Source organism: Vombatus ursinus, unplaced genomic scaffold (assembly GCF_900497805.2).
Source record: "Vombatus ursinus unplaced genomic scaffold, bare-nosed wombat genome assembly UNPS02014924.1, whole genome shotgun sequence".
Taxonomy (NCBI): domain Eukaryota; kingdom Metazoa; phylum Chordata; class Mammalia; order Diprotodontia; family Vombatidae; genus Vombatus; species Vombatus ursinus.
In genome coordinates this window covers 4,786,460-4,858,548 of record NW_020954702.1, presented here as the reverse complement: position 1 = coordinate 4,858,548, position 72,089 = coordinate 4,786,460, and the positions used below count along the sequence as shown (strand labels likewise).

Genomic DNA, 72,089 nt, shown 5'->3' with positions numbered 1-72,089 from the left:
GAGAGATACAGATTATAGCACTGGAAAAGCATTAAATAGTATATATAATTTATGGTGCTCTTTGAAACATCGAATTAATGTCCTCCTGCCAGCTCTTGTATCAAAGATAGATAAAGGTATAGGGGTAGGGATATATACTGTAGGAAAATCTTTGTCTAGCCACTGCTATATGTATCAAGCCTTGGCCTTGCTGTGGTCAGAGCAGCAGACCCTGGCATGTGTGTCTAGTTTCTCTCCTTCAATGGAATAAAGAGAGCTTTTGCTCATTTAAAAAAGATGGTGGGGGGGGAGCTTGACAACACACAAACACACACACACACACACACATACAGATAAGTAAATTGGTATAGTGATAAGGATATTGGTATAGGGGTATAGGCATAGGTATAGGATTATAGAGGCAGCTAGATGGCTCAGTGTACTGATAATAAAAGTACTGAGCCCGGTCAGGAAGACCTGAGTTCAAATCCAACCTCAGATACTAGATGTGTGACCCTGGGCAAGTCACTTAACATCTGTTTGCCTTAATCTACTGGAGAAGGAACCGGCAAACTTTTCCAATATTTTTGCTAAGAAAACTCCAAATGGGGTCACAAGATTCAGAAGTGACTGAAATGAATGAACAAGAACAACAACAAAAAATCTAGAGTGCATATTAAACTTTCACCAATATTCTTCTCTTTCTCTCTCATTAATTAAATTCTGTGGTAGTTTTTTTGCTCCAAGATTCCTGTTATGTCTACTTCAGCAACTAATTTTTCCTTGTTGAATCAAAAACAGATGCAAAAAAAAGCAATTTTCATATGTTTCCTCTACTTTTAGAAAGATAAAATTATCACTTCAACAAGTCATGGCTTTATGGCTTTCCTGATTTTGGGGGGTGAGGAAAGAGGGAGGGAGGGGGAAGTGACTGAGAGAGAGAGAGAGAGATCCAGCATCTTTTGTATGGTTGAAACCTCCTAACACTACAATAATGTATTTCTATTCAAGGCTTATGATGTTTCTTAAACTTATCTAATTTGTCCTCTGTTCAGGTATGTACCACTATGACAATGTAGACAATGTAGACAACATAAAATACAGAACATTTAACATCACAAAAGAGAGTTGCCTACACTGATGAAATTGCAGGTCCAGAACAAAAACAAAAAGCTGATCCTCTAAATAGAACCTTCCTTTAGCCTATTTTTTGAATCTTTGCTTTAGGGGAGAAAACAAGTGTGAGAGAAGAATTCTAACTTTTCCAACTTTTGGGATAGAGAGCTCTTAATGACAAGAAGCAATATTAGATTTTAGTGACTGGTCAAATCTACTGGTAATGTGTCCATGTTGTGATTCTTAAAATAGGAGATAAGCGAAGTTGAATGCACTTAAATTCTCATCTGGCTGAGAAACAACACATGTTGCCCTCCTCTTCAACGGAACAAGGAACTGAAGAAGCTTTTAAAGAAAAATATTATTTGTAGAGAGGATTCTGGGAAGATGGTGGAATAAGGCAGAGAATTACCTGGCTCTCCTAAATTTCCCCACAAGTGATATAACACCTCAAAATGAACTTTGAGCAGCAGAAATAATTAAAAGTAGGGATAAAGCAGTTGTCTGCCTAAGATAACTTGGGAGGACATTAGGAAAGACCTGACCTCGTAGTTTGCCCTGATTGAAGTGCATATACCTCCACGCAGATACCACTGAATCAACAAACAAGCCCTGGGTTCAGCTGTGAAGAGTGCCAGTCTCAGCTTCAGGAATTTTCCCCTCATAGACAGTGTGGGGGTCAGACAGCTGATCAGGGAAAGGTTGCAGGACTCTCTGCTGACTCTGGATGCTGGGCTCAGGAGTGCTGAACAGACCTGTCCCAGGCTATGGCTGTAGGTGAGAAGTGAGCCCATGTTGGTGACTTTGGTAGCAGAGGGGTGGGGACCCTGCTGGCCCTAGGCACTTGAAGGACAGCAAATCGTTTGTTTTTGATTCCAGGGCAGAGGGGTGAGCTGAAGCTTGTAGCTACAGGAGGGACAGCAAGGAGCAAGGATATTTGCAGCGATGCATTGGAAGGGGCCCTGGTCATGGCTCAGGGGCAGAGAGGAGTACCTGAGTTCAGGCTCTCAGAGCTCAGAAAACAACAGCACAAAATAATCTAAAGCCTAAGACATTATCCCCCACACCTTAGGACTAGAGTCTGACTCTAACACAAAGTTAACAGAAAAGAAATAAGCTGCTTAAAAAAAAAAGAGTAAGCAAAAGAGAAAGAACCCAACCATAGACAGCTACTTTGGTGATAGAGAAGATCTGGGTACTCAGAAGAATATAGTAAAGTTAAAACAGCAACTTTTGTCTCAAAGAAAAAAGCCAAATGATCACAATTCCAAAAAGAGTTTTTGGAAGAGCTTCAAAAGGACTTAAAATCAAATTAGAGAAGTTGAGGAAAAATTAGGGGAAAAATAAGAATAATCCAAGAAAAACAAGAAAATTATGAGGAGAAAGTCAACCAAAGCGAAAAAGAGATCCAAAAACTTATGGAAGAAAAATAACTCCTTAAATTAGAAATGGGTAAGAGAAAGCTAATGACTTCATGAGACAACAAGAAATAATAAGAGAAGATCAAAAGAATGAAAAAATAGAAGAGAATATGAAACATCTCCTTAGAAAAACAACATACTGGAGAACAGACTGAAGAGAGACAATATAAGAATCGTTGGACTGCCTGAAAGTTATGATTTGAAAATAAAGCCTAGACACTATATTTCAAGAAATTATTAAGGAAAATTGTCCTGAAGTTCTAGAATGAGAGGGCAAAATGAAAATAGAAAAAAAAAAGCCCATCTATCATCACCTGAAAGAGATCCCAAGATGAAAACTCACAGGAACATCATAGCTAAGTTTTGACGTTCTCAGGTCAAGGAGAAAATATTATAAGCAATTAGAAAAAAATAATTTAAATACTGTGGAGCTACAGTTGGGGTAACACAATATTTAGTATCTTCTAAATTAAAAGGTCAAAGGGCACAGAACATGATATTCTGAACAGCAAAGGAGCTGGGCTTTGCAACCAAGAATAACCCAGCAAAACTGAGTGCAATCCTGAATGAGAAAAAAGGGCTATTTAATGAACTAAAGGACTTTTTGGTATTCGTGAAGATCAAAACTAAATGGAAAATTTGACCTACTAGATTCAGGAGAAACATAAAGTAAAATTTCAGACCAATATAAAGGATTTAATAAGGTTGAAATGTTTTCCTCTCATATGGGAAAACATCTGTAACTCTTAGTAATGCTATCAGTACTTGGGCAGTTTGAAAAAAACAGAGAGGCTTGAGGTTGAGTTGAATATGATGGGATGATGCTACAAAATAAAATAGGGAACAGAGAGGTAAAATGGAGCAATTATCTCACACAAATGATGCATGAATGGAAGAACAGAGGAATGCAGAAAGGGGTGGAGGAAAGCTGTTAGTGCTAGAACCTTATTATCATCAGAACTGGGTCAAAGAGGGAATAATGTACATCCAGAAGAATATAAAAGTCTTCTTAACTTACAGAGGAATATAAGGGTGAGATGATAGGATAAGGGAGGGACTTTAAGCAGGGTGTACAGATCAAGAAATAGGAGGGTAAGGGGAGAGAATAAGGAAGGAACTCTAAGAAGGGTAGGCAAATTAAGGAATAGATGGACAAGGGAAGAGGATAAGGGAGGAATTCTTAGAAAGGGTGTGGATTAGGGAGGCAGTGATTAGAAGTCAGTTAGATATTTAAGGAAGTAATGAGTAAGAAGAGAAGGAGAGAAGGATGAACACTGACAAAAATAGGATGGAGGAAAATGTACAACTAGTAATTATAACTTTGAGTGGAATGGCATGAACTCATCCATAAAACAGAAATAGATAGCAGAATGGATTAAAACCCAGAATACAACAATATGTTGTTTACAAGAAACACATTTAAAAATGAGAGATACACACAGAATAAAAATAAGATCTGGAGTAGAATTTATTATGTTTCAGCTGATTAAAAAAAGGCAGGGATAGCATGATCTCAAAGTTAAAATTAAATTAATTCAATTAAAAGAGAGCTACAGGGAAACAACATTTAATAAAAGGTACCATAGATAATGAAGTAATATCAATACTAAACTATATGCACCAAATGCTATAGCATCCAAATTATTAAAGGAAAAGCTAAATTAAATCCAGGTGGAAATAGCAAAACTATAATCATGGGGGACTTCAACTTTCCCCTCTCAGAACAAGATAAATCTAACAAAAAAATAAAGAAGTCAAGGAGATGAATAGAATAAGCTAGATATGATAGACATCTGGAGAAAAGTGAATAGGAATAGGAAGGAATACACCTTTCTCTCAGTGGTACATGGAACCTTTACAAAAATTGACCATATATTAGGGCATTAAAAACTTGATCATTAAATGCAGAAAAGCAGACATTTTAAATGTTTCCTTTTCAGATTATAAATGCAATAAAAATTATATTTATTAAAGAACTATGGAAACACAGATTAAAAATTTATTGGAGACTAAATAACCTAATATTAAAGAAGGATGGGTTAAAGAACAAGTCGTAGAAATAAACAATAATTTTATCAAAGACAAAGATAATAATGAAACCACATAGCAAACCCAATGAGATGCAGCAAAAGCAGTAATAAGAAGATTTATATCTCTAAATGCATACATCAATAAAATAGAGAAAGAGCAGACTAATGAATTGGGTATGTCGTTTAAAAAATAACTAGAAAAAGAACAAATTAAAAATCCCCAATTAAACACCACATTGGATATCCTAAAAATTAAAGGTGAGATTAATAAAATTGAATGTAAGAAGACCATTGAATTAATAAATAAAACTAAAAGTTGGTTTATGGAAAAAAAAACAAAATAGACAAACCATTGGTTAATATGATTTTCTTAAAAAGAGAGAAAATCAAATTACTAGTTTCAAAAATGAAAAAGATGAATATACCACTAATGAAGATGAAATCAAAAGAATTATTAAAAGTTATTTTGCCCAATTATGTGCCAATAAATTTTAACAATTCATGTGAAATGGAATAATATTTACAAAAATATAAACTGCCTGGATTAACAGAAGAGGAAAGAATATTTAAATAAAGCTATTTTAGAAAAAAATTAAACAAGCCATAAATAAGTTCCTAAAAAAAAAAAAGCATCAGGACCACATGGATTTACAAGTGAATTCTACCAAATATTTAAAGACCAACTAATTCGAATACTAAGTCAAATATTTGGAGTAATAGGCAAAGTAGGGGTCCCAACAAACTCCTTGTATGAAACAAATATGGTCCTGATACCTAATCTGGGAAGAGCAAAAAACAGAGAAAGAATGTTATAGAACAATTTCATTAATAAATATGGATGCAAAAATCCTAAATAAAATACTAGTTAGGAGACTATAATAATATATCACAAGGATTATACATGGTGACCAAGTGGGATTTATACCAGGAATAAAGGGATACTTTAATATAAGGAAAACAATTAACATAATTGATTATGTCAATAACAAATGTAACAAAATCATATGGTTATATTAACAGATAGAGAAAAAGCTTTTGACAAAATATAACACTCATTCCTATTAAAAACACTTAAAAGCATAGGTATAAATGGATTTTTCCTTAAAGTGATAAGAAGCATCTACCTAAAACCATCAGCAAGTATTATATGTAATGGGGACTAGCTAGAAGCCTTCTCAGTAAGATTAAGAGTGAAACAAGGATGTTCATTATCACCAATATTATTCAATATTATATTAGAAATGCTAGCAATAGCAATAAGAAAAGAAAAATAAATTGAAGGAATCAGAATGGGCAATGAGGTAGTAGAACTATCTCTTTTGCAGACAATATGATATACTTGAAAAATCCTAAAGATTCAACTAAAAAGTTAGTGGAAACAATTAATCATTTTAGCAAGGTAGGCAGGATATAAAATAAACCCACATAAATCATCAGCATTTCTATATATTACCAACAAAACCCTGCAAAAGAGGTAATAAGAGATATCTCATTTAAAATAACTGTAGACAGTATAAAATACCTGGAAATATACCTATCAAGACAAATCCAGGAACTACACAAACATAATTATAAAATATTTTATACAAATAAAGTTAGATTTAAATAATTGGAGAAATATTAATTGTTCATAGGTGAGCAGAGCCAATATAACAAAATGACAGTTCTAATATCTACTCTTCTTATTCAATGACATCCCAATTAGATTACAAAAAAGTTATTTTATTGAGCCAGAAAATAGCAATAATAAAATTCATTTGAAAGAAAAAAGGTCAAGAATATCAAAGGAATTAATGGGAAAAATGTAAAGGAAGGAGGCTTAGCAGTACCAGATCTTAAACTATATTAGAAGGCAGTAATTATCAGAACTGTATGGTACTGGCTCACAAATAGAAGGCGGATCAGTGGAACAGAGTAAACATACAATACACAGTAGTAAATCATTATAGTAACCTTATGTTTGAAAAATGTAAAGATTTATCCTTTTGGGATAAGAATATACTATTTGGTTAAAAAAAAACCAAATTGGGAAATTTGGTTGGGAAAACTGAAAAGAAGGCAGAAATTGAGTCTAGATCAATACCTTATGCCATTTACCAAGTAATGATTAGAGGAAAAGGAAAAGAACCTATATGTTCTAAAATGTTTATAGCAGCTCTCTTTGTAGAAATTGAGGGGATTCCCATCAATTGGGGACTTGCTAAACAAGTTGTGATAGGTGATTATAATGGAATACTACTGTGCTATAAGAAATTATGAACTGGTTGATTTTAGAAAACCATGGAAAGACTTGCATGAAATAATGAAAAGTGAAATGAGCAGAACCAAGAGGACGTTGTATACAGTACAACAATATTGCTTGAAGAATAATTGTGAACAGCCAAGTTATTTAGAGTATTATAAATATTCAAATCAAGTACAAAAGAACTATGAACGAAGGTGCTATCCATCTCCAGAGAAAGAACTGATAAATATAAATATGCATAATATGGTTTCACATATATTTATAAATCTGTGTCAAATGATGACCTTCTCTAGTGCAGAGTTAGGGGGGAAAGAGGGAGATAGTTCAGAACTTAAAATGTTAACAAAAAATAAGGAAACAAAATGAAAATATTTGAAATGCGGCATAATAAAAAAAAACTGAATTTAGGATCAGAGAACCTAGGCTAAAATCTTAATACTACTGTTTACCATTTGTACCTTCTTGCACTAAATCTTATGGTGCTATGAAGTTACCATGTCCTAACCAGGCCACTGTTTTTTTTGTTTTGTTTTGTTTTTGTTTTTTCTTTTTGGTGAGGCAATCGGGGTTAAGTGACTTGCCCAGGGTCACACAGTTAGTAAGTGTCAAGCATCTGAAGCTGGATTTCAACTCAGGTCCTTCTGACTCCAAGGCCAGAGCTCTATCCATTGTGCCACCTAGCTCTCCCTTGGCCACTGTTTTGAACTTAACACTAACCTCCTTCCAAAGTGACACGGAGCCATTAATGACTTCTCCTTGAGTGAGTCTAATAATTCAATCAATTCTGAAATGTATATGATTATATTGTTATCTAGTCCCCATTTCTCCATCGTTTCCATAAGATTCATTTCATGACCCTAGTGAGAATGTGGGTGTACAGGACATGAACTATACTTCTCAAGTATTCTGAAGACACAGACACAAATGCCCTTCAGTCTGCTACTGGCTCATCATCTAATTAATTATCACTCTGTGTTCAAAAGGCAATCCATGAGTATAATTTGATATTACCCCATTAACTTCCCAAATTACAAAATTCTTCCTCTAATCAGTCAGCCCTCACCCTAGAATAAATAAATCTTAGTGTAATTTCCTCCCATGGACCAGCCTTCCATCTCACCCTCCAACTCCAAATTCTTAAGTTTAGACAAAATCAACTATTAATGGCCAAATACTTTAACATCATCAAATAACATGAAATGGAAACAGACATTCAAATGAGGTATAGGAGATTGATATTGGATTTACAGCCAAGGTCACCTCTTTCTCTTACGGCAAGTGAAAGATGTCATGACTGAGGAAAACAAAGGTTCAGTCTCCCAAGGTTATTGATTTATTAAGCAGTGCATGCCAACTGCCTAACAAATCAGGCTTCAGCTTAGGGCTGGACCCCAAATACAGGGGTAGACAGACTTTTATACAATAAAAACAAGTAATCAAATATGGCCAATTGATTAAAAGGACACAGTGCAACATTAGGTAATCTGATTTGTAATTAGAGGAAAAATTAGGGACTTTCCAAGTTGGGAGGGGGAGAGTGAATAGGTGCGATTCCCTGGGCTTAGAAAAAGAGATGTTCCACTCCCCAAATTGTAAACAATGAAAGGAAAATGGAAACAATAACTTATGGACCAGTATGGGGCTAGTTTTCAGATAAGACATGTATGTTGCTTGAGATGTACAATTGTGAGAAAATGCCTCGCATCAGTCTTGGAGTTTGACTGAATTTCTGGTCACCATAACCTAGATCCTTGGTTAAGGGTCTCTATGTGGCAGGAAAAGGTGGTCCAGTTTCCCAGTCACACAAGGCTAGGTTCAAATAATGCAATAAGGTTTTCTTCCAATTCCTACAATTCAATAAAGTTTTCTCACAAGACGGACATTGGTCTAGAACTAGAGAAAGGGAACCAAGCTAGCTCCAGAATTAAGTCACACGATGGAGTCAGTGTGGTTCAGTCAATTCCCACAATTAATCACTTGCTGTCTTGATCCCCTCAATCCCCCCACTCTCAACTTTAATTAGTTTTATATTCATTCTGAAGAGGGTTGTTGGAAAAAAATAGGATTTAAATTCTGGGTAACAACTTCTCTATCATTGGGAAAACCAGAGAGACTGAAAATCTATTACCAACTGCCCTAATTGCTGTATCTGTTAATTTGATCTGATCTCAGCTCGAGACCATCCTTGCCATTTTTTTTTTGTGCTATTGTCCCAGTTGGTGTTACTCCAAAACAAGTGAAAATCTCCCTTAATCTATAATTGCCAATTGTCAACATCCATTCCACATCTCTTCAGCACACTTTCCCTCACAATGTAGTTCTGTCAAAGGACCTCACAGATTCTTTCTCCAATTGCAGTTAATTCTCAATTCCAACATTCCCTCTCCTCTCCTGATTTTCTGTGACCTTCTTAAGGATATATAATCAGTATCCAATGTCTGTGGTAGGGGCTATTGAAACTAGGTTTCTTACCATGACAAATTTTATCAAATGCTTTTCTAAAATTTAGCTATATTATATCTAAATTATTCCCCTAATCAACCAGATTAATAGCTCTGTCAAAAAAGGGAATCAGATGGGTTAGTATAAGTGTTTCTTGGTTCTTTTTAATTAACGCATCCTTTTCACTTTGTTTACTGCTTCCTTTTCTAGATATTCACTAACCATCTCTTTCAAAAATATTTTGTCAGTAGCTAGAGTCCATAAGCTCCATTCTCCTCCCTCTTTGGAAAAATGGGACATTTACTTTTCTCCAATCCCACTTTTGTTCTCCGTAACTTTCAACTATCATTAACATTGCTTCACCAGTAACATCTGCTAGATTTATAGTATGGGTGAATATGGTTGATCTGCCTCAGATGACTTAAATATATTAAGAACAGCTAAATGCTCTCTTCCTTATCTTAGGTACAAGCTTCCTCTTTGTATTCTGCCTTTCTAGTCCAAAATTATTCTTTTTTGCCAGAGAAAACAAAATCAAAATGATAACTAAAATTTCTGCTTTTTCTCTGTTGTCAATTACTATTCTCCCATCCTCCCTGGTCAGCAATCTTTCCCCTTAATCTATCCTCTATTTTCTCCTTTAAGCTTTAAAACCCACCCTTTTCTCGCCCTTTGTTTTCCTTGTCAGCCTCCACTCATTTTGAACATCCACACTCTTGCAACTATTCTTATAGTACAATGAGTACCACAATTTTACATTCATCTTGTCTCTTGCTTCCATATTCTTTATATCTTTCCAGTCCCTATCTCTATTCTTATTCAAACGCTGCTGAGTAGTGCTAGAGGATCAAACCTATTCTGACTAGGTCTGAAAACTATTTATCTAATCTCAACTTGTCCCTTACTATCAAAAATTGTGCCAAAAGTTGCTACCCCTTAGATATCAACTTACGTACTCCCCATAGCAGCTGTTCCAAACCATTTTTCAGCATCCTCATATAAAAAGCTACCATCACTGCTATCTATTACCCTACATCTCTCCTCCCTTTCTTGGCCAAATCTTCCTCCGCCCCCTGGAAAAAAAAATCAGCGTGCATTTCTTGCTTCCCTTGTAGCCTGAATAGCCTAGGACAAGATAACATTTATTTCATATTCTCATTTAAACTGAAAATATATATATATATATATATACATATATATATATATTAAAGGCAAACCATACAAACTTTAATGTTCAAATTTTCCCCCATGTTAAAACACACCAGTACCACAAATTTTATAAGATCCATTCCCCACAGTAGAAGTATATGCTGAGGAATTATTTCAGATGAACTAATTAAAGATGAGTTATCTTAGGTTCTAAGCCATATCACTTTTGACAGTTACTGTAACTGAAAAGGAGGCAAACATAAGGTAAGGAATTATAAACATTTCTCTGGTGGAAAAACAACTTTGAAATGCTTATCATGATGATGATGGAACCTTAAAAATCAGTATCCACACATAGGCTATTTCAATGTCAATGTTTTTCATGACATCCCCAGAATTTAATGTCTTTTGCATAAGGTCATCATCCATTGAATAATCTTTTGAGAGCAGATTACTGACAATTAACAAAATAATATCCAGTTCATCACAACAAAATTACAAACAAAATTTGATCTAAAGGGCAAAAGGAAATACAGTAATCCTCACATTCTCTCATAACATGTCAGCATAAAAAACTTATTTTTCATAGATTCAGATAACATTTATTAAATTTTAAAAGCTCAGTGGAGAAAGTTTCAGAAAGTTGTTGCTTTTCCCAATGTGAAGCCATCCCAAAAGGCATGGCTTCTTTTCTTCCTGTATTAAAATAGTTGGTAGAAAGTATATAAGACAGTTGTTTCCTATTGACTAGATAATTGCATATCAAATAGGATAATAATTTATATTTGGACCTCTGAAATTATTTGTAGTTCTCATATTGTTCATAAATATTAATTCCATGCTTACTAAATGCAAGAGACAGAAAAATGTAAGACAATTTTCTCTCTCTGTGAGTTTTCAATATAACTGCAGAAATGAGGAAGAAACAAGTCAAAAGAAAAATAAATAATAAAGGATTTAAATAGCAGTGTAGGACATCACTAGGAAAAAAAAATTCGGGTCTTCCATTTCCAAAGCCAAAGGTATGTGGCATTTGGGAAGACTTTCTGATAAGAATCAATTACTATACCAAATGTTATAAATTCAGTCTAATTTCTTGGGATACTTTGAATTCAATTTACATTAATATAAGAATTGAGATAAAGTGGTATCTGAGTTTCCTATATAACAGTAACATAATACTGAAGCTGAAGTCACCTGCTCCAACATAAACCAATAAACAGTATTTACTGAGCACTTACTATGTGACTACCACTATTGATGAAGATGCCTGCAAACAGAGGATGAAAAAGGGAGATTCAAAAGTAAATAATGCTATCCCTACTGACATATTCTTGTAAAATCATTCAAGGTGTCATTATTTGTATATTTTAAAGTATATTCATTTTTGTTATCAAAGAACAAATAACTAGCTGGTACATTCCTATCTCTTTTATTAATGTCACTTTGTGTTAAGAGATGAACAAAAGTTAAATTCCTCTAAGACAATACTATATTATAGGACTTATTACTTATAGCTTGAATTTTAGAAATGGCAGCTTAGGTTCAGATTCATACAAAATACTTTCTAAGAAAATATTTAACTTATGTATGAATATAACAATTTCATTTATCTTTCAAAATTTTGATATGTATACCTAATTATCTCATTTTTATTTCAACCTCATTCTCATTACTACAACTAGTAATATTTTTGGAAGAAATATACAATTTTAATTTTTTTTCATAAAGGAAAAATATCAATTAGGTTTATTTTAGGAAAAAAATAGATTTTTATTTTAGAAATGTAACAAGGTTTTATGGGGTAAAAAATAAAGCTTTGGTATAACATGTCTATTCATTTTTTATAACATTATTAAATTATCTTCATTATTTATCAGCCTGTCTATAAAAAAAAATTTAAAGGGGGGAATAATTTAACTATTTTTGTACCAAAATATGTAAGCTTTACATTTTCGAAGACTTGTGGATTCTATTGTGGGTAAACTTAGAATGTATTCCACTTTTTTAATGGAAACCAGAGTGTTTCCAACTTGTTTACTATGTGTTTCCCCAGGCCGAAATGATAGGTGGACAAGTGTGGTCAAAGGGGGTAATGTGAAGAGTAGAACTGGTTCTTCTCTTTCCGATAGACTGGGATCAACTCTTTAGATCTACTGAGGCTTAATTCTAAGCAAGATTGGATTCAAAAAGTACAGGATGAAGATTTGCCAGATCAAATGACACTGGATGTTTTCATGTTCTTCTAGTGTCTCTATTTCAAAGGTATAATGAATGAAATGGAATTGTTGCTCAACCATCAGGAAAACAATTACAGAAAAGGGTTAAGAAATAAGGAAAGATCAGCCTTTACAAGTATTGTTAACTTGCCACCAGAAAGAAGAACATAAGCAGAAGAAAACACAGGATCATTTCAGCAAGAAAAATGAAATCATTGTCTACAAGCTGTTGGCATAGGAATTTTTAGTAATAGATGATTTTTAATAATAGATTAATATTTTAATAAATTTTTCTCCAAAAATTCATCTTGATTACTTTCAATATATCTACATCTCCTTATTTAAAAGTTATGAGGTACGCACATTTAATGGTTCACATATTTACATTCGCTTATGTATAAATTATGAGGTACATATAGTTAATGGTTAATATGGATGTACTACCAACCATTCTCAAAACTTTCTTTTAAAATTAATTTGTAAAAAAAAAATTTAAAAAAACTAATTTGTATGTTCATGCCTTGTGAATCCTCTCCTTTGCAACACATTGTTATATGTGTTTTACAAGTGAGAATAAAAAGAAAAGGATTTTTTTTTCCCAATAAGATATCAGAGTGCTCTGCCAAGTTTCACTAGTTACCTAGCCTAAATCTGGTTGGTTTCTTTCAGCTGTTTTGCCATTCACTTATTTGGAATGATAGATATTCCAGCTCTGTCAGTGAACAACAATGATTACACACCCACCGAGTTCAGAGCTCTGCGTGCTAGCCATTATTAGGAAAATCATCTTACAAACGAGTTTAAAAATACAATCTCCTGGGTGTATTCCTTAAAACATACTTACAACATACTGTACATATTGTGAGAAGAAAGATTAAATGTCTCATGAAATCAGGTTCTCTATGACTAATAAAATACTACAAAAATATTTTAATTTATTCTCTATACACTTTCAGGACAATGAAAGTTTCAAACTCTAGAAAATAAAATGCACCTCAACTTTAAAGTAGCCACTAACTACTTGTCTTGGAAGGGATTTTTGTAGCTGTGATGGCAGAACAGGTTTGAGATTTAAACATTCAGCTTCTTCAAGGAGTCTTTTTCTCCCTTCAGAAAGCTGAAAAAAGGTTGGCATTCTCTGCATTTTCTCCCTTAATGCTGGAAGCTACAAGTGTTCTTTGAGATTAAAGAACCTGAGAGACTAAAGGGCCTCCTAATCCTTAAGACACTACTCTATCCGCCACTCACATGGGGTGGGGGATTGATCTTCACCAAGGAGGAAAGAGTTCTATACCAAACAGACTCTGGGACTCAGGTTACATATAAAAAATATCATTTTGTAAATTCATTACCCATAGCTCTAAATTTTTTCACATATATAGTCACTTCACCTTTCTAGATAGGAATTTTGTGATCTTTCATTGTTTATACAGTACTACAGTTTTCAAAAATACCCACCAAATACGAACATATCAAGAGGAGAATGGTTCCAGAATGAATTTTCTTCTTTATTAATAGAAAAGTCAGTATGATATCCTTACACTGATCAAATCAGAGGAAGGTCCAGTCTTTTTTTTAAAGAAAACAGAAAATTTCTTATTTTAGTTCAAATACCCTTCAAGGTACATGAGAAATCCAGCATATTTTGAAATAATATTCTATGCTATGTTCTCTATGCTCAACCCCCATTTTATAGAGATGTTGTAAAGGTGAAATCAACAAGCCATAGTAGCAGATTGGATATGGGAAGTGAGAGATGGTAAGGAAACCTAGATGATTACTAGGTGGTGAGCCTGAGGGAGTGGGAGAATGATACTACCTTCTACAGTTACAGAGCAAGGTGGGAGTTGAGAGTAGGAGAGGAAGATTTAGGGCGAAAGGCCATGTTGAGTTTAAGAAGACTACTCAAACATCCAGTCTGAGATGCCTAAAATGCAGTTGGGAGATGTAAGGCTGGAAGTCAGCAGAGAGTTTGGGGCAGAATAGGTAAATTTCAGAGTCATCAGCATAGAGATGGTAATTAAATTGATGGGAGCTTGACGAGATCACAGCATAGGGGAAGAAAAGACTGAAAATACCAAAGATTTCAGGAAGAAGAAAATTCAAATACCTTGAACATAAACATAACTCAACAGGAAAAACAGTAATAACAGAAGGAAATACAGCCTCCAGATCTAGTAAATGAGTTCAGTTATCTATGAATAAATACTGCAAAATAAAGGAAAATGTTCCATCACTTGATGAGACAGAGGGCTCTGTGGAATTGGAGGAGAACATGGAATTACAACATGCTGTTCCTGAGTGGTTTAAAAGAGAAATGAGAATTAGAACAAAATTTGTCCTACACAGCAAAAATAATGAACAAAATAGAAAAACTGAAATCTGCAATGGCAAGCTTCACCAAAGAACCAAAAGAAAGAACAATAGACTGGAATGCAAACACACAGAAGTGAAGGACAACCTGGGAAAAGAAAAAAAAAAATGACACTTAAAGAAAATGGGTTCATTAAGGCAAGCAAAACACACTGAACTCAAAAGGCAGAATGTAAAGAGGATGACAAGTCTCCCAGAAGAACATTAACAGGACAAAAAAACTTAATGAAAGATATTATAAAAGAGAACCTAGAACTTCTAAACATAGAAAATGAAATTCCAATTGAAAGAATTCAAAGATCTACTCCAGAAAAAAAACAAAACAAAAAACAACACCCAAGGCTGCCAGCTCCAAGACACATAGTGGTTAAATTTAACAGTTCAATTCAGAAACAAGAAGTTCATCAGGAGAAAGTTCCTAAGTTCAACAATAAGTCATCAGGAGAAAGACCTTCAAATTCAAAGGAAAGGACATCTGAATAACAAAACCCGCTAGAAAAAGGAGGGAAAGGAATAATGTGTTTCAAAGTGCAATGGAATTCAGGATGCACGCAGCCCAGGGGGACCTATCTGAATATCTGAGCTTAACAATATAGAAAAAAGATGCATGTTCAAAAATAAAGACTTTGAAACATTTTTAGGAAAAAAAAAAAACTGGAGCAATTATCTGCTTCTCGATCACCCCAAAGAGAAATGGAGGAAAAGTGAATAAATGCAAGAGGGACAACAAAAATGACCAGTAAGAGACTTCTTTCTAAATGTACGCAAGGAGACAGAAGTAAAGGTGGGAATGTGGTAGAGGCAAAGGGAAGAGGCAGAGGGTATTAGGGATAGAACCTGGAGATACCCTCTCTACAGATGAATGCTTCCTTTGTGGGACTACATTACAACATAGGAGGGTACATAAAAGGGGGGGAAGGGAGCCGGGGAACAGAGAGGACTGAGTGTGTGTGATGAATACAGAGAAGCATGGAAAGATCTGTATGAACTGATGCAGAGTGAAAAAAGCAGAGCCAAGAAAACAATATACACAAGTAACTACAACAATGTAAATGGAAAGAATGACACAACAAAAATTCAAAAAACAAATAGAATTATGAAGATCAAGTGAAAAGAAATGAGAAAATACCCCCCCCAGCCTATCCCTTTGTGGAGGTGGGAGGCCCACAGGTGTTACACATTGTACATGTTTTCAGACTATCAATTGTGCTGACTCCCCCCACCCCCATCCACAGAATACTATGGGATACTATCGTGATTTAAGAAACAAACAAACAAAAAATCAATAAAAACATTTTTTTTAAAAGCAGAGAATTAAAGTTCTAAACTAAGGCCAAAATAAGGTGGGAAACAGTAAATAGTTGTTTGATTTACCAAACACGTATCTTGCCCTAAAGTGGAGCCCTAGGGAGTACTACTGTGTAGAGCAGGAGTTGGAATTAAGCATTTTTTTTTAAAGCAGAGATTAAAATGCATGCTTGTCTAGATCTTTGAATGCTGGGATGAATACCCATCCCTCTTACACATGATAATTTACTAACATTAATGTTCACATAAAGCCCATTTTTACAAAAGTCTACGATTAGTAAATTTCCACAACACACAAGTAAACAAAAAATTAACAATATTCATTATTAAATAAAGGTATTTATTCAACAGCAAATTTATTACCAAGGAGCAAAGAAACTAATGCCTTGTGATTTGGCTATTTTTAACCAACATCGGGTTAAAAAATAGCATAATGAAAAAGGTGTAACTTAAATACTACAGAATTATACTTTTAATGAGATCTTGCCTTATTAGGAAGGATAATGATTTTGTTACATTAGAAAGATGATGAAAGATACAAAGATGTTGTTATTTCAGATTTTACAATCCATATGCCATTTTTTTATTTTTATGGCTGTTTACATTTTACCCAAAAAGTTTCAAAATATGATTTATTACATGCATTAACACTTAAAAGTTCAAAATACATGTTTCATGACTAAAAAAAGTTCACCTGAGAATTTATAATATTGCCATGTTTTCTTTCAAATTGTTAATATAACTCAGAATCTACATGCAACTTTTATTCTTACTGCATTAAATATATTTCTAATTACTAAAATGTGAATGATTAAACATTAATCTTCAACAAATGTTTTTAAAAATAAAAAAATACTTAGCACAGAAGTGATATTCACATTAGTTCTGAGTAGCACATAATTTGCCATTAGTATTAAAATTATTTTTAAAAGTCTGAAAAATAATGTAATGCAATTAAGACTGTATTAAATGTAATTATTTTCAGAAGATTACATAAGACATGAAACACTAAGCAAAGGACAAAAGGCTAAGACAAATGATTTTGCATATCATGTACAATGAAGAAGCATTGTAGCAAACTGTGAAGAACTGCAAATGGTGGTCAAGGTATCCATAGTATTATACTGTCATTCTGTTGCGGGCATAATCTATGCAATATACAGAATAAAAACCTCCCCACCTTATAAAGGGGAAAAGCAAAAACGTTTAAAAATTCTTTAAAATATTCTCTGCACATCTGCTTTATAACTTGACAATCACTTGCATATGAGGTAGTGTAGTTATTTGTATTTGTATTACATGCTGGTTATAAGGAATAATATTCAGTATCAAGAAATAAACATTTTAATTATTGGTTAAACCTTAAAAAAAGATTTCTCAGGCTAGTTTAGTTACATATTTGAATATGTAGATTTAAAACCCAGTGTCGTGAAAATTATTTTTAAACTCTGGAGACAATGAGGCATCGTCCTAAAATACTGAATAACCTGCCAATACTTATAGTAGTAATAAGAGCAGATTATTTGACATTTTTGCATATACACATGCTGATTATGAAAAAACATTTATGTGTATAATGAGGTAGGGAATCAAAGATTCTAGTCATTGGCTTATACAAGAGTTGACATTTTGCAAATCAGAAAAAAGTTTGCACTCAACTGTGTGAAGCTGAAAAATCAAGAAAGAAATAAAAAGAAATAGCAATATTAGATCATTTATACACAATTCTGTTTTAATCTATTACATGTGATTTACAATTATAAAAATGCTATTTTTCCAAACCACTTTGAATGTTTCTTCAAGCATATAGAAAATAAACCAAAACCTAATTTATTTCCTTGCTACATCTATAATTTATAAACAATTAAAATACTAGAGAATTTTCCCACATCAAAAAGGGGGAGAAAATTACAATTTAAAAAATTTCTAAATTTTAAGATTGGTCCCAATATAAGATATAGCAAGTGTATTTTTAGGGTCATTCATTACACTATGAGTTTATTTCTCAGAACCACTAAATATTTTTCATGATAAGTCAGTCTAATGACTTAAGATAAATCCAGCGATGGAACCAGCCACTCCACGGACCAACTCCATTTTGAGTAGCTTTTCAATGCAATGTTCTTAGTAACAAAGCCTTTACCAAAGAATTAAAAACCATTTTACACACCAAATTAAAATATAGAACTTTACAAAAACATTCAGGTGAAGGTGTCTGCTTGTGCCTTTGTACTATGCAAGTGGATATAACTCTATTCAGAAAATGTAATTAAGCTTCCATACTACTCAAATTTTTAGTGCTGCTTTATTGATTAGTGCTTTTCAACAAGTATGTCCCAACATATGCCACAAAAGCATGTTGCTTAATAAATACTTGTCGACTAACACAAGTCTAGTGAATTCTTGCAAAGTCCCTTCCCCCTTTTTTCTCTTTAACAGTGAAAATGAAAACTTTTAAAAATTTTAATTCAGGTGAAAACTTTAAACCTCAAACTTTAAAATGTAATTCAGTAGTGGTGTCATGTAACACGCCCCAAAAGACTCCTAAGTTGGTTGTTAATAAACTAAACATGTACTTGATTATTCAGCTCTTCTATATTAGCAGAAATCTGCTTAACAGAATTTCATACTTAATTCATAGGAAATTATTTCCTAACTTCCTGAATTTGGGAGGCCTATACCCCCATCTATGAAGTTTTCCCTAAAATAGGTATTTGCCTATTTAATGATAGCAGGGGGAAAATTTTTTTTTAAATCTTAAATTTAAAAAGAATATGTAGGACTTACAAATTTAGAAGCGTTTCACCTTACTCTCTCTCCACATATTCTTTGCTTTAGCGGCACTGGCCTCCTTCCTATTTTGTTCCTCATACAAGATACTCTTATCTCCCATTATCTCTGGATTTTCACTGGCTATCTCATGTTTGGAATTACCTTCTGTTTCATCTCTTCCTCTTGGTTTCCTTAGATTAGTCTCAGCTAAAATCCTACTTTCTACAGGAGGCCTTTCCCACTACCCCTCAAGGCTAGTGTGCCCTCCCAGACTATCCAAAATTTATCCTATATATATCTTATTTGTACATAGTTGTTTGCATGTCGTCTTCTCAGTAGGTTGTAAATCCCTTGAGGGCATGAACCGACTTTCCCCTTCCTTGCATCTCCAGCACTTAATACAGTGTCTGGAACACAGTAGGAATTTAATAAATGTTTGCTGATGACTTGAAATTTGATTGTTTTTATGTTTTTAAAACTTTAAGGATCACTAGCAGCCAAAAAAAAAAAAAAAAAAAGGTGCCAGACTTTCTCAAACTGTTCCAGACTTTCATTCTAAGTTTTACTTTAAATATAGGACAGTATTAACATTAACAAGTTAAAACCACTATCTTCTTAGACAATTTTTAAAAGATCTGCCATATTCTCAAATGTAATTATTACATTCAATTCAAAATGCTTTCTAACAGAAGTTATCTCTGGTTTCCTAGTGGGAGTCACGGGGATGATACTATCAACTTAACAGAAACATGCTTAACAGCAAACTCAACAGAAACTGGAAACCTATATTAGAAATATGGAACCTATATTAGAGTTTCATGTTAATACAAAAAACTTAATTATAAAAGTAAATGGTAGGAAGGAAATAAAATATAGTTTTAATCATCAGCAGTACATTTACCAGTGATCGGACAGAAATCTGTGATGCCACCACTCTGACAACACTGTCCTACGAGCAACGATGAAGTTCGTGGGGAGTTCTGACATGAATCTTGGTGTTGTTCCTGAATTGAATCATTTGCTTCTCTTACACATGGATAAGGAGAACTTTGTTCTCTGGCCAGTGGAATATTTGGAAGCCCGTGAGGTAAACCCATACATGATGGTGGCACAAGTTCAGAGTCAGGAGTAAGTTTTCCTTTTTCAGAAACTAACAATGTAAGTGGGCAATCTGAGGCAGAATACTTTGCAAGTATCTGGATTTGTTCATGACTTAAAGCCGCTTCTTTGCACACCTGCTGGCAAAGTCCAGTTAAGTTCTGCTTTGTTTCACCCAGTGTTGATAAAATATGGTCTCTTTCCTTTAATAAACTCTCCTTCTCCTTTTGCTGTAGAGAAAAGAAAAAAAAATCCATAGCATTTTCTGGTTTAGTAACACAGAAACCAACACTCGTTAGAAACATTAAATAGCACAAACATCTCATTTAAATAGTGAGGAATGACCTAAATCTCACATGTCCAGCGAGGCTCTCTGACTGAATCCAAACTTCACAGAAAAAATCCCCTTAATAAGAATTTGTTCAGTAAAACTTGGACTCAGTCAAAAGGCCGCACCCAAGGACCTAGAAGGCCACGTGGGGCCTCGGGGCTGCAGGTTTCCCACCCGTCTAGAATCTCCAAATAACTGACAGCTACCCTTCCAAACACCAAAAACTCTGAAACTGATTTTGAGAGAATTTGTTCTAAAAGGGACTACTTCCTTTCCTGACTTTCTGTGGGCTGGAAAATCAAATACACACTGTTCTAACAGGTTGGCTAAAATAAGAAAAATCACCTTGGAGAAAGCTCAGGAGATTTCTCTTATGAGTCTTTAAAGACTTATATGGCCACTGAAAACATTTTATTGTGCATGTAATGTGTCTGTGTTTATTTTTTAGTTCTTGGCAGTCCTCTGAGGTTAGGTTGCTAAATAAGTGAATGTTGGATCAATTATGTAAAGATGAGAATTGCCTAACTTAAAACAAACTTTTTTTATTATTGATGTCTTCTGTTTCCGACATCATCATAGGAGCAAGAAACACCATAACAACTGCCAATGGAGGCACAAAGGGGGAAAAATGGATTTTCCACAAGGACTACATAACTACCTAGAAGAAATGACACATGGGGAGATGGGGTGGGGTGACATGAAATACAATCACTGTAGAAAAAAAGAAGACAGCAAATAGCTTAGAAAACTAAGTGGTAAGCTTTACCCAATAAATGGACTCTCGAATAGACCAAATAGAAAGCAATAACTCTATAAGATAATAAGAATTACAGAACAAAATCATAAGATTGAGAAAAAAAGAATAAGATTGTAAGATAGTTTAAAAAAACTACTGCAGAAAAACATTTTAGAGATAATTTAAGAATCACTGGACTTCCAGAAAAACATTATTGGACACACCTCGAGAAATCACTAATGAAAACTGCCTAGATCTATTAGAACCAGAGGGCAAAGTAAAGAAAGAAATGATCCACCAATCACTTCCTAAAAGGAACCCCAAAACAAAAAATGTCATAGGAATGTCATAGGAATGTCATGGCCATAATCCAGAGTTCCTATGAGCACAGCAGAGAGTGAACAGGCTGCCTAAGGAGGACTGAATCAGACCATGTCAAAAAATAGAGCATGTTAAAGTTTCTGTATTTTTTTTAAATGAATTTATTTTTATACAAGTAACTGCCAATAGGAAACCAGAGCGAGGACCCACAATAGTTCAGGATCACCCTTTCTGCTACCTCAGCTGGACCCTCCTTCCCTTGACCCTCTAAACTTGAAGACTGCCAAAGGAGGAGCTGTGACAGAAGCTGGGGGTGGTGGTGGTAATATATGTTAGTAGGGGGAGAGCAGCTCCCCTGGGTCCCACTTCCCCATCAATGTCACCTTTTAATAAACTAGGTATGGTATCCACCATCTCTTCCCACTCCAAGCCCTTCTTATAAAGATTTGGGAAGGATGAACAGATTGGATGGGAGTGATGTAAAGGGCAGGTGAACAGGACAACCCCAAAAACCTGCATGGCTAGGTGTCTGGCTGCCACAGAATATAAGATAAAAACTGTTTAAAAAACAAAACCAACAAAATGTATTTAAAGGTAGAATGTGAACAGGGGGAAGCTGAAACTGATCCTAGGGGTAGGGGATAATATTCTGAAATGAAGGATAATGGGGGCTGGGGAGGAAATATTCTTGCAAAATATGCATTCCAAAGGCAAACACCACAAGCCAAGGAAGGCCAGCCCAAGCCAGGGATTTTAATAGAATTACCAACCTCCTTCTCCCCCGCTACCCCTTTTTCTCCCTAGATCTCTTGAGCAGCAAGGTGGTGGTACAGGATATACTGGTATAGAAGCTGAACTGAAGCTGAGCTCTTAGCATCAGAACACACTTGTACATCCATTCTTTCCTCTCAAACCCTTCTGAGTTACGGTTTAGGGGGAAGACATGGTGAGCAGGAACCTTGGTCCCATTCTAGGGGGCACAGACAAAGAAACAGGCACTGGCAACTAAACCAGGTTAGTCCGGTCCAGGGGAGGAGGAATACAAAAGAAATTCCAATCCTGGAAAAAGGGAGGGTAGGGTGGGTGGGTCTATGAATGGATGCAGTGGGATGACTACTCTATCCTGGCTTGCCTTGTGCCTCTCTGACCACCTAGCTCATTATGCATATCATACCCTCTAACTGTGGCTACTTCCCAAGGTTCTGCCCTACTCTTTCTTTTCTCTACCCCATCTATTCTCTTTTGGTAACCTCATCAATTCCCATGGGTTTAACTATCTTTGAGGCAAATGACTTCCAGAACTATATTTCTAGCCTCAGTTTGTTCCTTGAGCTTCAATCCCACATCATTTGTCTACTGGACATTTCTAACAATGTCCCAGAGTCATCTTAAACTCAACGTGGCCAAAACTGAACTTCTTATCTTTTACCCCAAACTCTCCCCTCTTCCAAACTTCCTATTTGCGTCAAAGGTAGCATCATCCTTACAGCCTCCCAAGTTTGTTACCTCAGCATTACCCTTGAATAATGGATAGTTCCACTCTCTGTACTTAAATTCCAAACACCTAGAACAGGGCCTGACAGATAGCTGATGATTGGTTGATTATCTGATCAAATCTCCAGGGACTATGATCTAAATATATTTTTGCCTTCCACCTCTGTGGGTAGCTCAAGTTAGGCACTTTCTCTTATGTGAGTTAAAATGTACCAAATAGAAACCCACTGTTAGAAACTAAAAGTTTCATTAGCAAGGTTGGTTTTTCTACAAAAATATCCAAGTCCTCAAAAACAACTGCAAGAAATGGCCAAAAAAAAAAAGGCTATTATGGAAAATGGATGAGTTATGTTGTAACTGCCCCAGAGAGGTAAGAACTAGGAATAACATTAAGTAACAGAAATGAAAAATAAGCTTAATGTTAGGAAAAATGTCCATGAAAAGTTAGTGTTATTCCAAAAGTAGAATGGGATTCCTTTATTAGAGATCTAGAAGCAAAGGCTAGGTGTCTATTTCTTGAGTTTCTTGTAGAAAGGATTTTTATTCAGGTATAGGTTGGGTCACATTGGTCTTTTAGGTCCCTTGCAATTCAGATTCTATGATTCTGCCTAACCTCATTCTTTGATATGTATCTGGCCTAGCTGCTTCTACTACTGTAAGAGCTGACTTAATTGCTAATGTTAGAATTGGCATACTAACTTGGACTGATAGTATCCTTAGGTCCTCAAAATTAAAGCAAACAGGTTATTCTCAGAGCTAATAGTAGCATCAGATAAAAGAAGGCAAGTCAATAAGCATTTTTTTTTTTTAGGCAATTGGGATTAAGTGACTTGCCCAGGGTCACACAGCTAGTGTTAAATGTTTGGTCTGAGTCCAGATGTGAACTCAGCTCCTCCTGACTTCAGGGCCAGGGCTCTATCCACTGTGCCACCTAGCTGCACCCCCAATAAGCATTTCTTAAAGTGCCTAATCTGTACCAGGCATTGTGCTAGATGCTAATTTAGTAACAATGCATTCTAAAATGCATTCTAAAAATATTTCACTAATACACACAAAAGATAGAGATAGAACAGTTTACCTATAAATGATAAACACAATAAATTTATGGGATTTAGGAAAGGACCATAAATTGCAATGACTCTAACTCCCTCATTTTAAAGATTAGGTAACTGAAGCAGAGTAGCTAAATGGACTTGTTCAAAGTTTCTGAAATAAGAAGTATTTGAGGCAAAATTTAAACTAGGTCTTCTTGTCTCCAAGTCTAACAACTTATATACACTATACTGCACTGCTCAAACAACAAATGAAGAGTGAAAGGATAAGAAAATTATAGTTACCTATTTTTCTTTTAAAGTCTCACTCAGAGGAGGCAATTTAAAGAGAAATTACACTAAAATAAAACTGGACACAAGAATAAAGGAAAAATTAATGAAAAAGCATTTCCTATGTGCCAAGCATTGCACAAAGTGCTAAGGATAAAAAAAAGAAACAAAGACAGAGAGAGATACCAAGAGAAAAGACAGGTCTTGACCTCAATTCTATAGGGAAGGTAGTCATGAGCCAGAGCTATGATCAGTGGTAGGGGAGCAGAAAGACTAAACTAACATGATAAATTAACACATGAAATAAATTGTCATTGCAAGTTATTAATCCTATGAGTAAATTCTCATCTAGAAAAGGTGGCAACATGATTTTTTACTCCATGACTCCTAAAGGAAGATACCTAAATAAGAAGAGAAGTAGCCAAAGGAAAATGCTAAGGAGGTTTTCCCTATTCCCATAAAGTCATACTCAACTATGAATTCTATCAGTTAAGCCTGATTTTTATGCCACTATTGCATTAAATATCAATTTAGTAAAATTTCAAGTGCTTCCCATTTGGCCTTATTAAAAAAAAAGTTTTCTAGTAAATAAATCACTAAATCTTTTATATGATCTACATACAAATTAGAAATTCCTACTTTCGCTGAACAAATTATTAATATTTGAGAACCAATTTTAATATAAATCATACAACCATTTTTATCCTTTACTTCATAATAAAAAGTCTATTCCACTATATCCTTCAACTACTTCAACTACTTATGTAGTATATCCATTCTGTACCCACACTACAATGAAGAAGTCTATCATGTGAATGCTACAGTAAAAAATGACAAAAAAAATATCAAAGCTTTCTATAGAGAAATGAGAAAAATATTCTAAATCACTCCTGATTAGAGAAATGCAAATTAAAAACAGCCTCACACCTATCAGATTGGCTAATATGACAGAAAAAGAAAATTATAAATGTTGGAGGGGATATATAGGAAAATTGGGACATGAATACACGGCTGGTGACGCTGTAAAGTGATCCAACAATTCTGGAGAGAAATTTGGGACTATGCCCAAAGGGCTATAAAACTGTGCCTCCTCTTTGACCCAGCAATACTCCTACTAGGCCTGTATTACAAAGAGATTTATTAAAAAGAAAAAGAAAAAGAAAAGGACCTATATGTACAAAAATAGCAGCTCTTGGTGCCAAAGAACTGGAAATTGAGGGGATAGCCATCAATTTGGGAATGGCTGAATGTTTTGTGCTATATGATGTAATGGAATACTATTGTGCTATAAGAAATGATGAGCAGGATGCTTTTAGAAAAACCAGGAAAGACTTACATTAACTGATGAAAAGTGAAAGTGAGCAGAACCAGGAGAACACGGTAATGACAATACTACACAGTATTCAACTATGAATGATTTAGCTATTCTCAGCAAGACAAAAAAACAAGACAATTCTGAAGGACTTACGATGAAAAATACTACCCACCTCCAGAGGAAGAACCGATGCAATCTGAATGAAGACTGAAGCATACTGTTTCTTTACTTTTTATATTTTTTTGGGGGGTGGGTTTGGCTGGGTTTTCTTTTACAAAATAATACGGAAAAGTTTTGCATGACTGTACGTGCATAACCTTTATTAAATTGCTTGCCTTCTCAATGAGGAATGATAGAAGGGTGAAAGAGAATTTATAACTCAAAATTGTAAAAACAAAATTAAGAATAAAAATTGTTTTTACATGTAACTGAAAAAAATGAAATATTTTTATAAGTTTTCTCATTCTTTTAAAATTTTTGTTACAAATGACAGATTGCTCAGTAAGAGAAGGATGTGTTTGTAAATGAAAGGTAAAAATAAAATTAAAAATACACAAGCTGCATGACCCTAGGCAAGTCATTTAACCTCAGTGCCCCAGGAAACTCTTAAGAATAAAAGTTGCAGACTAGGAGTCAAACTGCATTGGCAAAGGGACTTTCTCATCAAGAGATATCTACAGAGATGAAATCACAAGCCCGGTCAAAAACAACTAAATAAACCATGAAAAGATTGTAAGGAGACTGAAGTGATGCCAGATTAAGACAGAAGACCAGAACAGCTCTGATTAGCAAGAATAAGTCTGAGAGAAAAATAAAATAGATCACAATCCTACGGGAGGATTTCAGAGATGAGGCTCAAGGAAGTGTTAAATCTTTCTGGGTGCTGGATATATCCAACTAACAGTGTTGAAGTGAAACGAGATGAGGAGCAAGTTGAAATGGCAGCCCACCACCCTTGTGGCCAAAATGCTTCTGCATATTCATGTTGCGTTTTCTCAATAAGCCAGGGAAAGGATTCAATTGACCCAGCTGAATTAGCCCACTACAGGTAAAAGAAGGTTGATGGGGTAAAATTAAGGTATCTCAAGTCTACCACTTCTTGACTGTTGCTAATGGTCCAAGGAAAGTCAGCAAAAATTTGTCCTTCTTTAAGATGATAAAAGACCTTCTTTAATTCTTGTCCTGGGTTCTCCTCTCTTTTATCTCTATACTGTCTCACTCGAGGATTTCATTAGTCTTGTGGCTTCAATTGTCATTTTTATGAAGATGATTCCCAGCACTAAACTCTCTTGAACTTCAGTCACCATTTCTGACTGCCTCTTGGACAGTTCAAACTGATGTCCCAAAGACATGTTAAATTCAACATGTTCACTCCTAGTGTAGGTGAGGGCACCATCATCCTCCCAGTCACACAAGCCGCCAACCTTGGTGTCATCTTCAACTCCAGTCACCCCACATACTGAATCCATTGAAAAATCTTGTGGTTCCTACCTTCATAAAAACTCTCATATAATTCCCTTCTCTACACTTACACAACAACAAATTTAGTCGAGGCGTCCATTAGCTGCCGCTCAGAAAACTCCATAGCCTTCTTACTGGTCTCTGTGCCTTAAGCCTTTCCACAGTCTAATCAATCCCCTACACAGCTGCCAAAGAGATTTTTCTAACACGTACATCTGTCCATGTCACTTTAATGCTCCAGTGACTTCCTACTGCCACTAGGAATACAAACTGCATTTGAAGCTCTTTAACATTCTGGCCCCCACTTACCTTTCCGGTCTTCTTATAGCTTATATTTTTAATTCAAGAAATTTTCAAAAGATGTACTAAATTTTATTTTAGAGCTATAGGTCTGGAATAAGGAAGATCTAAGTTCAAATCCAGGCTGAGATACTTCCTAGCTGTGATTCTGAGCACCATATGCCTCAGTTTCTTCAACTGTAATATGGAGATAATAATAGCATCTACTTCAGAGCTGTTGTGAGGATCAAATGAGATAATATTTGTAAAGCACTTAACATAGTGCCTGATACATAGTAGGATCTAAATAAATGCTTGTTCCCTTCCCTTCCCTTTTTAAAAAGCCAGGAATATTTATACTTTGTAAAATAGAAAACTGGAGTTATTTACATCTGGCTTAGAAATCAAGACAGTATTTCAAAGAAAATATCTGAATTAGTTTAAGACAGGAAATAATATTTACTTACCAACTTCTCAATTTCTAACTCAAGATTCTGTATGCAGTCAAGTTTTCTTTTTCGACAACGCTGTGCAGCAATTCTATTTTTACTCCGTCTTCGAATATCATGTATACAATCCAGCTGTTCTGGAGTCAACTTATGCATTTTCAGCATGGATTGAAAATCATTTCGAGAAAGTGAAATGATTCTTTGTGCATTGAATGGCAGTTTAACCTAAACCAGACAGAATTAACAGGGATTTACTTTTAAAAAATAGAATATACTGGGAATGAAATTAGATATTAGAAATAAAAATTCAGATTTTTCAAAAACAATCTTCATTTAGTCCAATGATAGAACTAATATTGAACAATGGATCCAGTTTCTCTATTCTTTCCAATAACAGAGACCAAGAGTTTTGGCCAAAGTTCTAATCTATTTTAGAGAAGACTGCATATACTGCATAGACTCAGTTGATGTGTTCATTAGTTTTGCTGAACTGTTTGTTTTCCTCTTTATAAAATTCTTTGTTCCAAGAATGGTTTTCTGAGTTCGGGAGAGGGGGAAAGAAATCCTCCCCCATTCAATCTACAAATGAAAGTGGCAGGGGTGGAGTCAAGATGTCAGAGTAGCAGGAAGAAGTACAGCCTAACTGCCCCACCAAACCTCATCCACGAAGTCCTAGAAAATACACCAAGATAAATTCTGATTGAGAAATTCAAGAAAAAGTTGCAGTGAGTCATTTTGCAGCCCGGGGTAGTTTATGAAGACTTGGCCAGTACTGGGTACAGGGTCTGCCTAGAACTGCACTACAATGAGAAACATTCTAGGGTCCAGAGACTGAAAGATAACCATGACTAAGTAGGTCAGATGAGGTGGAAGCAGGGATTCTGCATTATAAGGGTGGTGCTAGCCAGCACTTGATGTGCATTGAGCAAGGAACAAATAAAAAGCAACTGTGTAGCTCTGAACCAAAGGGCAGAACAGGGACTCAGTCTAGCCTCCAGCTCAGGGTGGGAAGTCTACAATGAATTAATGAGGACAGGAAACCCTGACCAAATGACAGCCTACAAGTGTGGTGACTGTAGACACTCATAGAGGACTAATAGTGGCTGAGACCAGCAACAGTCTACTGAAACCCTCAACTACACACAAGCTGACAGACCCAAAACCTGGGTCAGAAACTGGCAGAGCTCAGATCAGGAGCAGAGTGAGCAGCCTTTGTCATGGACCACATTACTTTGGGAGCATTAAAAGCTTGCAAGCCCCAATTCATAGCTGTGAAAGCAGCAGAACATAAAAGGACATAAGTACAGCACAGACACACCTCCCCCCAAACCCTGGTCCACACAAAGTTCACAAAGGCCAGCACTAACAAACTAATATCTATCTTCTTGGTCTCTGTTATTGGAAAGAGGATAGAAATTGGATCCATTGTTCAATATTAGTTCTATCACTGGACTAAATGAAGATTGTTTTTGAAAAATCTGAATTTTTATTTCTAATATCAAGGTAATGAAGTAAGCTGAAAGTCAAGAAATAGGCTGGAAAAAGGAGTAAACAAAAAAAAAAAGAAGCTCATCATAAAGAACTAAAATCAGGACAGGGAAGCAAGACACAAACTCAGAAGAAGAGTGTTACAAGAATAGCCTCAAAGAAAAATACAGCTTGGCCATAAGTCCAACTAGAATCCACGGAAAAGTTAAAGCAAGTTGTGGGGGAGGAAAGAGCTAAAAAATTATTTTAAAAACAAAATGTGAGCTATGGAAGGTATAAAAAGAGAATTAACTACTTGGAACAAGAAGTACAAAACTTTACCCAAGAAAATAATTCCCTGAAAATCAGAAGTGACCAAATAGAAGCTAATGACTCAATAAGACATTGAGAAATATTAAAAGAAAGTTCAAAGGCTGAAGAAAAAAGAAAAAGAAAATGTAAGGTTTCTCAGCAAAAACTAACTTACAAATAAGAGAGAGATTTGAGAATCATAAGACTATCTAAAAGTCATGACCAAAAATGAACAACTAAATAACATATCAACATAACATAACAAAAGAAATCTGCCCAGAGTTCTTAGAACCAGAGGGCTTAAGAAATTGAAAGAATCCACTGGCAACCCCTGAAAGAAATCCCAAAATGAAAACTCCCAGGAACACTGTAGTCAAAACACAGAGCCCATAGGTCAAAGAAAAAAATATATGGCAAGGGGTGAGAAAGAATTCAAGTACCAAAGGGCCACACTCAGAATAACACAAGATTTAGCACCCACCATCATAAAGGAGCAGAAAGTCCAGAAGATGATATTCCAGAAAGAAAAAGATCAATGCTTATACAAACAATAACTTACCCAGCAAAAATGAGTATAATTCTACAGGGGAAAAAACAGGCCTTTAATATAACAGAGGACTTCTAAGCATTCTTGATGAAAAGATCATAATTCAGTAGAACAATGGACATACAAATATAGGAGTCAAGAGAAGCATAAAAAGATAAATACTGACAAAGAAAACATAAGGGACTAAACAAGGTTATTATTCACATTCTTCTATAGGGAGATAATACAGGTAGCCCTTCAAAATTCTATCAATATCACAGGTTGTGAAGGGTGGCAAATTTGACAAAGGGCCTCAGAGGGATTCTTTCATGTTTTAATGATCTTGCAGGAAAAATGAAAAAGGAAGGGAAGAGGAATAAAATGAGAGAGGAAAGAAGAGAGGGAAAAATTATCAAATATAAATGGAGTACACAAGTAAAGTATGCAAGGAGGGGGGAGTTTGTGGTGGGGAACATTTACTCTCATTTGAACTGGTTAAAGAGAAAGGGGTTGGGTAAAGGAGAATAAAAAGTAGGTTAGAGTAAGGGAGTGATTAGTCAGCAGCAAAACAAACTCTTAAAGAAGGGAAGGGGGAAAAAAGTAAAAAAGAATAAGATAAAAGGGAATAACACAATTAGCAATCATAAATGTGAATGGGATGAACTTACCCATGAAATGGAAGTAAATAGCAGACTGGATTAGACAATAGAATCCAACATGTTCTTTACAAGAAACACAATTGAAGCAGAAAGATATAGAGTTAAAATAAGAGGCCAGAACAGAGTCTATCAGTCAGTTGATAAACAGTTATTATAAGCTCATACTACGTGTCAGGCATCAAGCTAAGTGGTGGATATACAAAGAAAGACAAAAGACACAAAACACAATCTAATGAGGGAGATAACATGTAAACAACCATGTACAAACATGCTATACACAAGATAAACAAGATATAACCAACAGAAGGAAGACAAGTAGAATTAAGAGGGATTAGGAAAGGCTGTCTGAAGAATATGGGATTTTACATTTAGATGTGACTTTAGAATATGTGATTTTAGATGGGGAGGAAGAGGACTGCAAGCATCAGGGATAGCCAGTGAAAAAATCCAGTCCAGAAATGAAGTATCTTGTTTGAGGAACAGTAAGAAGGGCCACTGTCACTGAATCAAAGAGTATTGGGAGGATGGGGAAAAGTAATAAGTGGTGTCAGGTCTGGGGCTTTCTTGGCAAAGATACTACAGTGATAAGCCATGTCCTTCTCCAGCTCTTTTTACAAAAGAGGAAATTGAGGCAAACAAGATTAAGTGACTTGACCAGAGTCACAGAGTTAGTGAATGTCTGAAGTCTTCCTGACTTCGTGTCTGGTGCTCTGGCCACTGAACCACCTAGCTGCCTTGAAAAAGAATGGCTTCTTTCAAACTCATGTCACTAATGGTAGAAATACTAATGTACAAACAGCTGTTATCACATGCACATTGATTTACCATAGGAGAAAATGTAGAACAATCTTATTTTAGCTACATTCAATGACGATAAAGTGATAAAGAAATACATTGTTAATAAAACTAGTTGAAATGATTTATGAAAAAATTAAGGATATAAAATGGTAACATAAAAAATATTCAAAGAAGGGGCAGCTAGGTGGCACAGTGGATAGAGCACCGGCCCTGGAGTCAGGAGGACCTGAGTTCAAATCTGGCCTAGACACATAACATTGACTAGTTGTGTGACTCTGGGCAAGTCACTTGATCCCAATTGCTTCACACCCCCCCCCCCCAAAATACTCATAGAGGTCTAGCAAAATGTTACACTAGAAAGATCACTTTTTCTCTCACACAACTAGTCACTGGCAGTTTAGGTAACTCACTATTACCATTTAACCATTTGGTGAAAGCCAGGCAAGATGATGAAGACCTAAAGCAAAATGATGGGTGTAATAGTCTCATTACCTCCTGTCCCAGTAAGATGCAAAGAAATACAACAAAACAATCACTGACTTCACAGAAATCTTAACAGACCAATGAAGTCAGTGATTATGTGTATTTTTCTGAAGGCAAACACATATCTGATATTCACAGAATCATTAAGGTTTTTCTTCTTAAGATTCTACAACAAATTTGAGCATTTTCACAATTGCCCAACGTTTGCCTACACGAATATATCATAATTAAAACTTTATTTTATGAAGGACCCAGACAAATATTTCAAAAGAGGCTCACAGACATCTCCCCTTATATATATATGTAGATAAATTACGTCCTTACCTCACATTCTTGTTCTCTGGCTGAGTAAGATTCACTGTCCCCTTCTGTATCTGTTTCAGAATCATCTCCCAAGCTAATCACACATGCGTACGGGCAAGGCTCTTGCTGTGATTCTGGAACAAAATCGCCACTTCCTATTTCCAAATTGTTTGTACATTCTTCAGTGCTAAGAGTATTTATAAATGGACAGCTGACAGAATTCAGTGTCGTGAAAGTTCTCTGACACTGTTCAGGGCTCTCGCTGATTCTGATACCTAGCCAGGGACACTCTGATCTTTTTTGTGAAAACACGCGCTCTGAACAATCTTTTGCTGCCAGGGCAGGTGAGAGCTGAACTTGACAGTCAGTGTCGTCGGCACTGCAAAAGTCGCTCCAGAAACCTTTCGCTAGGTGCTCTGCCACTTCCCTTTCAACGCTGCTTCGACCATTTGCGGACGCAGGCCTCTCATCTCTGTGGCCTGAAGCCGATTTCAAAGGCAGAGTTTGATTTTCTGTGATTGTTTTCTCTGCTTTTGTATCTGTACCAGTCAAAGAGTCTTCAGTTAACATAGTTACATTTTGCATACCTGTGAGATTCAAATCACCATATTGTTCATATGTGTGCAAAAGAGAAAGAGAATAAAACCCAGGCGGCGCCACAGGAGGATCTGGAGGAAGTTGTGTCACCTCTGTTTTTGCCACAGAATCCTGACATGAATTGTTTTTTTCCTTTGCTTCTTCCTCATCATCCATTTCTATTTGACTGTCTTCATGTTTTAAAATCATTGGTAAATCTGTACAACCTTGGGTTTCTACGTCTTCATTTTCAGATACTTCATTTGGCTGAACAGAAACAAATGTTGATGTCTGAATATCTTTAACACTGGGTTCCACAATACGAACTCTATCTATTCCAAAAGCTTTTTGGAATTTCCTGTACTTTGGGCCTAAAGATGGCAAACCAAGAACATCCTCCTTTTCTAAGCACGATTCAGATGTCTGATTGGCACTATCTTGGAGAGAAGGTGGTGTGTTCACATTTTCTTTACACGTATGGAGTTTAAAGTGAGGAGTCTGAGCATGTTCATTTTCTAGCAGTTCTTCTACTTCATTTATTTCTAGATCCCCATGATCCAACAGTGGAATTTTAATGTTGGCTTTCTGACAGTGTGATGTAAAGCACTTCTTTATTGGGTATTCTTGCTGGTCTGTTGTGGAGTTCAAAAATTTAAGTCTGAGGAACTGAAAACAGGATTCTTTAATGTTGTGTATTCCTAAAAATTTAACACATTTGTATACTTCATCCACATTGTCTTTATTTAAAGTAAGCTTAGCTGTATAGGCAAACTGAATCAAAGGATTAAATCCTTTAACTGTCACCTGTCAAAAGAAACAAAAAATAATAATAAATAACATACCATATAAAAGATTCAGTTCAATTAAAAACAAACATTTCAACTATTGCACATAATGTGTTCGCAATAGAGGGATAAAGTCCGAAAATTCAGGTCTTCATCTTCAAGGACTTGTACTCTAGTGAATAAAAACATGTTCACCAATAAGGAAATACAAAGTAATGAGGTAGGAGAAGAGTCAGAATACTAACTAGAGTCATTAATAGAGAGGAGAGGAGATTCAGGAAGGGAGCTGGGTAGGCTGTCCTTAAGTTAAGAGAGAAGAGAAATCCAGGCATAGAAGGAACAATGAACAATGACAAAGAGGAAGAGATGGAAAGGCATAATATGGAGAGAAGAGCAAATAAGCCAATGTATCTAGATTGAAGAATACAAGAAGCAGAGTATTATGAAATCAGGCTGCAAAGAGAGATTAGACCCAGATTGTGAAGGATTTTAATTGGGAGGCAGGAATTTTTATTTAATCCTAGAGACAACAGGAAACCAGGGAAGCACCTTGAATGACGCAGTGACATGGTCAGACTTATCTGCTGAAAGTTTAAAATATGCCAAGCTAATTGTGAGACAGGGCCAACTCTGATTGTTATCACAACAGTAACAGTTCAGTAAAATGAAAACTCCTTGGGAATACTTGTGCATTTTCAAGAGAAGTACATATCCTATTCAACAAGCCCATACCCTTCATTTTTTAGTGTCTCATCTTAATTTTCATGAAAAAAGTTATTTGTATCATTACTATAATCAAAGAGTAGTCACTGCCCTACTTTCAAAGATAGTTTAAGTTACTAGGGGTATATAAAAAGCAAAACAGAATCATTTGTAACCTAGTTAACATTTCTGGTTTCTCTTGCCATGCTTCTAAATAGTTTCTAAAATTGCTAAAAATGAGGTGCATATATCTAAAACAAAACAAAACTTTTGGGGGTAGGTCTCTGCCTAGTTATCCTGTCTTTTAAAAAAAAAATGAGCTTAATAAATTACACACAAAACTCCCATATGAAAAATGAGAAATGAGTACAATAGCAGAAATAAGGCCCAAGAGCAGATTTGTACATAAGGACTTGCTCTCTGAAGGAACATCAACCACATCAGCCAAGTATAAACACTTAGCTGTTCTTAAGGGATGATTAGAGACGCACACCAAAATGACTCATTCAGGCTGATTTCACCTTTAGATACTTCTCCATTAAGCTAGACAGTAAGGGGAAAAGGTGATTTCCTAAACCAGCTTAGGGTCAAAGATTCTAAGTGAGAGAGATGCCTGCCACCAGAACGGGAGAGGCTTTAAATAGAAAAGCAGTACAATGAAGGCTGACTTCAACAGTCAGCAACTTTATCTGGCAGCTAAATTGGGTCTACAATCCTACTTAATTGGAGGGATGGGAAGGAGGGTTCCCAACTGCCAAAAAACAATGACCGACCATCATTTCATGTATTCCATAACAAATAATTTAAGACTAGATAGTTCAGTAATTGACTCTTGGTACTTTTAATGGTAAGAACATTTAAAAATCTAAAATTTCTTGACTTGCAGTACAAAAATTATAACAGTATGTGAACACTTAAAACTGCCCTTCCCAGTTTGAATCCTCAGGAAGAGGTGAAAAGAGGAGGATGGAAGTCTTAAGTTTATTGTATTCTACCAATGTTACAGCAGGGTTTCACATGACATCGTTTATTTAAAACTTCTCCATTAAACTTAATTGTCTGGGGCAATGTGATAGAGAATCCACTCAGGGGTGTGCTGAAGTCAACTGGCTGAGACCCAGTGTTTAATTTTCAGTATGAGCATTTACACCTTAGTAATCAGCAAATGCTACAAATCAGAGCTTGATTTATTGTTTTGCTGATTGTCTAGACTTAAAAAAGTGATGAATAAAAGTTAATGATGCAAAATTAATCTTAAAAATGTATACATTTTTCCTATGAAAGCTGGTTGTTAACATTTACCAGTAAACAATGACTATATTTTAATGATACTTTCAGCCACAATAAGAAAACTATCACCTACACTTGGAATAGGGAGGAAGACATTTCACCAGATCACAACTTGACACTTTAATGATGTTTAGAAGCATTTATAAACTTTAACAATGAATATCATTAAACAATAACAACAACAACAACAACAACAACAAGATTTGCAGACTTATATTTTTAAGGTTCTCTACGCAAATGGTGACACATTTCCAGGTTGACATAAATGAGAAACCTCATCTTCCTTAAAATGAAAGATAAATTAAATAAAGAATAAATTAGAATTAAAGAAAACATGAAATTTATTGATCATCCAGCACCATAGGCTCTATTATGTTTCTAATAAGAAAAAACTACTTTTTTTGGTTAAAATATTATTTACCTAAAAACCTAAATATGGTTTTGCTCTAAGTTGTTTAAAAAATTCATTTCAAAGTAATCAAAATTATAACTTCTAATTTTGTAATGAGACAATGTAGTCATATAAGCTTTTTGGAAGTTATCACTAAGAGATACATATTTATTTATTCATATAATCTTATTGCTTTGATTTTTTTTATAGGCCAGGACATGGATATTTATCTGACAGGAAAAGGGATAATTCAAACTACCTAAGAAAATGCTCCCAATTTCAAATAAATTCTGCATTTTTAGATGTATTTAGATGTGAGGCAGCTAGGTGGCGCAGTAGATAGAGCTCTGCCTTGCAGTCAGGAGGACCTAAGTTCAAATTCGACCTCAGACACTTGACACTTACTAGCTGTGTGACCCTGGGCAAGTCACTTAACCCCAACTGCCTCACCAAAAAAAAAAAAAAAAGAGTAATTAGATGTATTTAAGATGACTCATACGATTCTTTACAACCACTTTCCCAAAACGGAGAGGTAATTATTTAAAAATCTAAATTCAACATATTTAGACTGAAGTTCTACACCAATGCCTCTATCCCAAACCTGGGTTCTTGATGGAGAAAGTTCTAACAGATCTTATCAGAAAATAAAGGCTTCGGGGAGGCTAGATGGTGAAGTGGATAGAGCTCTGGCCTTGGAGTCAGGAGAACCTGAGTTCAAATGTGGCCTCAGACACTTGACATTTACTAGCTGTGTGACCTTAGGCAAGTCACTTAACCCCAATTGCCTTACCAAAAAGAAAAAAAATAAATAAAGGCTTCAAGTATGGGCCTGGTTACATACTATATGTTTCTTGTTTGCAGACTAGTTTAGATGAGCCTGAAAGTCTCATCATCAGGTTTACCTCAAAAATGAAGTTTGGAGTCACAAAATTCTTGACATCTACTAAGTCATAAAAGGTTTGTGATTACAGGCAGATAGTAATTACTCAAAATTCAAATTAGAGCTGGGGTTTCCCATTCTGTGCTAGCTTTTTTTAAAGCAATGTTCCCAAATTATTCAAACTTAATACTTAACTTAGTGTTAAAAATGAGGACAAACTATGAGTTTATTTTTCCATGCTAAAATATTCTACAGAATGAACAAACATTTAAATAAATATATGACAACTATGAAGCTACTTTAATTAGCAATACCAAGCTGCTTTATCTACTCAAATTAACCTGTTGGACCTGAGAAACCAGGGAACCTGAATGAATTTACACGATAAACTTATTAATAAAAGTTAATGCCATTATGATATAGAATTAGTGAAGTTAAGACCAGTTGTCCTCAAAAGCAAAATCTCACAAATAAACGTTTTATTCAAGGAATACTGTGAATGGATAAGCTGATGGATTATTCTAAGACTTACTTTCTACCTTTGTCCCATTTTAAAATTTTTGACAAAATATACTTTTAAAAGCTTGACACAGAAGCTCAAATATGTGCATATATGTATATACATATATATGTATAAAGCTGCTGAAAATCATGTCTGTCTTAAATTAGAGAAGTCTTTTTCATCAGACTAATTAGACCACTAGTAGAGTAACTATTTTACAAAGCTCTTTCCTTCAAACAACCAAGGTACTATCATCTGGAATCTTTAATGCCTTGAAATTAATCCAAGTATAATCTCCAAGTAACAAATGAAGAAACTGACTACAGTGAAATGACTAGCCTAAGAGCTAGTAAATGGTAAAAGAAGACAGGCTCTGAACCCAAGTCTTACCCTCCAAATCCATTACACTGTGAAAAAACTAATACATTTACAATAGGCCAGATCAAATGCAAAATGGCAGATGGGGACAATCCAAATGCAGAGGAAAATGTGATTTTTAAAAAACTTATTTTTTTAACATCTTAAATCTGAAGTTAATCTCCAAAATCCTCGAGATAGGAGCAAGAAAATAAAATTTTAAAACTTTCATTGAACTGTGGCTTATTAGATTTTTTGAAACACTGTAGTGAATTTAAAAAAAAAAATCAACAACCACGAGTCAAGTTTCTTTCTATAGTAGGTCCTGTTTGTCAAGTTGAAAATAAGCCTATTTCTATACAAAGGCTTTACGTAAGGCAAACACCTCTATTACAGGGCTACAGAAATTGCTAGACTCTCTCTTGACCTGGTCATGTGGTTTGCCTTTCTTCTTTCTCCTTTACTTAAAAATCAAAAGAATAGCTTGCAGATATCCATACCAAAGACTGCTCCAAGAAAAATATTTTGGCATTCATGGCTTTGTACTACTTGAATTCTCCATACTCAAGGGAATGTATATTGGCTCCTGACCTACTTAAACAAGCATAAGGTCAAGCCTAAAAAAAAAAAAAACAGAATACTGAACATATACTGTCTTTAGGTCTCTTCTAATCCATTCCTTTCTGTACACAATTCCCTTCTAACTTTTCACCAAATGCCATCCCACTAGCTTTTAATGTTCATCTACCTCATTGCTCCAAAAGGTCTATCCCAGGATGCCCTATGTGCCAGATCTTCCCCTATCTTTCATCAATTAAAAATATCATTAAATCACTTATCCCATTTCTAGGACTCCACTGTTTGTCAATTATCCAGTTAATTTCATAACTGTATGTGTGCTAATGAGTGTTACTTTATTATATTCTCTGATGAACAAGTTTGATACGGATGAATATTCTTCTTAGACCACCCTAAGCCAGAGAGCACCTAACACTCACACAAGACCTGCCTGTCCAAGACAGTGAGAGTAGCTCAGAAACAGACACTTCAGATGAAAAAGATTTTTATTGCTGTGCCTCAAGAACAAAAACACTTCTAGGCAGCCAGGACCCTCAAAAGCTCAGGTGTAGAAAGGCAGGCCAGTTAAGTGGCACAGTGGACAGAGTGCTGAGCCTGGAATCAGGAAAACTCAAGTTTAAGTACAGTGTCAAATATTGACTAGTGCTGTGGCCCTGGACAAGTCACTTAACCTTTGCCTCAGTTTCCTCAACTGTAAAATGGAGATCAATAATATCTATGTCCCAAGGTAGTTGTGAAGATGAAATGAGATATTATTTGTAAAGTGCTGAGCACAGAGCCTGGTATATATCAGGTATATATTCAGTATTTAATACTTGTTCTCTTCCCCTAGAGAGGATTATGATCCATTAAAACTAACACTGGTATAGGGGAAGAGGGCCACAGACCACAGAGAAGCAAAGGGATTATCCAACCAGCGACCAGACTTAGTATGTCTCAGACAAAACTGGGGAATCAGTTACACATGAAACCAGATGATAATGCCTTGAATGTAGTAACATGTATTCAGGTATGCACATTTAAAAAATTGCCGTATATTCCTGTTTTATTTTTTCCTCTCTTGTACATTTATTAGCTTTGTGTTAGCACGATGAATGTATTTGTTAATGTTTAATTTGTTGCTAATTTATTTACTATTTGTTAATATGTTTAGATATGTTAATGTTTGTTAATATATTTTAATTCATTGTTAGCAAATTAATCTATTTTCCCTAGCTTGTAAATGGTATCATATGAAAGCCTAAATTACAGCAAGCTTTGGACTGGCTTCAGGTGGGGGAAGAGTCACTAAAGACCCTGTGAGTTATATTTCTTCCCAGCTTGGGAAGAGAAGAAGCTACTTCTGGATCACAACTGGAGGGCACAGATCATTTTTCCTTCTGCTGTAGCAGGACTTTAAATCTTTTGGAGAAGTGAGAATATCAATTACTAGAATAACTTGCAAGCCGGGCCATACAGGCTTTTCCTAAGACTTGTTAGTACAAAAAAAAAAAAAAAAAAGACAAACACATTCAAAACAGATAATGTAGAGCCTCCTCAAGCCACTGAAAAGCTACGCAATATTTGGGACTATGGACTTTGCCAACCACACTCCAGTGGATTGGGGAATTGTTAGCATCAAAACTAGGGTGAGAATGTAAAGGCGAGGTGACTGATCTACTCAACCCCTTGTCATTTAAAGGGTTAAGATGCCCCTTAAAGTTCAAGCATATGCCTTAGACTTGACACAAGACCTCTGTTCAGATAGGCTAAGGAAACTTGGATGTGCCTCAGGGGTCCATCCATAAATTATCAAATTTAGAAAATATTTATTAAAGTGGTTAGAACAATCATGGAATTCTAGCACACTCTTGTGCTAGAATTCCTACTTGGGGGAGAGAAGAGAAATATCAAGGAGGGCCACTGGCACATTAGGAATGTTTCTCACAAGGGTGGCTGACATTAACCTTTACTTTATATATTTTACAAATTCCGTCTTAGGTCAATAAAGGACTAAAAATAAGTTTGTTGTTACATGCTAGAGAAACATGAATCTCCTACCTCTTTTGGGAGAGTAATGATAAGATCCGGGTCTGACTGGCCAACAATTCTTGAAAGAAAGTAACTGCTGCATGCTGCAAGCACACAACGATGAGCACGAAATTGTTGATCTTCCACTAGGACAGTGACATCACAAAGAAGATCTCTTTTCCTTTGATCATCGAGGCTCAAAAGAATATTGGCACTGTGTACTGAAGATTCATATGCAAAAAACATTCTATTCTCAGTTAGGGACATTCTCTATGACAAATGATGGCGTGCAGTTCAATGGAAAGCATACTTCTCTGGTCTTCATCAAACCTATGAAAGAAATGCACAAGATTACATAAAATACTAAATGGAGAGTGACTGTAAAGACTTAAGGACTAAAGATTTCATATGCATGCAAGATATCACTAAAATGTGTCACAGTATATTCAATGTATATTCAAAGAAAATATATTCAAAATGTATATTCAAAGAAAATTATTACTGTATTTAAGGTTGCCTTTAAAAACCACATTTCTAACTATTCTCAAAATTTTAGAGGAAAAAAAAAATTCACAGGTGAAATTGTTAATCCTAAGCAAAAAACTCTGCTAAGTGCCTGCTTAAATACCCCTCAAATCCTTGACAGACCACTAAAAATTTACAATATAGAAAGAAAATATCTGTTGTTGAGTCATTTCAGTCATGTCTGACTCTTCGTGATTGCATTTGGGGTTTTCTTGGCAAAGATACTGGAGTGGATTGCCATTTCCTTCTCCAGTTCATTTTACAGATGAGGAAACTGAGGCAAATAGGGTTAAGCAACTTGCTCAGGGTTACACAGCTAGTGTCTGAGGCTGGATTTGAACTCGGGTCTTCCTGAGTACAAGTCCAGCTCTCCTTGCACTGTACCATCTAGCTGCTCTGTATCTGTAATTTCAAGATGGCATGAAGAAGGCATCACACAATACAGCCCAGATTTTACCTCAGATATTTGAAAACAATGGAGGGAGAAATAAATACATTACACAAATGGAAAAATCAGATTCTGATTATTCAGTATAACTTACAAAAATAAATGCAATCTACAATGCAATCTAACATTGAGACAAGCACATGCATCAAATGTTTTCTACAATATCTAAAATACAAGAAGAAATATTCAGGGTAATCATGTTATGGTGTCTTTCTATTCTAGAGTTACATAAATCAGAAACTAGTCCTATACAAAGGATACAAACCCTGTCATCACAGGAAATGAGGCCCTAGTTTTCTAAGATAGAAATGCAAACTATAAACTGTATGAAAAGATCCTCTAAGAGAAATGCAAATTAAAACAAATCTAAAGTTCTACATCATACCCATCAGATTGGCAAAGATGACAACAAAATTAAAATGGTAAATATTGGAGAGGTTATTAATAAACACACCCTAATATACTAATGGATAAACTCAACTGCTCCAACAATTTTGGCAAACAACTTAGAATTATATTATTAGAATTATTAAATTGTACATATTTTGACCCAAGGATGCTATTACTGGTAATATTACCCAAAGAAGATCAAAAGCAAAGGGAAAAAGCTAACATACATTAAAAAAATTATAGTATTACTGTTTTTGTGGTAGCCAAGAACTAGGGGAAAAGCATAGGTGCCCACTGATTGGTGAATAGCTAAACAAACTGTGGAATGTAATGGTATACTATTGAGTCATAAGAAGCAAATATGTACAATTAAGGTTAAGTAGTGAGTTAAGTATAAGCAGAACCGGGCAAACAAAACAGAAAAATCAGAATTCTGAGCATGGGTCACAGCCATACTTTTTCCATACAGGACAGAAGCCCTGATTTAAAATAGTCTGGACTTAATCAGCCCATGCAATAGTATGAAAAAAATAAAGGTAATCTCTGATCTCCAAGTTATGCCTTCATAAGCAGGATACACAGACCTACATAACTATGAGCCAGAAGTATGATTTTACCTAATCTTAAAGTGGTGGTGTTAGGGTATCTGGAGTACAATGATGCTTCCCAATACTATTTGTTGGCATTCCATGGTAGTACACATTATTGGCATGGCTATGTTCAAGTGCAATTTTTTGATCAAGAATCAGATAATGTTGTTACTGCCCATTAGTTACCACTGGTCCAAGAAAAGATTCCCCATGCCTGATGCTGGACAGCTGATAAAGTTCACCAGGAAAAAGTTACTATAGATCACACCTGCAGAGTTCAAAGCCTTACTTTCTGGGTAGTCTTGCTTGGTCAATGGCAAACCACTTTTGAATTTCAAGGTTGTTTTTTCCAATGTAACAGAAACTACTTTGGGGAGTCTCTACCAAACATTCTCAAAAATTTTTAGGGGCTAGCAATTGAAATGAGATATATATGTTGAAGGAGGACTCAATGCTTTATTTCTAGAGAGATCATGACATATTTCTGGAACCCGGAATATCTTTTTCTTTTCCTTTTTATTCCTTGGGGGAAGACAGGCAAACAAATGCTATTCATCTGCACCATGTTTTCTACCCAAAACTAGGGTAGAAAACATATCATTATGATTGTATGAGTCTCTTCTCCTTCAGGAATAACAATAAGCACTATTCCATTGGCATCCAGAGAGAGTATGATGATTTCAGATATTTTCTTCTGGGTAAGCAAAGGTCAAGTTGTACCCATCACAGCAACTGTTCTTACACGTTCTACTGTCTGGGGCGGACAATAAGCTGCCATTTATGCTGTGGAGAAATTGCAGTAAGACAGATCAGCAAGTATCCTTGGGCATGAGAACCGTCAGTATGAGAATAAAGAAAAGTGATTTGACAGAGATCTATCTGTCCATGAGAACTGAGCACCACTCTGGAAAACAAATTCCGAGTTGTGGAGTATGATTGTGTTTCCACATCAGATGCATACTTTATTGCATCTCAGCCTCACAGGCTGCATTGAGTGCACAATCATCCGAGAATGAAAAATCACACACCAACTCTCCTTCCACTTCAGTCTTGACTTGTAACCTTTTCAAGTTAAATAATTTACGGACCTCAGTGCTCTTCTCATCCTCGCTGAAGGTATCTGACAACATAGCTGAAAACATCATGCTAAAAAGCATGGAAGCAAGCACACAGCCTTGTTTCACTCCCTTGGTGACTGGGAAAGCATGAGAGCATTGTCCATTATCCAGAACCCATGCAAGCATGCTGACATAAAACAGACATGCAATACCAATGAACTTCTCCAGGCAACCAAATTTTGCCATAATTTTCCACAAGCCCTCACAACTGACAGTATCAAAGGCCTTGATCAGATCAATGAACATTGTATACAGACTTCTGTCCTGCTCCTGGCATTTCTCCTCGAGTTGTTGGGCAGTAAACATCATGTCAACCATTCCTCAGCCCTTTCTGAAGTCACAAAGGCTCTCAGGTAAATAGCCATCTTTAGGTGAAGGACAGCCTATTAAGGGAAGAACGTGGACAAGAATCTTTCCAGCAATGACTGAGACAGAGACAATCCTGTGACTGTCACAGGAAAATATTTCCTATAACTTTACCGAAACGGACAATGGAGGTATCTTTGAACTCCTGGGGGATAACCTTCTCTTGCCACATAACCCAAAAAATTTCAGTAAGCTATGGTATGACCCTCCAAACCTTGTGAGTCTCAGTTGGAATAGAATCAGCACCAGGTGCTTTGCCAGACAAGAGGAGCCTAATGACATTTAAAACTTCTTCTTCAATTGGAAATTCAGCTAGGGAGGTACTGACTTCAACCTGAAGTATACAATCAATGTTTTCAGCGTTGATTGATGAGGGTCTGTTGAGAATACCACAGAAGTGTTCAGTCCATCTCTCTGGGATAATGTCCTTAAACACTAATCAATGTGGCTTCATCAACACTGAGTAGTTCAGATGCACCATCCATGTTTGGCCTATAAATAGCCTTCAGGGCACTATAAAAGCGCTTTTCATAGTTACTATCAGTGTAAAACTGAATTTTATCTGGCTGCTCACAGAGCCAAGAATCCAGTATCTCTCTTAGCTTCACTTGCACTTTACTTTTGATGGAGCTAAATGCTGCCTTCTTAGAGACAGATGAACTACCTTGGCTTGGTTAAATCCTGTGTAGTTCTCATTTTTCCTCTAGCAGCATCTGAATTTCTCCATCATTTTCCTCAAACCAACCTTGATGTTTGCCACTGTTCTGGCAGATGAGTAAATGTAAAGTTGTACACCAAATCACTGAAAGTTGCCCACTCCTTTTCTGCTTCACTGCCACCAATTGTGTGCTGGTAGTCTGTGCCTACTCTTATGTTAAAGTACCCCAGAATAGCAAGCTTCTTTCCTTTGGCACAATGATAACGAGGGTCTCCAGGTCTTCATAAAACTTTTCTTTGACCTCATCAGGGTTCATCACGATGGGAACTATGCAATGGTGATGGTAGCATGGAGCTTTCCTGCAAGCAGTAATCACATTGTCATTAGCCCATCATTCACTCCTTTTGGTAGGCATACAAGCTTGCTGACAAGATTAGTTTTGATTATAAAACCTATGCCAGCCTGATCGTGCTTTCCCTTCACTGCAGCCACTCCAGAAAAATATTTATCCAGCTCCAACTTTGGTAAGCTGGCCTTCACTGCCAGCCTTGTTTTACTCAGGGCTGCTATATGGATGTGATACCTGCCGAATTCTCTTACAAGAAGAGCTGGTCGTCTTTCAGGTTTACTGGATTTTGTCATGTCCATAAGTGTGCATATATTTTACATAGTGATAATGGGTGGAATCATTTTTGCAAAAATTTTTGTACATTTTTCAGAGTTTCAATCGCAGGGTGAAATCCCTGCCTGCTGCAAAAGCAGACCAGGGTTGGGTGAAGCAGACCTCAGGGCACCTTTTCCAGCCCCTTTTCTCATACTAGTAGGTAAGCAGTATGGTCCTTAAAAAATTGCTGCTCAGACACCTAGGGAGCTGCCAAACTCCACTGCTGTTTCAGTACTGTGAGAAGATGACCTGATCGTGCACAGGTTTGTGATTACAGCTCCCAGCGAAATCTACAGCTGCTGCTTCTTCACTTGCCTGCTGCCAAAGGACTATGAAATAGGTAAAAATGGTAAAATGGTATGAGTGATGCCTTTTGATTCACATGTAAATTGGATTTATGTGAGGTAGAATTCCACCAAGTCGCTGGCCTCACTTTCTCTTCCAGAGTCACTGGAGTTTAGTGGCAAGACAAAGTCAAGACTACTAGTGATGGCTCAGGAAACAGGGGATGACCTTGGCATCTTCAATGTCTAACCAAGCTCTAAGTGCTCTGCAATGCCTGCTTCAGCCACCTACACGGTCACTGGAACAAACTGTTCTCGTCCACCCATTCTGACAAATGAAGCTTTCACGAGCTTGGGACAGACACCCCCCTAACTCACCAAAGGATTTGAGACCCTTTGGTTATCCTCAACCTCATTTAGCCCATCAGCTGAAACAGTTCATCAGGTGTGGTCACTGTACATGTTGCACCTTCTTGGAGCCACAGGTGAGAGTTGGGTGAATCAAGGGGAAAGCCACTCTGAAAAGGGCTCAGCAAGCCCTCACACAGGAGGTACTAGTCTTCCCTAAACACACCCTACACGCCCCTCTACATCCCTGCCTCAGGGAGTTTACGGTCTAATGGGGGAGACATACAAAGCAATCTATATACAGTATAAAGAGGAAATAATTAATAAAGGGAAGGCATTGGGATTAAGAAAGGTTAAGAAAAGCTCTCTAGAGAAGGCAGAATGTGAGCTGGGACTTAAAGGAAGCTACAGAGATCAGTAGTCACAGAGGAGGGCAGAGGGGCAGCCAGAGCTAAGGTCAACAGCTGAAAGATGGCATGTCTTATTTGTGGAACAGTGAGGAGGCCAGTGTCACTGCTTCAAGTGTAAGGGAGTAAGGTATAAGAAAACAGGAACAATGGGAGGGGGCTAGGTTATGAAGGGCTTTGAATACCAGAGTATTTTGTATTTGCTCCTGGACATAAATAGGAAACCACTGGAGTTTATTAAGTAGAAGGTGACATAATCAGACCTTCACTCTAGAAATATCACTTTAGTGGCTGAATGGAGGATGGACTGTAGAGGGGAATGTAGAGGCAGACAGACCCAGCAAAAGACTACTGAAACAGTTCTAGTGTGAAGTGAAGGCTTGTATACTGATACAAGATGGTGGCAATGTCAGAGAAGAGAAGGGGATGTATTCAAGAGATGTTGCAAAGGTAAAATAAACAGGCCCAGGTAATAGCTTGGATATTGGGGGGTGGGGTGAGGGGTAAGAGTGATGGAATCCAGAGTGATTTCTAGGTTACGAGCCTGAGAGATTGGGAAAATGGTGTTGTATAGTCATGGGGAAGGTGGGAGTGAGGAAGGGGTTAGAGGGAAATATAATGACTTGTATTTGGTATATATTGAAGTCAAGTTGTCTACTGGACATCCAGTTCAAAATGTCTGAAAAGGGGGCAGTGAGGTGGTGAAGTGGATAGAGAACCGGCCCTGAAGTTCAAATCCAGCCTCAGACCAAACACTTGACACTTATTAGCTGTGTGACCCTGGGCAAGTCACTTAACCCCAATTGCCTAAGGGGGAAAAAAAGTCTGAAAAGCAGCTGGAAATGCAAGATTGAGGTCAGCAGGCAGACTGGGACAGGATCAACAGAGATGGTTTTTAAATTCATGGCAACTAATGAGATCTTCAAGTAACATAATATAAAAGGAGAAAAGAAGAGGGCCTAGGATAGAACTCTGAGGGCCAGAACTCTGAAGGCCACTTACGGTTACAGGATATGACCCAGAGAGCAAAGAACAGTATCCTAGAAGAGAAATTATCAAGAAGAAGAGAGTGATCAAAGAAAATGAGGACTGAGAAAAGGTCATTGGATTGCTCACTTAATGTGGTTTCCTATTTACTTCCAGAAGCAAATACAAAATACTAAGAGATCTTTGGTAACTTTTGGTGGAATGGTCAAAAGCTAAATTATAAGGAATGAAGAAGTGAGAGGAGAGGAAGTACAAGCATTTATTGTAGATGGTCTTGAGGATTCAGCTACAAAGGGCAGAAGAGAAATAGGGTTATAGTTAGCTAGGATTAAAAGGATCAAGTGAGCATTTTTTCAGAATGAGGGAAACATGGGCATGTTTGTAGGCAGTAAGGAATGACCCAACAGACAAGGAGAGACCGAAAATGAATTGAAAAAGTAGGGATGACAGAGGGGGCAATCTGTTGAAGAAGATAAGATGGAGTGGGATCCTTTGAACCAGTAGAGGGGTTAGTCTTGATAATGAATAAGGTGACTGCATCATATGACAGAGGTAAAGAAGAGGAAAGTGGCAGAAGGTACCTGAGTGAAAGGAGATGAGGAAGAGGGGAGGAGAGGGAGCTCACAGTGAATGGCCTCAACATTTTCCAAAAATATGAGGCAAAGTTCTAAGCTGAGAGAGTAGAGGGAGGGTGAGCCATGGAAAGGTTGAAGAGGGATGAAAATGTTTGGAAGAGCCATTGTGAAGAAATGGACCATGAGTTAATAAGGGAGGTATAAGCAGCATTGTGTAGCAGCAGCGTGGACCCAGTTGACACTGTGCAACATAAATTTGTAGTGGCCACAGTCAGAATGATTGTATGATTTTCTCCAACTTTGTTCAGCAGCATGTATGTAGGAATAAAGGCAATGAATTTTGAGAGTGATCCAAGACAAAGACTTGTTTGGGTATAATCAGCAATATGATAAAGGGAGTAGGAATTCAAGAGGACAGCACAGCATAGAGTTGAATTGGTTCACAAAGGGTCAAAGTGAACAGAAAGGAATGCATGACTAATGTAGGGGAGATGGCCTATGAAAAATGATGGGTCAAGGGACTGGATGTCACAGTACAGATAAAGAGTACAGTTTTGTAAGGAAAGGCAAAGGAAGAGGAGAAAAACCAACGCTGAGGCTTGACAGGGCATAGTCAGTGATACAATAAGGGTGCTAGGAATTCAAGACAAAAGGACAGCATAGAGTTGAATTGATTCACCAAGAGCTCAAGATGAAGAGAAGAGGAGAAAGCGGTTAGTGCAGGGGAGACAGCCTGGAAGAGACCTGAGGGGCCAAAGGATGGGAGATCATGGTGTGAATCAAGTTATGTAAGCAAATGCAAAAGAAGAAGTGAAAAGCCAATAGATTATGGTTTGATAAAGGGATTTCAGGATTCTTTTTTTAAAAAATATTTTAATTTTTTCTCCAATTACATGTGAAGACAATGTTTAAAAAAATTCTGAGTTTCATATTCTCTCCCTCCCCCTAATCTTCCCAGAGATGGTAAGCAGTTTGATATAGGCTATACATATGCAATCATGCAAAACATATTTCCATATTAGTCATGGAATATGGAAATTTCCATGTATGGAACGTAAAAGAATACAAAGACAAAATACACCAAAAAAATCCGCAAAAGAAGTTAAGTGAAAAAATAATCTGTTTTGATCTGCATTTAGATTCCATCAGTTCTTTTTCTGGATGTGGATAGCATTTTTCATCCCTAGTCCTTTAGAATTGTCTTAGATCATTGTATTGCTGAGAATAGCTGAGTCATTCACAGTTGATCATCATAAAATATTGCTATTATTATGTACAATGTTCTCCTGATTCTGCTCACTTCACTTTGCAGTAGTTCATGTAAACCTTTCCAGGTTTTTCTGAAAGCATCCTCCTTGTCATTTCTTAAAGTACAATAGTATTCCATCACAATCATATACCACAACTTATTCAGCCATTCCTCTATTGATAGGCATCCCCTAAATTTCTAGTTCTTTCCCACCACAAAAAGAACTGCTATAAATATTTTTGTACAAAGAGGTCTTTCCTTTTGTGTGTGTGTCTCTTTGAGATACAGACCTAGTAGTGGTACTGCTGGTTAAAAGTCTATGCAGAGTTTTACAGCCCTTTCGGCACAGTTCCAAATTAAACTCCAGAATGGTTAGGTCAGTTCACAACTCCACCAACAGTACATTAGTGTCCCAATTTTCCCACATCCTCTCCAACGTTTATCATTTTCCTTTTCTGTCATAACAAATCTGATAGGGGTGAAGCGGTACTTCAGAGTTGGTTTAATTTGCATTTCTCTGATAATAATTTAGAGCATTCTTTCATAGCTTTGATTTCTTCATCTCAAAACTGCTGTTCATATCCTTTGACCATTTATCAGTTGGGGAATGATTTCTATTCTCAAAAATTAGATTCAGTTCTCTATGTAATTGAGAAATGAGGTCTTTATCAGACATACTTGCTATAAAAACTGTTTCCCAGCTTTCTGCTTTCCTTCTAATCTTGACTTCATTGGTTTTGTTTGTGCATTTAACTTAATGAACCAAAATTATCTATTTTCCATTTGACAATTTGACAATAAGAAATGACAATAACGCTCTTTATCTCGTTTGGGCCTAAATTCTTCCCTTTCATAGGTGTGACAGGTAAACTATTCCTTGTTCTCCTAATTCATTTATGGTATCACCCTTTACGTCTAAATTACAAACCCATTTTGATCTTATATTGTTATATGATGTAAGATGCTGGTCCATATTTTCCAGTTTTCCCAGCAGCTTTTGTCAAATAGTGAGCTCTTGTTCCAAAAGCTGAAGTCTTTGGGTTTATTAAATGCTTTATTATTATTTTATTTTATATTATTTTTATGTATTACATTATTATTATTATGCTCATCTACTACTGTGTCTTGTGCACCTAATCTAATCTATTCCATTGACCCACCACTCTATTTCTCAGCCAGTATTACACTGTTCTGACGATTACCGCAGTGATATAGTCTGAGATCTGGCATAGCTAAGCCATCTTTCTTCATGTGTTTTTTTCCCCATTAATTCCTTGATATTCTTGACCTTTTGTTCTTTCAGATGAATTTTATAATTTTTTCTAGCTCTGTGAAATAACTTTTGGCAGTTTTATGGCACTGAATAGTAAATTAACTTAAGCCGAATTGTCCTTTTTATTAAGTTGGTTCATCCTACCCGTGAGCAATTGGATACTGTTCAATACTCAATTAGGTATCTCCCAGCTGCTTAGATCTGAGTTTAATTATGCGAAAAATGTTTTGTAATTGTGTTCATAGAATTCCTGAGTTTTTCTTGGCAAGTACATTTCCAAGTATTTTATATTGTCTGCAGTCATGTTAAATGGAATTTCTCTTTCTATCTCTTGCTGCTAGACTTTGCTGGTAATAAATAGAAATGTTGATGATTTATATGGGTTTATTTTATATCCTGCAACTCTGTTAAAGTTGCTAATTATTTCAACTAGTTTAGTTGATTCTCAGGATTTTCCAAGTACATCTGAAAAGAATGAAAGTTTTATTTCCTCACTGATGATTCTAATTCCTTCAATTTCTTTTTCTACTTTTACTGCTACAGCTAGCATTTGCAGTACAATATTGCATAATAGTAGTGATAATGGGCCTCCTTGCTTCATTCCTGATCTTACTGGAAAGGCTATCTTATTCCCATTACAGATAATACTTGCTATTGGATTTAAACAGATACTACTTACCTTTTTAAAGAAAGCTCCATTTATTCCTATACTTCCTAGAGTTTTTCATTAGGAATAAATGTTGTATTTTGTTTTCCTGAATCTATTGAGATAACCATATGATTTCTGTTTTTTGTTATTAATATCGTCAATTATGCTGCTAGTTTTCCTAATATTGAACCAGCCCTGCATTCCTGGTATAAATGCCACCTGGCTATAGTATGATCTTTGTGATATATTGCTGTAATCTCCTTGCTAGAATTTTTTTTTAAAATTTTCGCATCAATATTCATTAGGGTGACTCTTCCTGGTTTAGGTATTAGTATTATATTTGTATTGTAAAAGGAATTTGGTAGGACATCTCCCATTTTTCCAAATAATTTATACAGAATTGGAATTAGCTGTTCTTTAAATATTTGGTAGAATTCACTTGTGAATCCATCTGGTACAAGAGATATTTTCTTAGGTACTTCATTGATGGCTTATTCAATTTCTTTTTCCAAGATGGGGTTAATTAAGTATTCTATTTCATCTTCTGATAATCTGGGCAACTTATATTTTTGTAAATATTCACCCATTTCACTTAGATTGTCAGATTCGTTGGCATATAATTGGGTAAAATAGCTCCAAATAATTCTTTTAATTTCCTCTTTTCTAGTGGTGAATTCACTCTTTTGATTTTTAATACTGGTAATTGGGTTTTCTTCTTTCTTTTTTTAAACCAAATTAACCAATTGTTTATTTATTTTATTGGTTGCTTCATAAAACTAGCTCCTAGTTTTAGTTACTAGTTCAATCTTTCTTACTTTCAATTTTATTAATCTCACCTTTGATTTCCAGGATTTCCAACTTGGTGTTTAATTGGGGACTTTTAATTTGTTCTTCTTCTAGCTTTTTATAGTTGCATGCCCAATTCATTGATCGACTCTTTTTTTATTTTATTGATGTAATTGGAAACTAAATAATCTAGTCCTAAAGAATGAGTGTGGAGGGGGTTAAATGGGAGAGAGGGAAAAAATTTGGAACTCAAATTTTTTTTTTAAAATGTTACAAAAAATCTTTACAAATTGGGAAATACCTAATGAAATAAAAATAAAACAAAACATCTTGGAAACTATATTATCCAGTTAAACTGGACTTCTCTCATTTTCTCATTATGTTATCACGTGTCTTACCTTTGTACTGGCTATCTCTCCTTACCTCCAGCCTCAAAGATAAAAGTCAAATACTATTTTCTGCAAGCCTTCCCTAATTACCCCTCAATCTACCTAACCCAGGGGTAGGGAACTTGAGGCCTCAAGGTCACCTGTGGCATTCTAGGACCTCAAGTGTGGCCCTTTGACCGAATCCAAACTTCATAGAACAAATCCCCTTAATAAAAGAATTTGTTTATGAGATAGGAAATTTTATTATTCTGAAAACAAATTTTTAAAAGTTAAAAAGTGATCATCGAAACTTTTAAAAAAATTAAAAAACTTCAAAACAAGTACAAAAGAAACTTCAAAGTGAGAAATAAGAAATAAAATTGAAAATACAATAACTAAAATAAAAATCAAAAGAACCAGTTTTTTTAAAGCTTTAAGTGACATCTAATTTAATTCAAATGCAGAAAAAATCCAATTGCTCAAATAAAAAATGAGAAAAGTGAATTCACAATTAATAGAAAGAAAATAAAAATAATCATCAAAAATTACTAATGTAAAGTGGCTGAACTTGCCTCTAAAGGTCACTGCTTAGAGCACACACCCACCCACTTATTTTCTGCTTCATTCCAGTCCACTAAAAGGAAGAGTGGGGACCTACTTAACAGCAATATGCTTATAGCAATGTGCACAGGTTTGCACTGGTGATCTAAAAGAGCTGATGACTCAGTGGATATAGAAAAGCGAGCTACTGAGCTCATTGTTGTCTGTCTTCTCTTTTTGGTTTTGAAGTAGGTAGACTTCTTCCATCTTCTCCCTGAGAGTGAAGTGAGAGAGGAGGTTACCCATTCTCCTACTCAACTTCCATGTAACCATGAACACATGGCCATCTCTGTCTCATTTTTTTCTTTTCTGATGTTAAATGAATGAGTATTCCATGGTGGATGTGTGCAGAACTGGTGGTGACCTGGTGAGTCCCAAAGATGCAACAGTCCTATGAGACTTATGAACCAGCAGCTTGCAATGGTCTCTGGAATCACAGTGGTTAATAGCATGAGAAATGTCAGCATCAGAAAGAGACACCCAAAAAAGATCAAACTTGTCCACCTGATTAGACAGTGCCCAGTGCTGTAGTGAAATGCTCAATTAGCAATATTTCACAGTAGTTTTATGTTCTGATGAGGTTTAAAATATTAGTCTCCTATGATACGACTCTCCTACCTCTTACATTGTGGATCAGGCTAGTTTTTCCCTAAAAGGTAAGAAAGCTAGGATTTGTTTGGCTGGTGACTGGGGCAAAGCTCAAGAAGTACTTCCCCTGACACAGTGTAAGTAGCCTCTAGCCTAATGGTAAAGCCTCCTAGCCCTCTAAACTTCTTAAACTGTAGATTGAGACCCCATATGAGGTTGCAAAAAATTTGAAAACAGTAAAAGGTTTCTGAACACGCAATGACCAAAAATTAAATTAAAAATCAAATGTGTAATGAATCTGAGGTGTTTCTGGCATCATTTGCCCTGCTGCATCACAAAATTTCACTGCAGCCTAGGTTCTGAACACAAGGCCTTCTGGTCTTGCAACTCAACTAACTAAGAAATGTGAAAAGGGGTCAGGAATGGAAAAAGTTTAAGAAGCATTGCTTGAAAGGCAGAGGTGTCGAACTCCCAAAGCTGCAAAACTCCCAAATACAGCCTGAACCAGATTAAAATGTAATTGGCAAATGTATGACAAAATAAAAATACAATAAAACATCGATAATGTTAATTTGTAGTTTTCTAAGTCAACTTGCAGGCAGGGTTCCTAACTGAACTCCCAAAACAAGTGGAATTCTCTTCATAGGGATTAGGGACCAGGCATCACCCTGACACTTCAGGAGAAATCAAGCTACCTGAGATGAAAATTCCTCCATGATTCTCTCAGCACATAAGGTCATCTAACTAGGAGTCCCAACAAAATCTCTAGATGTCTTTTCTACAAAGGGCACAACAAAATTTCTCCCTAGGTTATCGTACCATAGGTAATACCTTTGCAGGTCTAGGCAAAATTTCCTCAGAGTCCATACAAGACACCCAAAATTTTGCCAATGGAGCCCTGACTATTGCAAGGGCAATCTGAACTTCAAAATAGGAATAGCAGGTTCAATTCAAGCTTAAGAAAAAAGAATCAAAACCAAGACCCAAAACCATGTTGGGATCTCAAAAGGGATTAAACACTTAAGGTTTTTGGGCAACAGACAAAAAACTTAATCTTTGGTCTGTTAAGTGTCTCACAATAAATTAAGCAGCCTAGGCTGGCTTTAAAAAAAAAATTAATGAATTATATGCTAACACATACATACATACAACGTGCTAGGTAGACCAGTAGGCACCAATATTTTAGGAATACAAACTCCATACCACTGACCATAGGTACAATGTGGGACTAAGTAGTTGGGTGATCTTGAATAAATGGGCCCACTAAATACAAAAGATTTCAGTACATAAGTATTCAAACAGAAGTTAACTCACACACTCACTCACACACACACACACACACACACACACACACACACACACACAAATTGGCCTGACTTGTAAAGGAACATGTGAGAAAATATACTGCAGAATTTCAGCCTAAACCAAAATGAGAAAAAAATGCTAATTTTTCTCTGGTGGATCCTTAAAATAAGGTATCCAGTAAAGAAAGTCTTAAGTAGAAAATCTTTCAAGAGGGGAGTTGCAAAAGAATAAGATGCAGGGTATATTTTACCACTAAACTAGAAAAAATGCCAATACTCTTACTGTCCTAAGTCCAATACAGAGATTCCTTTAGGGAAGGAGTTCAAGTCATACTTCCTCTCACACTTAAAACACCAGTACTTTCCCAGAGGTGAGATGAGCACCATGGGTAACCACAGGACATACTGCTAGGAGACAGTGGGAGTTCAGAAACATTTGGGGGCAGAGATAAGTGGATGCTTGAGGAAATATAGGTTTACATGCTGTGCTTTCCTTCTTAATTTAAAGTACTTCATTTTGCCCCTGCTCTTTTTTATTTGGTTAATTTATAAGACTACATCCAATGTATGGCTGACATAGAGTATTCCTTATATGATCTAATGTAATAATCAATAAAACTGAGTACAGCAGAGATGAAGGAAACACTTTTCATGGAGTCCTTTACTAGGCATTATGGAGCCATAAGACACTGAACACATTATGAGTTCCTATAAAATGCTTGGGATTGGGCGAGTAGTAAGACAGGCTTCTGAAGATTCTGAGCCATACAGTGGTATAGCCATTGTGCCAGATGGTGGCAATCAAGAAATCTATGAGTAGGTCCCCCTAGACTAATATTTTGGCCTGAGCAAACAGGAAACAACTGTGACAGGGGCCATGGGAATACATGACATGGGAATACATTGACAGCTAGATAGATAGAAGTTAGAGACTCTCTGTCCTAAATGAAGTAGCCCAATCCCTGGTAAATAGTGGATGTGGGGTAATTTCACTTCCCAGGTGGTATTTACACTTGACCTGCAGCTGGCATAAGACTGACAGTGTTGTAACACACAGCCAGACACTTTGCAGTAAATTCTCTATGTGTTATCCTGATGTCATAGAGAAATGGAATTTTGTTTAGCACAACCTACACTGTACTCCAATAACCCCATACCCTCCAATAACTCCATACCCTTCTAAAGGAAATAAGTGTCTTTTAAGCACAATTGTTGGACTACCCACCAGGCCTGAAATCTTCCATTTCTCCAAACCCACCATTTCCAAATGGGTTAAGATTCTTAAGGATCCTAGGATACTCCAGCATAGTAACAGTTAACTGAATTTAAAGGATGGAGGACACTAACTACAGTTGGTGCCTTTCAAGAGCCAACACAAAGCACTTTTCTGTGACAAAGAGTAGTGATCTCTGTAGTCACTACTATTTTAGAACGACTAGCTTCTTTTCACATCTGTCTGCAAACCTGTCTGTCACTGCTACTAATCTCCAACAACCATATCACTGACTGAGGTTGCTAGAGGGGAGGGAGAAGAGGAAAGAGTGCTTCTGATGACTTTTCTGACTTTTTGAAGTTCACAAGTAAATTGGTCAAGCCCATCTCCCCATAATATTCACCTAATATCAGGGAAAACAAAACACACAAAAAAGATGTGGTCTGGAGGATTTGGTGTTTGAAAAGACTACTTGCTTCAGTCTGAGGGAGAATATAGACCCCCAGAGTGGTGGGCTATATAATCAAGGACGTCTGAGGGTGAAGAGTGTCTTCAATTACATCACAGGAACTAAAACTGTTCTGGAAGTGAGGGACACTTACTCCCAGGGGAAGTGAGAAAGGGGAAACTTGTAGGGGAAGTTATACAAAGCAATGACAGAAACACCTACAGGGAAAGCCCAAAATGGACGCCTTGAAAGTTTTGATCACAAGAGGAAATCAGAGACTAGAAACAGAGTAGATAATCACAGCGGTCATGAACCAGAGAATGAGACTCCAGAGTACACAAAGAGGATGGATAATGAAGAAAGTGAGAGAAAGTCTCTCTGGCAAGGGGTGCAAGAAAATGAATTAGAAATTCTAAGGAACAGAACTAACTGAAGGGGTGGAGAGAAAGGTGCCAGCTACATGTTTAACTGAGAGGGGCAAAAAAAGAGGGGGGCAAGAACAGATAAAAGCAAGACTGAGGGTCAGCTAGGTGGTGCAGTGGATAGAGCTCCAGCCTTGGAGTTCAAATCTGGCCTCAGGCACTTGACACTTACTAGCTGTGTGACCCTGGGCAAGTCACTTAACCCCAATGCCTAGCCAAAAAGCAAAAAACAAACAAAAAAAAAACCCCACATCATAACATTAAATGTGAATGGTAAACAAAGCAATAAAACAAAAAAGAGTGGGGAAAAAAAGAAAACAAACCAGTATGATTTGTTGCTTACAAAAAAAAAACACAAAATTAAACTGAGGTGACAGAAAGATTTTTTTTACTATGCATTAAGTGAATCCAAAAGGAGCTGCAAATCATGCTGACAAGCAAAAACAAACATTCAAAAAATAAAGGATACACAAGGAAATTACATGATGCTGAAATTAAAAAAAACAATAAACCAGTATCAGTAATAAACAGGTAAGCTCCTTGGCATCCAAACTGTAAAGGAAATATAATATGAGCTACAAAAAACCCAACAGTGAGAGAAACATCAATATCCTTCTCTGTTTTGAGTAAGTGTAACAAAAAGAAACAAAAAGAGAAAATATGGAACTGAACAAATTGCAAGAGAAATTAGGGTTAAAAGTTTTATGGCATCTTAAATGGGACTGCAAAAGAATATACATATTTCTCAGCATGACATGAAACTTTTACAAAAACTGACCATGTACTAGAGGCACAGAGATATTACAAACAAATATAAAAAGGCAGAAATAGTAAATGCACTTTTACAGACCACAACACAATAAAAACAATAATAGGTTTTTGTTTATCGACCAAAATAGAGACTTAACAATGAAATCTAAAACAGTAAGTTGGTCAAAGAACAAATCATAGCAACAATTAGTAATTAAGTAAAAGAAAACAATAATGATAAAACAGCATATCAAAATTTCTGGTATTCGGTTAAAGCAATGCTCAAGAGGAAAATCATATCCCTAAAACATACACCAAAAAAATATATATAAATGATTAATGAGCTGAAAAGGCATTTTAAAAAATGAGAAAGCCAACAAATAAACCTAAATTGAGAACAAAAGAGAAGATATTAAAAAGTAGAAGGGAAATAGATAAATTGGAAATAAAAACAGAATTGTTAAATAAACCTGAAAACTGGTTCTCTGAAAAGACTAATAAAACTGATAAACCTTTAGCTAATCAGATTAAAAAAGATGAGGGAAGAAAATTTAAACCAATAACACAACAAATGAGCAAGGTGAAATCACATAATAATCATAACCTATTATGAAAAGTTATATGCTAACAAAACTGAGAACACAAAAGAAACATAGGGATGATGATGATAATAGCTAACATTTATTTAGTGCTATTATGTGCCAGGAACTATGCTAAGTGCTTTACAATTATCACCTTATTTGATTGTCACAATAATCCTGAGAGGTAGGAGCTATTATTATCCCCATGATAGAAAAGGTATCAGTGGACCATGGCCACTTTCTTTCTGACTCCAGGCTGAGCGCTCTATCCATGGTGACACCTATCTCCCACAAAAATATAAAATACCCAAAATATCAAAAGACAAGAAAGAGATCCTAAGTAACCCAATTTCAGAAAAGGAAATGGATTTAGTTTTAAAGGAATTAGCAAAGAAAAAAATTCTTGGTACTGATCAATTCAAAAGAGAATTATATCAAATTTTTAAGGAACAATTAGTACCCATACTTCAAAAGTTATTCTCGATTATTGAGTAAGAAAGCACCCTTCCAGAATCCTTATACAAGGTAAATATAATCCTAATTTTTAAAGCAAGGAAAGAAAACATAGAAGGAAAACCATAGAAAAATACCATGAATAAATACTGAATCAAAAACTTTAAATAAAATCCTATCAAAGAAACTACAGAAATTTATCCAAGAAACCATTTGCTATAACCAAGTGGGGTTCATAGCAGAGATGCAAGATGGTTGAATACTAAGAAAACAATCCACATACTCCTATTAAAAACCATAACATCCAAAACCACAGGATCATCTTAAGAGATACAGAAAAAGCCTCTGACAAAGTGCAGAACTCTTCTATGCTACAGACCCTACAAAGTACAGGCATAGAAGAAACTTTCAAAAATATCATAAAAAGCATCTAACTAAAACCAAAAGTAAGCATTATATGCAATGAGAATACACTAAAACCTCTTCCTATACACAGAAGAGTGAAACAAGAATGTCTACACCCCCCACTATTATTTGATATACTTCTAAAAATGCTAGCAACAGCAATAAAATAAGAGAAAGAAATTAAAGGCATAAAGAAAAGATAATTACTGATATGATGGTAAACTTGGAAAACCCTAGGAAATCAGCAAACTATTATGACAATAGCTTCAGCAAAGTTGCAGGCTACAAAATAAACTCTCAAAAATCAACAGTATTTCTATAAATTAATAATAAAGCCCAAGAAACAATAATAGAAATGGAAATCCCATTACAAATAAGTACAAAATACATAAACTACCTGGAGACTGACCTAACAAAGCACACATGAGACTTGTACAGATTGAATTCAGTGTTTTTTAAAGAAATAAAGAACTTAAATAGCTGAAGGAATATTCAGTGTTCAAGACTAGGCTATGCCAAAGTAATAAAAACGACAATACTACCAAAGTTAATTTACACTTTTAATGATATATCAATTAAATTACCAAGGGGATACTTTCCAGAACTTGATACATAATAAAAATTCATTTGGAGAAACAAAAGATCTAGAATATCAGCCTTTAAATTATATTACAACCCAACAGTTATCAATACTCTCTGGTACTGGTTACAAAATAGAAAGAGCTTTGGAAGAGAGCACACCAGGAAGAATTAGAAACAATGGCACTCAATAACCCATGAAAAAGTAGAAAACATAATTACCTCAGGAAAATACTTCAGGAAAATAAAATAAAATAATTTTCTGGGAAAACTGGAAAGCAGTCTGACAGAAATTAGCCTTAGACTAACTCCTTAAGCCATATTCCAAAATACATTCTAACTGAATATGTGACCTTAATATTAAAGAGCAGGCTATTACAGAGAAAGAGATCATATGCCTCTCAGAGCTATAAACAGGAGATGTATTCTTAACCAAACAGAGATAGAAGCAATTAAAAAAATAAAATAGTTAATTCTGACTACATGAAAGTGAAAAGTTTCTGCAAAGATAAAATTGATGTACTTAGGGTAAGAAGGGAATTACTATAAATAGTTGTTTATACATCTTGGATATCAAAATCTCACTGGAGAAATCTGAAATATATATACACACACCTCAGAAAAAAAGGAAGGAGCTGAAGGAGGAAAAAACAATTTTTTGTTTTACACACACACACACACACACACACACACACACACACACACACAAATACCCACTCCCCAACAGATTAGTGAAAAAATATAAACAAACAGTTCTGAAAAGAAGAAATTTAAAGTATTCACATGAAAGAATACTCTAAATCGCTAATAAAAATACAAATCAAAACAACCCTAAGGTTTTACCTCACATCCTGCAAATTGGCAAAGATGACATAAAATTGCAATAATCAATGCTGGAGAGATTGTGGAATGAAATGATAGGCACACTAAAATATTGGTGGAGCTATGAAATGGTATAACCATTTTGGAATTATGCAAATAAAGTAATACACGCTTTACACATCACACATGTTTTTGGATTTTTTCAATTTATCAATCAATTATGCAGATTTATTTTTTTCCTCTTAAAAAAAATACTATTTACTACATGGGATAGTTCTCTGTAAGGGGGAGAGGTAGGGAGAAAGTCACTTGGGATAACTATGATGATTTATGAAATAAATATCAATAAAAACTTTAAAAATAAAAAAGAATGATCCTTTCAAGTTTATTTGGAATAGGACAGAATATCAAATACCTGAAAAAAAGAGCAAAATCAAAAGACATCATTAATACCAAATGTAAAGGTAATTGAGAAATCAATAATTACTGACCATTCTGCCCACTTTCTTCATCTGATATCTAGCACCAGGTTTACTGAGTTCCCCCACAAAAATGTTAAAGAGAAAAATCCGGAATTACAGTTGTAATTGTTTTGATGTGAAGGGCTTCTCCATAAAGAAGTCATGCAACATGGCAAGAGTGGGGAGTAACTTTCATCTATAAGAATATATAAGAGATATTTGGAGAACACATAGACAAAGTTGAAGAGATACTTCTTTCTTGATAAAACTGTCTTAACTGTTCTTTTATGAAGAAACATTATAAAGAAAATTCTGTGTAACAGTGCAATTTTTGAAAGAGTGGTACCTATGATAGCAGAAGAGGAGAAAGAAAATAGAACCAAAATAACATTTCCTAAAAAACTGAACTTAACTCTTTCCCTGAAGACAAATGCATCAAGGATACTTGAGAGACTTTAATCAGTATCTTGAATGACCTGAATGGCAGAATTTTATATCCAGAAGAACTATCTTCTATTGTCATAGTGTAGTCTACTCTAGCTAGCTAAAATGTTGTAAAATAATGATTTCACTGTTACTACAACATATATTATTAACTTTGATATATCAATTTAATCATAGGAGACAAAGGGATAGAGATATCAGAAACTACTATTGGGAAGGGAATTTTCTCCAGTTTATTAAATACTATTTAATGATCTAAAAATGGAGGTTCAGATAGATTAATGAGAAAGAAATTTTAATCCTATTAATAAGAAAAGATCCATGCATAACTCTGAACTACCCCAGAACTCTGGATAATCATTAAATATGGAAGCAAAGTAGGAAGCAGGCTGGAGATATCCAGCCCCGCATGAAACAAGTTGTGAAAAGCATAGCTCTACATGCAACAAGGCATTATTGGTCTAGTGTGTGATCAGTTGTAGCTCATCCAATCTCAGCTTGTCACTTGACTCATTCCCTATACATTATTTTTATGCTCCCTAGCTATATAGCCATCTAAGAGTATGCTATGATAATTTATTTCTCATTAATACACTTCCTTGTCAGGCACTCCAGTTAGATAATAGTTAATATTGGTAATAACTAATATTTAATGAACCAGAGAAACATCCTTTCCCAATATTTCAATTACATTCATGGACTAAAACGTGTTCAACCACAGTTCAGTGGATGGGCATGTTTTTGCTGCTAAGAATATTTAGATATGGGGCTTTTTGACTTTTGTTTTGGGGACGGGAGTATATTTAAATAAATGTTAAAATTACAAATTATTAACTAATGAAATTTATAATAAGGGCATTTAATATTTTAGCTTGATCAATGTCACAGCCTGAATCACCATAAAAATCCTGACTATATTACCAGGTGACTTTTCTTTACTTGCAAAAACTCAGTCTTCAGTCAATAAATTTTCTCAAAGCAAAAGAAGACCTTTTCCTCTCCTTTCTTTGAAGTTGGTTTTTCCTCATCCACAACAGGAAATAATTTCTTCACACTATCTTAACAGTCTCTCTCCACAACCAATTAAATTTCATTTATCATAGATTAAAAAAAACACACACACACTTTCTCTATGACTCCACTGGGATAAGTATTCCACATTTAAGTCATCTTTTCAAGGGACTGTTCACAGATTCTCATAGGTAATGGATAAAACATACACATTCTCCTTGATTTTATAAGGAGGGTATTTCACACCAAGCCATTTCTCAAGTGACTTTTAAACTGCAAGCACAAAATTGCTTTTTTACCTCAACATTTTAATTCCTAAAGGTACTATAACAGTATCTGTGGCTGTATAACATTTCAGTTTGTTTTTTTTTCCAGTCATGTTCAACTTTTCATAATATTATTAGAGGTTTTCATGGCAAAAATTCTTGAGTGGTTTGCCATTTCCTTCTCTCCAATTCATTTTGCAGATGAGGAACTGAGGCAAACAGGGTTAAGTGACTTGCCCAGGGTCACACAGTTAGTAAATGTCTGAGGCCAGATTTGAATTCAGGAAGATGAGTCTTTCTGACTCAAGGAGTGACACTCTATCCATTTCCCCACCTATGTGCCTTGTATGCTATGGAAATACAGACACACTAATATTCTGAAGCAGAATTGTAACTTGGAGCAACTATTCTGGAAAACCATAAAAATTAAATTAGCCACAGGATGCTCTACCTCTGCAGTCCCACCCAGAACTGTGAAGAAGTAATGAAGGAAAAGCACAGAGTACATACAGGATTCCTATCTTCCTGGAAAGGAAGGAACTGATTATATTAGCCTGAGATCCTCAACTTCTCCAACCCATTCAAGACTGCAGAGGATGCAGCGTTAGTCTAGAACTACAACAGAAAGCAGGACAATTGTAAGAGGGTCAGGGAACAGGGATTGTAAAATCCTCTAAAATTACTGTCCTCTGAGCCTAAGAGAGATTCCTAACTCAACACCTTCATATAGGACTAGGATCCTAGAGGGGAATAAGGCTCAGTTCATCAACCCAATCCAATAGGGAAGCAGAGGGGCAGATTCCAGAGAGCCCTGTGATCCCATCTCAACTACTCCAGCCAGTACCAATGAACTGTTCACCTCAGTATACCAGGCCAAGGAATGAAAAAACACAATGTAGCCATTAGCAGTTCTCCACCGTAAAACCAGAGTAACTCTACAGCTAAATGAAGTTCAAAAGAAAGGGGAGACTTTCACTAGCCTTCACTAATGGAAAGCTTAACAAAGATGTAAGTAAACGGAAGAAAACTTCCAATACAATGAAGAAATACTATGAAACCCAAGATAAATTTCAGAAGTAATTTTGCAGTAATTCCAAGTAGAAACCCAGAAAGAAAAAAAATGATGGATTGCTCACAAAGAATCTAAGAGTGGAAGGAAGAAGTGAAGGAAGAGCTAGAGAGATAATCAAATTAGAGTTTTTATAGAAAATTAGGAAAAAACAAACAACTGAGTACAGAAGGTGGAAAATCTTGTCTAAGTAGTAGACATCCTGAAAGATATGGAGCACAGCTACAAAATTCAAGTTCCTGATAAGGAATATTAGAACAAAATCAAAAGACTAAAAATCAGAAGAAAGGAAACTAGCATTTATTAAGTACTTCCTACGTGCTAGACACTACATGAAGCATTTTACAAATATCATCTCATTTGATCCTTACAACAACGCTGGTAGGTAGGTTCTATTTTACAGCTGATGAAACTAAGTCAGACAGAGTAGAGTGACCTGCCCAGTTCAAAAAGCCAGTCAGTGTCTGAGGCTGGTTGGGTTTCAGGTCTTTCCTGTCTGCACTCTACCTCAAGTATTCAGAGGCACCACCTACTTGCCTCTGAATACATGAGGTAGCTACCAAAAACAAATGACCTGGGAAAGAGAATAAGGAAAAGACTGAAGAATCATTAGGCTTCTTGAAAAACATGATAAAACAAAATACATTTTTAAAAAATCATAAAAAAACTGCCTGAAAACCAAAGAAGATGAAAAAATGATACAGTCCAAGAGTTATCACCTAAAAAAACCTCTTTACATAATATACGCATAAACACAATGGCATATTCCAGAGCTTTCAGGTTGAAGAGAATAATACAAGATCCCACTGTACTTAAGTGGGATCTTGACAATCTGACAAGATACATACAGCCTTACAAACTGCTGGCACTGTCAAATGATGACATTAACATCACACAAAATTCCTTGAAAGATGCAAGATGGATAAGATTGTTCAAGAACCATCAGTGACCTATTATTACCACCTAAGGTATTTGCCACAATCATAGAGGATGTCCAAGTAAGAAATGAAACAGAAGGTGAATTTTCCTCTGTTCAAGTACTCCTATTTATATATGCCATTGTGATTAAATCAAGCCCTAGAATACTACACAGCCCGCTGAGATCTCTAATCACTCAAATAGCTGATTGTAACCATCCACAAAGGAAGGAGGAAAGAAAAGGAGGAAGGAGAGGAAGGAAAGGAAGGAAGGAAGGAAGGATGGATTTCTATTGTCCAGATGATGGCATGCAGATAAATTGAGTAAAATCACCCAAATGAGATCCAAAAGCAGAATGATTTTTTCCCCATTCACAGCAATATTGAGTTGGTGATACTCATGTTTAAAGCTATTAACAACACTATCATTAAAACTGTTCACCAAGATAAGAGGAAAAATAGAAGAAATTTCCCAAGGAAGCCATTTAATGGTATTTAGTACTTACAATTCTGCTTCCAGTTGTGTCTGGGGCAGTGTGTGAGGCACAGCACAATTTATTCATGAAAAGTCTTAGGGGTGGGAGGTGGGGGTGAAAAGGAACAAGAAAACCAGAGACACATCGCATCTATTATCATAAAGAGATTTTCTTTATTTAAAACACAAAACACTAAAAAAAAAAAAAAACCCAACCCTTCTGATGTTTAAAAAAAAAAAGACAGGACAGTGTTTTTGTTTTTGTTTTTTTCCTGGCTGTTAACAGTAAGTCAGTCAACTAAGTGCTGGTAATATAAATACAAACAGAAAAAACACTCTCCCTTCTAAAGAAGCTTACACTATAAAGGGAAAGATAACACATAAAAGTAAGCTAAAGGGACAGGGAGAGAAGGAAAAGGAAAGAGACTGAGATAGAGACAGAGAATGAATGAAAATGTAGAGAAAGTCCAGGAGAGCAGCCTGCAGAGTAATGAAATGTGGCCCTTTCAATGTGTGTGCATTCCAGAGCTGGAGTAAAGCTTCAGGATGAAGAGCTGTGGCATGAAAGAGAAATTCCAGTGTTGCCTAGAGAGGAAAAGCCCACATTCAAACCATTTGGTCAAAAATATTACTCCACACACTTCTTCAGTTATTTCTACAGGTTGGACATTCTTTCAGTTTGTCAGTTGTTAAGTAACCCTAGGATCGGAGCACCAGCATTTAAATACCACACCGACACTTCCCTACTTACTAGGAACCACAAAGTTTTAATTGGCCAAATTCACCAACACTACAACCACTCACCTCTTCCCTAGCTCTGGTTTGCCTTTTATAGTGGAGTCATGTAAGTCCCAGCTGTTTCTAATTACCTCTCAGGCTCTTCCTGGGTGAATGACTCAGCAACCTGACTTTAAAGGAGCCAAACTATTTTCTAACACAATCTACTGGTTAACCGATATTGACTTATTAAATACGGGTGGGTGTTGTTTTTTTGTTTTTTTTTAAGCGACTTCACAGGATAACAGAATTGGAAAGGAAACTGAGGCCCCAAAAGAGTTAAATGGTTTGTCCAAGGTCACAAAGAAAGGAAGTGGCAGAGCCGTTCTTTAAACTCAATTCCTCTTTCTCCAAAGTCAGCACACTTCCCACTGCACCAAGCTGAAAGATGATTTGTTCACAATACTTTCCTACTCCAAGCTTCTTTTTTTTAAAAAAACAATCCTCTAGATTGCTTCTAAACAAGCTGTACTTCATTGACCGAAGGAAATCCTACTCCTGTTTTTCTAACACCGGTCAGTCAACAAGCATTTAACATCAATCTGATAAGATGAAATATTTTGCCACCAATATGTTCCTACATTTGCAGTTTATAGCTTTTAGTTATTCAAAACCTAAGAGCCTCTATGATTTAGGAGTGTTATATTACAAATTGCATAATCACTATTATCATAAAGAGATTAATTTCTTTATTTAAAACACAAAACCAGATAAATTTATAATGGCAAACAGTTCGAATACTGGCATTAACACTCCAAAAAGAACCTAGTGCCTATACAACATTTTCTTTTTAAATCATATGCTTTCTGGTGACATTTTTCACAGCTTCCACAATTACTATTTCATTCCCTTAGCTCTGTCCAAACTTGAATTTTTCTTCAAGAGAAAGAAACAATTAGAACTACAATATTCATTAAGCATTTTATAACGCTGCATGCCAGAAGTGATTTTCAAAATGTTAATATTTGACATAGTTGATAGAGTGATTTATTTTTTTTACTACATATGAGTAAGTTCTAATGCATCCGAGTTTTCGGTTCCCGGAAAAAGAAGACCTTCAAATAAGCTGAAAGCAATATGTTTACGCTGTAACCACGAAGGTTTGTCATACCCAACTTAAATCTGAGGGGTGGGGTTCTTTTGAGGGTTGGGTGGTGAGGGGTTTCGAGGAGTCAAGAACTATGGATCCAAAGGGTGGCTGGCGGGAATATAAAGCAAATACTAAGCCATACGGCTTAGTATTACACGGGGGTAAAGTCTGCTGAGGTGTAACAGCTGCAACATGCCAACGGCCTGGGCACGGGAACACCCCCCCCAACACCAGACTGGGCTATGTGCAGAGAGCCCAGCGGGGGGTCGCCGTCCGCAGGGCGCCCCGGGCCCGGGCGCCTGCTCCTCCCCCGCCCCCACACCCTCCCACCTGCGGCCGCCCCTCCCCCAGGGCGCAGACCCGCAGCCTCCCGCCCGCCTCCTACCCCGCTCTACTCACCCCCGACAGCTACACGGCCCGGGGTGGGGGTGGGGGTCACTTCCCGCCGACCCACAGGGGACGCGGACACTTGGGAGACGGCGGCTGCTGACAATGTCAGAATCCCGAGCTCAGGACGAGCGCCCGAGCCCCAGCAGGAAAGCGATCAGGTGACCGTCCGCCTCTCGGTTCTTTCTCTCCTCTTTCCCCCACCCCCGCCTCTCACCGCCTCAGCTAGGCTCGTGGTCCCGCCCCCTTTCGTTCGCGCTGATGATTGGCCCCCGAGGCCCGTTGGAATACGTCAGTCCCGGCCCCTAGTTTCTCACCGCTCTGGAAAACGGGCTGGTGGAAAGAGGAGGAGGGGTGGAGTCCCGGGCTGGGAGTGGCCGGCCAGCTTGGGCCGTCCTCCCCCGGATCCCGTCCACCACGGGTGCAACCGGGACGTGCATACCCCTCTTCTTTCTATTGTGGTACTTACTTGAGCGTGAGGTGCTGTGTATAGTTGTATAAATAAGAAATGAAACACGAAATTAAATTACAAGAACAACACATTATTTTACGCCCCAACAAGGGAAAAAAGGGAGTAGGTGGAGGGGAACGAATGACCAACTCTCCTGATTCATCCTATTGTATCATTTGCTTAAAGTGAAAAAGGAACTGAAGTTGTTGAACAAAGCAATCAGAATCTCATGGATTTATACTCTTAAAAATTAAAGCTCAACATTTGGAACTGAGAAGTCTTGCAAAAGGCACTAATTGAATGATTTAGACTCTGTGTCCTTCTTGGCTGGTTTGAATAAGGAGGATATATGTATTTGCCAACATGTGACTTCAATATATGACTAGTGGAAGAGTAAAAATGATTATTTTCAAGGAAGAGGAAATGGGGAAAGACTGTCTTTGAATGAAACCTTCCCATTTTCTACTTAAGAAAAATTGCATTGGAGAAGGTAAAACTGATAAAATATTTAACGCTGAAATTACAATGTTATGAGGCTGCAAATCATGGAACACCACAATCTCGAAAGAATCAAAATTACTGGTAACCCAAAGGGCAATGGAATACAGCGCATTTATACAGTATTTTTTAGTTTGCTGAGGAAACAAGCTCAGAATGGTTAAATGACTTGTCCATGGTCTTATAGCTATTAAGGAGGAGAGGCAGAAATGAAACTTACATCTTCTGGACTCCAGGTTCAACACACTTTCCAACACACCATATTGCCTCTGAAAGATGTTTGGCTACCAACCAAAATGAACTAGTTCCAAAAATTGCTGCTTAGGGTGAATGAGATGAGGCTAAGTGATGACAAAGAGAAGGTAGAGCTGTTCACAATTTTTTGAATGATTCATGGATTAAAGGATAAAATAAAGTAGCTAATTGGGTGATGATATCCATGTAGATATTAAGAAAATTGTAAGGGAGCCCCTAGCTGCCCCTGATGAGTTGAAGTCCCATAGTCCACATAAACTATATCCTCAGACATTTCTTCCTCCAGTGGATTAAGGCAGACAGAGGTTAAATGACTTGCCCAGGGTCTCACAGCTAATATGTGTCCAAGGCCACATTTGAACTCAGGTCTTCCTGACTCTGGGACCAGCTCTCTATCCACTGAGCCACCTTGCTCGGGAGGACTAGTACCTCTGGCATGAGGGCTCGCAAAGCAGAATGGAAGGATAAAAACAGTTTGCTCCAAAGGCCATGAAGGTGGCTGAAGCAGGCACTGTGGCAGAGTTAGAGCTTGGTTAGATATTGAAGATGCCAAGGCCATCACCAGTCATCTTGACCTTGTCTTGCCACTACAATGACTCTGGAAGAGATAGTGAGGCTGACTGCCTCACTTAAATCCAATTCACCCACAAGTCAAGATATCACTCAAGGTGTCATTGGTCCTCTTCAAAAATGAAGGACAAACATCTGATTCAAACAGATGTGATTTCTACACTAGTTTAAATTTATTGTTGAACATGTTAGGAATACTGAAACTAGAACAAAAATTTCAGTGAAATCAATATGTGGCCTTTTTTAATATGCATATAGTACTACCAGGAATTTACCACAGGCTTTAAACCATACTTACTGATGTATGGGTGAGAGCCATGCCTATCCATTGTATTGTGCTTTGGTGTCTCAGAAAATGGGAAGAAGGATTTAAACATTCAAAACCAGCACATCTTGCAGCTTAGAAAATATATTGCCAAATATACTGTACTTGGAGGTAGCTAGGTGGCTCAGGGAATAGAGCACTGGACCTGGAGTCAGAAAGACCTGAATTCAAATCCAGCCTAAGATACTCTCTAGGTGTGTGACCCTGGGAAAGTCACTTAATCAGTTTGCCTTAATTCATTGGAAAAGGAAATGGTAAACCACTCCGGTATCTTTGCCAAGAAAACTCCATGGACAATATTGGTGTGCTATGGGTCCATGGGGTCACAAAGAGTTGAAAATGACTGAACAACCATACTGTTCCTGGTTTTACAAGAAACTAAAAAATTATTGGCCAATAGCAATGTAACCCATGTTTTACCACGCCCCCAATCTTGGGGAAAGAGAACTGACCTTCTTATGAGGACAGACTTTCCCAATTCACTCTGGATCTCAGTCATTGGACAACAATAGGTCCCAGACCTGCCCAAGCACCACTTAATGGTTATTTTTTGGGCCCTCCTGGCTCAGAGTGAATGTAAGTAATAACTGTTTCTCTTTAGGCCAGCAATCCTGAGAGTCTTCCCATTCCAGTTTGATTTTTTTTTTTGATTAAAGTGACCATCCCTTGATTCACTTCTTAAAGAGCTATATTCACTGGATGGGAATTGCCTCACTCAAAGTGAGAACTTGAAGACTTTAGCTTATGTGTGATTAAGGAAGAAAAATGTGGTTTGGATTCGCTCCTACAATATGACAAACTCCTAGAGAGATAAGTGAAGGTAGCTTTAATTAAGTTTATAATATAGGTGTAGAAAAGGTAGTTTTATAGCAGCATACAATTAGCAATATGACTATAGTCAGGTTAAGAATACAAAAGATAGCAGTAATATAAGAAAACATCACCAATCTAGGGAAGTACCAACGCCTCAAGTCCAAGCTGGGGATTCTTGGGGTACAGCTTTCAGAGTCCCGATTGGGAAAGTCCCAGGCAAAGCGTCCTCTCCATGGGTGAGAATCCAAAGATGGCTTTCCCAATTAGGATTTAAATAGGGCCTCTAACAAAGAAGGCCCGTGCCAGAGGTATCCATGGTTCTAGTAGATGTTTTTACTTGGTCCAGGGACTGGCCAAGTTCCTGGAGCAAGCAAAACATTTTAGAATATTAATTAACTTGATATGTCCTGATGAACTGGTCAGGTTCCCATAGCATATCTTTTGCTGAGAACTGGCTAAATTCTCAGGTCAACATAGATAACCACACTCTGGCTTATAGCCCAATGTTTAGAGTCGTACAGGGGACATGGAAAATCTTTCCAGATAAGATTTATCAATCAGCTTAAAAAGGTCAAGGTGTCCCACTGCTAACCTGGGCCATCACCAGTCATCCTGATTGATATCTGGCCACTGAACCCAGATGGCTCTGGAGGACAAAGTAAGGTTTGTGACTTTGCACAGCCCTCCCTCCCTCAAATCTAATTCAATTGCAAGTCATGTCATCCTCTCCCTGACGTCATGGTCCTCTTTGAGAACGAAGGACAAACCACAACCACACAACTCACGCCCAACCCTAACGCTGGTCTTGAGGTCGAAGGGGCTTACAGGAAGAAGAAGGAGGAAGTTATAGCAAGAAGAAAAATAGAACTGAAGAGCTGTGTGGAGCAGATATCCAAGAGGAAGCACCTGAAGTTTTTATCTGAACTTTTACCCTCCCTTTCCACACATGTAAAAACTATTGGCTAACAAACCCTAAGCTGTTTGTTGTATAAGATGATCTAAAAGGCTTCAGTCTATTAAAGCTGAAAATTGCACAAGGCTTTTGGAACACCCTGTATTTCTGCTAACATACTAATAAATAGAGAAGATCAGAGACAGAGACAGAGACAGAGAGACAGAAAAATAAGACATTTTGTTCAGCTAGATCCAAACTGTAGACAGCAAAATCAAGGCCAAAAAGCAAAGTGGAGGACTCAGTATTAAAATATCATAAGCACAGAGGTCTAAATAAAGATAATATTCCTGGACCTGTTTTCTCTCCCTTCTGAATTCAGAACTGCTCTAAGTTCTTGCCCTCTTGCCTAAACTGCCCAAGGCTCTGAAAGAAATTCACTCATAGAGCATAATACTATTGACTTTGAAAATCTAAATTTTTTCACTTAATAACAAACTCCCACCTGGTCATACCCTCCACATCTCAGTGATTCTGAACACCATCATGTAAACCCCATTTCCCAGCCCCCACTCTCCAGTTCTTTATTCCCATCCCCCTCAAACCATGCACCTCAAAGTCCCAACCAAACAATACACATCCCTTCCAATGTGCCCTCTATAATGTTTGACCCATAGACAATAAATTGCTTCATCTCAAATCTTTTCCTTTCTCATTCTTTCCATATTCTGGCTCTCACTGAGTCCTAGCTGTCTCCTGATGACACACCTTCCCAGACCCTGTGTCTTTCTAGTCCTAGTCATGTTTTCACTCATTCCCCTTGACTTACTGATGCAAGTGGAGGAGTTGAAATGCTCCTTGCTGCCCACTGCCACTTCTAGGTTCTCCCCCTACCACCATCACTTAGTAACCTCTCCTCCTTTGAGGTCCATACAATCCATATCTGCTACCCAATCACAATCCTGATAGCTGCTATCTATAGACCTCTGAGACACCTTCCTTCTTTAACGACTTCAGTACATGGCTCACAATCTTTTTTTTTTCTCCGAACTTCTGCC

General features: G+C 36.5%; 1 protein-coding gene across 2 annotated transcripts; it reads right to left on the bottom strand.

The window, feature by feature from the left end:
* Positions 1–19,567: 19,567 nt before the first annotated feature.
* BACH1 (BTB domain and CNC homolog 1) lies at positions 19,568–67,407 on the bottom strand. 2 transcript variants are annotated; one of them, XM_027843657.1, is made up of 5 exons: positions 67,240–67,407; positions 40,511–40,810; positions 32,430–33,788; positions 27,879–28,085; positions 19,568–20,382 (listed from the first exon to the last, which is right to left on the bottom strand). In XM_027843657.1, exons 2-5 carry the CDS (start codon positions 40,745–40,747, stop codon positions 19,933–19,935), a joined length of 2,253 nt encoding a protein of 750 aa, XP_027699458.1. In that variant the 5' UTR covers positions 40,748–40,810; positions 67,240–67,407; the 3' UTR covers positions 19,568–19,932. The 2 variants fall into 2 exon arrangements, with proteins under 2 accessions (XP_027699458.1, XP_027699459.1); XM_027843658.1 differs by lacking the exon at positions 27,879–28,085.
* Positions 67,408–72,089: the final 4,682 nt, after the last annotated feature.

Bases quoted from the DNA above. Each gene is read 5' to 3' on its own strand.
- BACH1 (XM_027843657.1), bottom strand. From the start codon at position 40,747: ATGTCCCTAACTGAGAATAGAATGTTTTTTGCATATGAATCTTCAGTA. The intron at 33,789-40,510 runs GTAGGAGATTCA...TTCTTTTGACAG, and splicing joins TCATTACTCTCCCAAAAGAG to GTGACAGTTAAAGGATTTAA. The intron at 28,086-32,429 runs GTAAGGACGTAA...TGTCTGGTTTAG, and splicing joins CCAGAGAACAAGAATGTGAG to GTTAAACTGCCATTCAATGC.